Below are 72089 nucleotides of genomic sequence, written 5' to 3' on the forward strand. Positions count from 1 at the left end.
TGAAACTTATCGTTTTGGGTGAAAGTCTGAATCTCCAAATTGCTTGGGAAGTTCCATTATCTGTTTAATTGCGTCTCAATCGGTAGCTTAGCAAGTTAATTGGGCTAAGAGCATAATATTACTTTCTCCCCCTTTTCTCGTAACGGACTGATAACATGATTATATTTTATTGCACTTTCTTATTTTTTTGTTGTTTAAATTATTTACACTATCCGCATTAAGTTTACCACTATTTTAATTAGTAGTAATCCTTTCTTTTTTAAAATTTTTTTATCATTACTCTTGCTTTTCGGTTATAAAATACCTCGCATCTTGTACTGTTCACTGTAAATAGGACTGAATCTCGTAAATTCTATTATTTACGTTTTTAATTTTAGTATATATATTAAAAAAAACTTATTGAATAACTGACTGGTTAATTCGACTCCTTACTTAATGAAACCTGCATCAGCTTGACAATTCATAATTTGTATCATACGAGACTTCGCACAAAATGATAAACTGAAATAGAAAAAAAAAGTTTCATACCTTCTTTTTCTGATAATGAGAAGCTCTGGATTTAATATTTTTCACATTTTATTGTTGCCTTACTAAAGAACCAAAAATGCAGAAAACCCACTACTCTAAATGAGTTTAAGTTCCTCAAAAATAATATATATATATTTTTTTTCTTTTAAATCTTTGGATTGCTGATGGACAAATATTAAAGATACCTTTTAAAAAGATGACTTTGGTGGGAAAACAAGAAAGTAATTTCCCATTTCCTCAAATTATTTCAAGAATTAGATATGTCTTTCCTTCGCCTACTCATTGGACTACTTAATCTTGACCGATCGCTTTAGTAGTAAATTATCTATCACACATTTGGCGATGTAATTGTATAAGAGAGAAAAACGATCCGATTAACTTTCCATTGACTAATCCCGCACAGTAAGATAATCTTAATGTTAACGATATTATAATTATAACAGCTTATAGCAAAGTGAAAAAAAAAAGTTCAATATCTTATGCCCATTTTTATATAAGGAAAAGCTTAACAAGTAGTTAGTGATTTTTCACAAGTAAATGTTAAAAAAAATTAAACACTATTAACACTAATAAACTAAACATGTTGCTCATGTTTGAATATCAATCTAGGAATTGAAGCTGGAATTATATCCAGAAGGAGAATGGTAAAAACGATGCTCGAAGATTAATTTTATTTAATTCATCTGGAATCTAACACTACAAGCAGGCTGAAGATAAGGACACGGGAAGAAAGCCATAATTCGCCTTCTGATGTCAATGGTCGAATTATGAATGAAACAGGGCAAGGGCATGAATATTGTACACATGCTGGAGACAGGAATACTGGAAACAGACCGTAATTCTCCCTCTAAACAGAGCCGAATCAAGCCCTTTAGGGGCCTATAGGCATGCAGTTTCAGTCCCCACTTGCCAAATCAATTAACTTTTTATTTATTTTTTACACAGGAAGTTATTAAGTAAAAAATAAAATGAAATGAAATCACAAAGCATTTAATTAAGTGTTGCTTCCGAGAAGTTAATTTTACTATTTAGAGTGTAAAAAAAAGTTTTTATTTAATTTTTAAAAATGGCAAAAAATATTTTAAAACTTTTAATACAATCTCTAATATGAAGTTTGTCAAAGATATTAACCTGTGAGCCAGCCAATCAGTCAACGATGAAACAAATTGGCATACATTAATTTGCAAGCGAATTTCGAACATAAAAAAAAGTCTAACATTTAGAAATGTAAAAAAAATATTTTATCATTATACACGAGTCTTGTAAATCAAAAGAAAGCTTGCAATTAAAATTAACCTGAAAATAAAGCAGAAATTTTGAGACGTAGTTACTTATTTGATAATCGGACCTTGCCTACGATATCAGTAATCGAATGACTTTTTATACGTAGATGTAGCAGATCTATGACGACGAATACAAGAAGCCTTTCTTGACGTCACAAATAATGAATTACATAGTGTACACATTAGTACCGTTAGAAGAACTTAGCTCTGTATGCCTGTCGAAGGTGCAAGAACAAATTTTGGAATCACTTCAGTTAATGTAATCAGTAATGACAATTTTTTGAATTTTAAAAAGAGTTAATAAATATATTATCATTTTCTGATTTCGCCCTTTTGATAGTCTATCGTGATATGTATATTATCCCTGAAAACTGCAACAAAAGTCTCGTTAATATGCCAGTAAGAAGTATGAAAAAGTGATCTAAGTCAATAAATTTGCGTTTTAATATTTTTGCAAATTTTGTAGTCAGAAGCGTGCGTTTGCACAAATGAGTTTAAGATAAATATCTTGTTACTGACATTTTTACACAACGGGGGCTGTATAAAAAATTATTTTTTAAAAACTTTTTACCATTAATCTCACAGAATTCTAAGCTCATTTATACAATTGCCTACTTCATTTAATGAAACTTTGTGATTGGGAGTATTCGAACTAGGTGCAATATTTAAAGAAATAAACGCTTGTTCTTCTTTTTTGGGATACCCTGTATAATCTCTATATAAGAAGTTTTTAAGAAGCAAATATTGTGATAAGCTGAAATAATTAGCATTTAATTGAAAGTCACTTAAGTCAGTAATTGATATTTAATTGCAGCCAGAGAAGTCGCTTTCAGTATTTCGTAAGTAAGAAAAAACTGCGAAATTGCAATTTAATAATTTTTTTTTAACAAAATGGAAAGAAAAAAAAATACTGCAGATTATTTTAGCACAATCTAAATGTTTTTTAATAATAGGATCTTACATACTGAAAACTTACTTATTTCGGTCTAAATATAAACAATATTCTTCAGTAGCTTCAATTTCGAAAAATATTACACGTATTACATACCTATAAAATTTTATATTCGGGAAAGCTGACGGTACCCTATAATCATTTAATAGCTATAATTTATACTGATTCACTGCAGGTACTCTTGTCTCTTCAAAGTCTTCGTGTAAATGTGATATGAAATATTTATCACATTCACACGAAGAATCCCCCATAGCATCTAAAATATCTCCTATTATAGCTGCCAATTTAATCTCAAGTTTTCTGAACGCTGTTCTTTAAATTTATGAGAAACCACTCGGCATCTGACTTCTTTGAAAATCCTAATAGAAAATTAATTTTACTGTTTTATTCTAAGTGCTGCTATGCTTTTGCCTATCCAACGCATGTACAAGCGCGGACAAAAAAAAAAAAAAAAAAAAAGCCATCCAGTTTTATTTTGGCGTCGTTCATCATGCAGTCACAAAAAAGGTGTCATTGGAAAGAGCTTAACGTACTCTTTAAGTTTTTTAAATTAAAAATTACGAAAGGGTCAGTCTATATATTGAAATAAGAGCAAACTTGAAAATTTCCAAATTCAACACCCTTTTTCTCGTCAAATCTGCGTCAAAAATTATTCCCGGAAACCAAATTTCCTTAAGTTAGGTCTTTTCATTTCGAAATTATGAGCTAAGAAAATTTTGACTTTCTAATGTTAAAACTAAATTTTGAAATTTTATTCATTACTTAATAACTTACAAAGTTATTGACCTAAACTCGTTTTGTTATGAAAATACAAGGAATTCTACGCATTTGCATATATGTTAAATATAAGAAGTTAATAAAATGTTTTTAATTGCAACATACTTAAATTTTGACATAAATCGAAGAACAAAACCCTTTTATTGGGACATGCAAAATTTCAGCTCATTCCCACGCGTAGTTTTTTCGTTACATTAAATTTTCTGCATTGCTCATAAAACGATGTACTTATGGTAGCATTAACAAATTTCAAAATACCGGGAGCTTTTTATATAGCATCGAAAAGTTGCTGCTTATGCATTTCTTGAAAAAATTATCATTTTCTACATTCTTGTAAAATAAAAATATATTTAAAAAATTGTAATGTCAAAAAATATGAATTTAAAATCACATTTTTATTTTCTTCCAGTGCTATAATATTTTATTAACAATCGCTACTTTTAAATGTGGAGGAAATTCTCTGTCCTTGTAATTACCTAAAATTTTTATCCGTCAGCTCATATAACATTACTTACAGAATATAACAAATCCCAGAAGAATTATTCGCTTAATTAAAAATTCCGCCTAACCGGATCTATAGAAGTCCCCCCCCCCTTCACCTTTAGATTCGTTTGGTCATGAAGAAAAGGCAAATTTCGTTGTATAAGGAAGTTTTTGGAGCATCTTTTAAAATGCAATTCATCTTATGAAGTCAAATTTCTTTGAAATAGACATTCGTCGACAGTCAGCAAATGAAAGAATGTGAATAAATGAAGTGTTTGTAAATAAGCCTATATGAATTCTTTAGTATATAAAGTTGTCTGTTGGATTGTTTCCATTGTGTTTATAATGAAAGAAACATGCTACGGCGTTTTGAGGAGTATTTATTTTTTAACAAATGCTTATTTCAGCGATGTATTGAAAACGAAAAACCAAATTTATTCTGAACTAGAACAACGATAATGTTTATTGTAAATTCATTCGAAAATTGATTGAATGGACAGGCTTTCGGTAGATTTGACAGATTGCAGCCGGAACGGTATGTACGTTATTCAAAATCAAATATTTTGGCAATAATTTGATTCTTTATTTCGTCAAGGTTTCGGCGCTTATAGCTCTTCTTACAATCCAGATATTCTAATGAAAATAGTGTCATCTTATTGTTTTTCCTGCTCTTTAAATAATGTACTTATTTCAAGTATAGATCTATCAGAAACATTTTAAATTAAGACTTCATCGATTTGTAGCATACCTTACAAAAGAGATAGGATACGGTTTCTATAATGATTTTTGATCCATATGGACTTTTTTTATCACCCTCTTTCGTTTGGCAGATAAGGTCAAACTCACCTTGTATAAATCATCTTTGTATGAGAATTATTCCAGACATTATAGGCGAAAAACTGAAGCATCAGATATTTAAATAAGAAAATTAAGAAATAATTTTGAAAACAGTACATCTGACCTAGAACTGGACCTCCGAAAGAAATATTCCAATTTCATGTGGTTACCGCTCACTACTTCAGAGGAGTTCTTGTGACAGACACATGGATTTTCGGTATTTATATATCATTCTGACAATATCAAATTTATTTCAACTATCAATGATGATTAGCATAAAAAAATTGTATATATGAAACATCAAAGCTGTGCCTTTGACAGAAGGCAACTCCATGTGCGACGCACTCATTTGTTTCTTCCTAAAAATCGACAAGCTGTCATTAATTAATATTGTAAATAGTACCATTAAATATATTATAATTTATTTGTTGAGGTGGATGCCCCTTTCTACAGTTGTATTAATATTTATGGGGTACAATTATTTGAATATGTATTTTAAAAATTTTAAATTACTTTTATTCCAATTAAATATTAATCATACTTAAAACTGCGAAAATCACCATTTTAGAAAATGTGCCTGTAGGATTGAATACTATACATGTCTATTTGCTGACAATGACAAAAAATTAAAATGCTCCTAACAATGTTTCTATAGGAATTTAAAATAAATGATAGATACCATAAATCATGAAAGAGAAAGGAATTTATTAGAAAATTATATATAATCTCATCTAGTATAATTTTGAAAATAATTATAAAAATTATAAAATTCCAAATTTCTACAAACAATAAAAATTTATATCACTTTAAAAACATAAAACACCATAATCCTAAACTACAAGATATAAAACAATACTTAAGCAAATGGAATAACAACAAGAAATTCGCACGTGTTTTTAATGAATCGAAATACAAAATGAATATTTGCAATAAAAATTCTGAAAAATTACAGAATTCGTTTTCCCCTCTTTTCGCAAATGTCAAGTCTGCACACAAGTTACTGAAGTGCAATAACTTTACACAACACGACACTTTCAAAATTTTTAGAGTCAAGCACTTCAGACAAATTACAGTTCTTAAAATTAAGATAATTCGATTAATAAAGCAGAATGAACTAAAAATGATCACGTTGTTAAATCCGAAATTATTGAATTTAGGACATGCTTACAAGATTAAGGATATTTACCGCATAACTATATCCAAATTATTTACCCAGTTCTGATATTACGATATTTAAATTCATGAAATATAGAGCCATAAAGGCAATATACTACTTTCAAATCAAATCAAAAAGAGATTTTCACTACTTAAAAGTTAATATTCATTAAGATTCAAGTCCTATGCTAAGATTAATAATGCATTATCAATTTTCTTAAAAGAGAGCTTTTTCCATTTTTGATTAAAATACACATGGACACAAATTAAGTTACCTTAAACTTTTCCACACTTTCGTTCGTCACTCTTCAAAATTTTTTTATTTCTAACTGTTATACTAGGCAAATTTCATCATTAAACAAATTTACGAATTTTTCACTAATTAAAACAAGATTTATTAAACAAACTTTTCTTTAATCATTCTGAAAATAAAAAATTGCTGGCAAGAAAATATTTTAGTCTTTCCATGCAACAATATTTTTGCAAAGAACGAATGAAGCGATACAACTAAATGTCATGACTCTCATTTATGAGACTCGATTATTTAAGCAATTACAACAACATTTGTAAATAATATAACCAGAAAACAAAAGATCACATACACAAATTCAATTCGAAATTCTATACAAAAATGCAGTGGGAAGTTAAAAATGACTTCAAAAAATATTCATATAAATCGGCTAGGGAATGATTTTACATCAAAAGAATGTAGTTGCAATTAATGTTCTTTCACCATAACAAATGGGAAAAGTTTTTAATAGTACAAATAGTTGATGCCCTATAAACAACTGGCATTTAATTACAAAAAGATGGAATGTACGAATAGATCATAAAAACAAACTTTAAATATTATTAGCAAATTACTGCTATACATTTATAAAATATAGTTACATTTATATAATATACAAAATAAAATAGAATCATTTAGATATTAAAAATACAACACTGTAAAGCACTTAAAGGCTGATTACATAAAAATGTATACAATGAACAGACATCGCATATCAAAAAGAAGGTAACACTTTTAGAAAAAAGTGCAATCTGCCGAGCACAGGATGTTAAACAGCAATGCTAAATGATGTTGCATAGTTTTTTTAAAAAATCAATGCATGCACGCTGCTTAATATGGGAGCTTATGTCAAATACAAATACAAAAATTGTTATAAAGTTGGCAAAAATTTTCAAAATGTTATTGACAAATATTTCCTTATCAAAACCTTTGAGAAAATGTCAAAATTAAACATATTAAGAAGCTATATACATTGTTAATATTGCAACAACGTTTATATGAAAAAGCAACAAAACTTGAAATGCTTAATGTACTAGGATATAAAAGTATCAGTACGTCTGATAACTATATGTTTTAAAATGGTAATGACTAAACATTTCAGTCTGGATGTCTAAAAATTATGCAACTGGCATTCATTAGAATTAAGACTGGCATTATGAATTAAAAAACAACTGAATACAATAGTAAGACAATTATGAACATTATTGATCATTCTTCACACCCATATTAGGAATATAGTCTCTAGCCATCAGACAAGCAAAAACAGTCATCACCATCTTCTGTTTAACCTCTGTTATATCTTCAGGCAATGCATAAATTCTTGCACCAATTTTTCGAGCCATAGAAATAGCATATTTTGCATTAGCCATCTTATCCTAAAAATAAATTTGCAACTTTTAAATTATAACTAAATACACACGAATTGTAAAATACTAAAATTTTAATCTTTAAATTTTTTTTAAATAGATAAAAAATTTCTTAACTCAATCTAACCTTTCATCTACATAAATTTGTCAATGGCAATAAAGTAATATAGCATCAAGCAGTGAAAATTCTTATCAAGTGCGTAACTTTTTTTGTCATTAATTTTTTCAAGAATTTTGAAACTTTATCAAGAAGTAGAAAGCATCACAGATTTTAACAAATCAAATTGTTAACTGTGTTAGAACAATTTTTGAAATTTCTAAACTGAAAGTAAATGCATGTATTTGAATAATCGATGACATAACTACATAATAACCTATGAAACATGAGAATATGTATTCAGAGTAATGAAGTGATAACAAAACAAAAAACTTACTAATAAATTAAACAAATATTGTGCATCTGAGTCAATAAACTACACCATGAATAAACTGCATATTATGATTAAATTTAAAGTAATTATGTACGAAAAGATAAAAGATTTAACTAAATATAAAGAAAAATTAACTGTCTTTAAAATTATAGGTTCATTCTCAAATTCGTCAAAGTGGTTAAAAAAATTCTAAACTTCTAAAATTCTTAGTATTTTCCCTACAATTATAACCGAAACTTGCAAAAATAAAAAACTAAATTCAGGTGAAAAATAATTGCTTATTTTAATATAATATTCAAAAGACAGATATCATCTACAAATTGTGTCATATAATATGCATTATGCGAGAATCGTTAAAAACGTACTACAGAGAAGACTGTTAAACACAGAATTACCAAATTTAGCATATTTACTCAATAAGTAGATGGCACTTATTAAAAAAGGTTTTTCTAAAATTTAATGACATTTTTGATTAATTAAACATTTTTTTCAGTGACACCTATTTTAATTCTTCCATTTTTTAAAAATATACAATTTTCATTGTTTTAGTTACAACAGAAACTTGATAATATGAGCCGATTCGGGCAATTGAAATTTCGGTTAATAGAGACTACATTTTAGATAATTAAGTGAAAAAAAGTTAAGATTTTCCAAAATTTTTTTATTCAGAATAATAAAAAGAAGCCCACAGGCACTACCATGTATAAATATTCTACGAACTCTTATTTGTAATGAAACGTTTCGGGTGCATTTTTTAAAACAAATTGATTTTGAGAAGAGAAATTGTGAATATTACAGATTTCTCTTGTTCCATTTGCATTTCCTCAAGAATTATTTAAGTTAGTTCTGAAAAGTACATTTCTAACGCGTAAAAATGCGAGCTTCGTGATAATGCCACTTTTCCATGAAAACGCATGGAATTTGCTCAAATTACTTTTTAATTGTTACAAAATGGATTTTTTTTTCACTTAAGTAATTCCTTGAGTCATTAAAGATCAAATTCCAACGATGACATTTTACAAGCTTTAAAATCCTAAAAATAACTTCCAATACCGAATATAACATCTTTAATGCAAAATTTGTTGACTATATTAAATGAAAAACAGATCATTTTCTGTTACCGAATTGGTTAACCAGAGGCACAAATAATCGATATTTTACTGTACTTTGTGTATAGAAATATGCACAATGGCAGTATTAAATACATGATCTGTTTGCATAATTTTGTTGCCCTAATTCAAAGTAAAATTTTAAAAATACTTCAGATTAATGAATAAAGGTTAAAACGTTACTATGTTAACTCTTTAAAGGGCCATTTTTTTCTAGTCATATTATGTTAAAATATTTTTAGGTTTGAAATTAGAATAAGAAAAAGGATTCATTTAGCTTATTAATTATTAATTAATCAAATTAAATTTAACTAAGTAACAAATCAAGACGCATCATTTTGTCTGAGATAGATTTGTCTTGATCTGTTTGTTCTGAAAAGAACGTTTCTAATGCGTAAGAACTATAAAGATAAAGAACTGAAGCATCTAAGTTTCTGACTTACTAAAAAAATTTGTCAGAACTTATGCAAACCTACATAATTTTATACAAAGATTGATAAATTTGGTGAGAAGCATACTTCCCACAGCCCTAGAAAGGATTAAAATACTTCAGGTGAGAGGTTCGAATCTCCTATAAATAAATTTTTAAGAGTTTAAACTAATTAAAGAGAAAAATGCTTTATTTCTTAGTTTTCTGTAAAAATAAAATTATTTTACAAAGTGTTTATGAATAGAAAACGAAGAAATATCAATGCTTCAAAAACAGATAATGAAATAATAATTAATAAAAAATAATAAATCAAATTTTTTAAATGTTACTCCACTTCCATGAGCTTCAGAAAAAAAAGTAGAATTTCTAAACAAAGCAGGTTTCAAGACTGAATTTAAAGTGTCAAACATTTGATCATCAATAAAAATTACAACAAAGAGGAAAATCCATACAAAGGGCCAAACAAAATTTATATATACATATATGTATGTAATGATATTTTAAACTGACTTCAATTCTAATTAATTTACAAAGTATTATCCTAATTTAGCCCATAGTAAACTCATTCTCTTATTTCTTGATCCAATTCCACTTTCTCAGCTTAATTCAAGAGAAGCTTTCTAAAATTGCTGAACCAACTAAAGGCTGACACATTCTCATGCTCCGCGTAAAGGGCTAGAAAAATGTCCAATAAGCACATTCTTTTTTAAAGATTCCTGTGTTTCCCTTACTTGTGATTGACATGCGTGAGAAATCCCTATCAGAATCTTAATATATTAGTACTGTAAAAAAATATTTTCCATATCCATATCTCATGTTATATAAGACGAGGGATAATTTATTTCGTGCTTCTTCCCGACTTCTGCTTTTGCAACGTGCTGTGGCGGACGTGCCTTGTCCGCGCCTTCTTGTAAATAATCATGCCTGCCTCCCGAGAAAGAATAAAACGAACTTAAAAATACAAAGCCTCTTCACTGCTATTCACACCTGCATTCTGCTTCACATAAAATAATGCTTACATATATATATGTAAGCATTATTTTATGTGAAGCAGGTGCAGTTTTGAAGACAGTGAAAAGACTTTCGATTTCGTTACGTCGTTTTATTTCATTTTGAAGAAGCAGGCATATGTACAAGCGACGAGCACACAGAACGACACAGAAAGGAATGAGGAAAAAAGTTCTTGAACATTTTATCCCTTGTCTTATATAACCCGAGATTTTGATAGGGAAAATATTTCCTTACAGTGCTAATATATTATTAAGATTTCGATAGGGATTTTCGTTACACGCGTCGAAGAGGTAGGGGTAACACGGTGATCTTTTAAAAAAGAATTTCTTCCGTATTTTGTCCCTTCACTCGGAGCGTGGGAAAGTTAGGCTTTTAGCCGATTCAGAAATTTTACAAAGCTACTCTTGAATTAATTAAGTAGAGAAAGTGGAATTGTATCACGAAATAAGAGAATATTTCTAGAATGAAGTTACTATGGGCTAAATTAAGATAAAATATTGGAAATTAATTAAATTGAAATTAAGAGTTTAAAATATCAATACATATATCAAAATTTTGCATAGTTCATATCAGTTTAATATAAGTTAATTCAATTTGATCTATTTAGTTTTTCTTCGAATTTTACGGTTAGAAGAAAAAGAAATCAGAATTCAAGCTTTCAGAAAAATCATAAAATGCATCAATTTGCGAATCTCAGAATTATCTGAAAATTGAAAACTTACCATGAATGCAAAGTTGTAATCGAGAAAATGATTACACAATTTTTAAAATAGTATCAACTGGGGGGGGGGGGATCTTATCAGCTTAATCTCATCCAAGTGGAAACGAAAATTTTTAATAGAATCAAAGATAAATTTTCCTACCTCAGGCGTCTCAGCATTTAATACTTGTGAATAATTAATGGATCCGGGTTGAATGGCATCAATCAAATCAATAACTGGTAATGCAGTGGAAATAGAGGAATCCTGAAAACTGCGTATACTCGTGTCTTTTCCAGCTTCTTTCAACTGAAAGAGAAGCACTTTATATTATATACTATACAAATGTAGTATTTAAACTCTCAGATATAGATGGATTTAAAAAATTTTCATTAAATCTTATTCCTTTCCGTACTTTTTAATATAGCAGAGATATAAACAGGAATCATTTTATGCATCTAATTTATAAACATGCAAGTCGCACTTATTTAAAAACAAACATGATATATTGCAACTTCCTTTCAATCTGATCCATAACAAATATTAAAAAACATTCACATTCAAGGTGTGGGCGACTATTCTTCATTTTTGTAAAATTTAAAATGTAGGCTGTACTCGCACTACACATAATTCACGCTCTTAGTTTGTCTAACAATGGACGTTTTTTAATATATTTATTCGATTAATTCAAATGGTTGCCAATACAAAGACAATGGTTATGATAAAATATGACACAATTTAAACGTTTGCCCAAACAATCACAGTTAATTTTACACAATATCACTAAAATACATTCCCTAATACTTTTCAAATTATTAATTGAGCAATTCAATAAAGTTAAATGGGTATGCAAAAGGATACATAAGTAAAATTAATACACTACACTTTCGAGTATCCGGCTTAATGTGGCAGAAGGGCAGGCCGGATAGGCCTTAACTCGATGGGCAAATTTCTTTCCCATCAATTCCAGAAGACACAGTCTTTATGGCAAAACTCACGGTATTTTAAGGTAATAATACGCATTTTCTCACTTCTTGTTGAATACTTACCGCTCCATTCATCTGAAGCCAAGCAGAAAGAGCACGGTCCGCTGAATTGTATAAGTATTTGCCGGTAACTTGTAGAGTTAAAATATAAGGCCCTGTACTGGCAGTTTATATAATGCAATGCACGTTTCAAGAATTTTTTACACAAAAGGAAGTTACAGGATATAAACTGTTCCCATTTTAACAAATTCTATAATACCTAACTTAATTGCAGGAAACAAACAAAATATTAACGTAAATTTATAGGGTAAAAACAAAGCATTTAGATAAACAGATAATGAAATATGGAATATTTTAAACAAATACACCATTCTATGGTTCTACTTCACAGATTCTCCAAGATAGGGCATAACATCCAAATCTTTACTTATAATAAAGATGAATGTGTATTAGTGTCTGTGTGTTGGTGCTCAACAGACTAGACCATCTGATCTAGAGCTACCAAACTTGGCAGATATACATTTCGGAGGATGGGAATGTCCATATTGGGGAGATCTTTATTATAATTACTGTAAAAAAAAAATTAAATAACTTTTTCACTACAGAATCCCTCAACAAGAGAAATGAAAATATTATGGTGTGGCTGCATTAATGTTATTTCCGATGTACAATATATATATATATATATATATATATATATATATATAAAGCGTGAAGCAATTTTTCAGCAGTCAGTGATGTTGGATTATTTCAACAAATCGTTAATATTTGACAAAAATAATATCAGAAATATATTTAATATATTAAGTACAATTTGTAGAAATGCAACAAAGAAATTCACTGCTATTTTTTTAAATTTTATAAGACATTAACAAACGTACACATATGTGTACCGTTATCATTTGATGTGGTGTTTTTACTTAAAACATCTATTAAGTAAAGAGTATACTAATAATGGGCAAGATAAGGAAAAAAAAAAAAAGAATATATATGAGACTTCAGACATGCTCGTTACAAGAAAGATTTACAATAGCGTGAATGAGGTTCAATTTCTGTTGCTACATCCTCTGAAAACATTAATTTCTAAGGTGGCATGACAACAACATCGTTCGCATGATTTGTTCTTACGTCGGTACACAGAACACAAGAATATGTATAAAGATGCGACCGCGAATAAAAAAGAAATACATATCAATAACAAGACTTTTTGCTACAGAAGAGTATAAGGAATTCATAGGAGGGTAAAGGGGTACATATGTCTGATCGCTTGATAGCACATTATCCTTAATTTACAAAAAGAAAATTTTACCATACAATTGCTTCTCATTTTTTGAATGCATCGGTTGTTTTTTCATGGATTATTTTCAATCCACAAAATATTAAAATGTCTCTTCTTTTAAAGCATCAATAGTTATTACAATAATAAACCATGGGCAAACAAGCCCCAAACAGAGGTATGCCTATTTTAAATTCTGTATGTGAACAACTACATAAAAAAAAAAAATCCAAAGCTGGACTAAAGTTTATCCCCCCCCCTTTTTTTGGAAAATAACAGTATAGGTCATAATCCATTAGATTTCAGGAATTGAAATATTTCCAATTTACACAGCATTAATTAGTCTTTTCTAGTTTAAAAAGAATCTATTTTAGAGCATTTTTATCTTAATTTTTCTCATTATTTTATTTATTATAAGAATTATTAAATGCTTGTATAATGATTGAAAAATTTTTATAAATCGTTTTAATATTAGATTATAAAAATGTCAGCAACGTATTTAAGAATACCATCGTCAATATTCAATAATGAATTAAGCAATTTTGTAAATTCTCTTGCACTTTCTGAGATACATGTATAGCCAAATACGATACACATATTGATAATAAAATGTATAAAGGGGGGAAAAAAATACGAAAAAGAACTCACAAGATGAAGCCTTTTTTTAAAATTTAAATGTCAGTGATTCTTTTAAATTCAACAGTTTTTCTTTGAAAAAAAAAAAAGGGAACCATACTTTATTATTGACCCATTCAACAATTTCTTTTTCCACAACAGGATGTCCAGAGTTTGCCAACTGAGTTAAAATGGTTAATGTATATGCTCGCATTAACTGCCACACAAGTGCTACAAAAAACATAAAACAATTATTTTCTTAGAAATGCAAATTTTGAAATCATTAATTCAAAAAACATATTTATGTAACAATTAGAAATAAAATAAAGATTTGTAAATCTTTGAGACTGGATTTGAAAAAATATTTGCTTTTTCCTCTTATGCACACAACTACAAATTTTTAACAATAGAATAACTGAATGATCAGTAAAATTTAAATAACATATTCAAGTATATGATGTTGGTTTTTTTAAAAATGGAATTGAAATGGTAATCGCTTTTAACGCCATCTTTATTTCTGCCAAAAATTTCAGTTTTTACAGGATTTTAAACTTTTACAAAACTTAAAACCAGAAACTTAATGGCATGCTTACAGCATACATTAAGATGGAAGACAGTATAGGAAAAGTGTTCCGAGTCCAGATATTTGAAGAATATTTTCTAAAAATTACTGAATCACCCCCCCCCCTTAGATATGTGATATAGCAGCTCAACACTAAATAGCTAAAGTTAAAGAAATTAAATCTTGAGAAGCATATGAATGCAGAATGCCCGTGTAACTCAGTAATTTTTAAATTTAAGTGGTCAGATAAATAATTTTAAAAAGGAAGATACATTGAATTTATTTATTACTAATTACACATAAACATGAATATAATCATAGTGAACTCATCTCAGTATGGTTGTCTTCAAGATGTAGCTTAGTGTTGATAGAATCGTTTATATTTTAAATGGAAAATAATTTGATATTTGATGAAAATATTTCTCCATTTCTTTCACTTAAGCCTTTAAATTTTTTAAATAATATAACATTGTGGTGAAAATATTAAGGGCACAAAAGACATAGTAAAAGGCTAAAATTTATATTCTTTCAAATAACTTTAAAAAAAAAAAAAAAAAAAAACAAGAGAAAGAAAAACGACTTTCAGAAACATATTTTATCTAAACAAAACAATGAAGCTTTCTATTGATCATAAAACATGAGTAATGTAGAATAAATGCCCGTGCTTAGTAATAGATGGCGAAAATGTCTTTTTGATACAATTTAAAGAAACTGATATGCTTATTCCATCCTCATATTATAAACTATTAAACATCATTTGAGAAATATAATGTTCTGTCCTACTAATTCTTTGTGCTAATTTTTTTTTTTTCAATTGAAAGAATTTTTTTAAAATTTTTATTTATGGTTCTTTTTAAAACGAGAATGCTAATTATTGTCACACCACAAATTTCGACATATGATGCTATGATTTAAAAAATAGCATACACACCTAATGTAAGAGTTGGATTTCCCTCAGATATATCATTACCAGCAATTCCCACTAGTGAAAATTTCAATTCTTTACCAAGCATAACAGCATAGTTGCAATTTTCCAATTTTTCCATGAATCCTTTGAGCTTACTAAAAGTCTTGTGAACACGATTCCAGTCTACTATACCTGGTTTTATTGTATCAAATAACTAATAAAGAGAATACAAATGCATTTTGAAAAAGTTTAATAAAATTCAAGAATATAATATCTATAGACAAATTAAAGAACTTCATCATAAAATCATTATATAATCTATTCTTTGTATAAAAATGCATCAAGCTTTTTTTTCATTGAAAATATAGCAATAAAATGCAAGTCTGATTTAAAATTGAACCATTTCTTTATTTTTATATTAATACTAAGGACATAAAAACATACAATGTTATTGCAATAAAGTAAGAGCTAGGAAGCAGTATTTGTTTATTCTTAGCATTAATTAAACATAGAATTGAACACAAAGTTATTGGCATTATTACTACTTTTTCAGTGCTTAGTTCAAAACTGGTCTCACTAAACTGATGAAAATATCCAAAAATAAAAGTACACTAAAACAATTCCATACATCGACTGCTTATTTTATTTCGAATCATGCAACACTTAAATAATTAATTTACAACAATCTTTTAGGCACTTTGAAAACGATTCAATTTTTAAATTGCTTATTTATAACCGATTCTGAGAGCTTAATTTTCCAATTAAAAAATTATTTGTGAAAAATTTAACCTGAATTTAAAGATATGGTCCTTTGTCACAAAAATAAGTTAATTATTTTCATACCTGAAAAATGATTAATCCATCAGCTAGATCACTATATAACCAATTAACATAAGGAGAAACACCCATACTGTTCATCCAATTTCGGTAAGCTAAAATATAAAATGAAAAATATTATATATTCTATATTATATTGATCTCAGAAAAATTGAAAAAGTAGTAATGCCCCCTTTCAATTTATATTATATATATAAATTTAATAATTGTACCACAATTAGCACTACGTCCTACCTACTCAATTAAAACATTTGCAAATACTACAATAAAAAGGTGTGAAATAGTCTATAGTAATAAGATTCTAAAATAATACACAAAAAGAAACAGAAATTGGGAATTTTAGAATTTTAAGACAAGAAACCAGAATTATATTTCACTTTTTTCTTCTCTTGTTTCCTCCAAATTAATTATTTCAAGTGGTTCATCTGGTTGATCCAAAGCAGGATGATTATTAAAAAGGTTGGCAACGAATGCAACATTCAACTTGTATACACCATCAGCAACATCATTGGGGGTCAGAAAACTCCTACAACCAATTTTGTCAGCCTGTTTTAGCATGATTTCAGCTCGCTCAAGTAAGTCGGATTTCTAGATGAAATAAAATATAAAAATACTTTCACTCAGATAAACTGAATTAATCAGATAACAATATTATATATTATTTTGCAAATAGATAATTAAAGGCAAATGAATTTAATAGTTCAGAAAGATTGAATATTCTGAAACATTGTTTTGTCACTAATTTTTAATTAATTTTAAGTTCAAAAGACTGAGACCTCTCAGTCTCATTATTAGTTTCACTTGAAACTAATAGTATTTTTAAAAAAAGAAAGAAAATATACCACAGCTGGTGAGAACAAAAATAAATGAACACTGTAAAAGCATTTAAGATTCTACAAATTTTCATTTTTATGAGAATACAATTATATGAACGAGAATTTGCCAAAGCGTTGCAGAATTTCATGGTCAAATATCTTTTTTAGAATAGACAACACAATATTAAAAATATAATCGAACTGAATTTGTACATTAATGCATATCTTTCTTTTCAGGTTCATTTGCAATTGTGAACACTTGGATAGAAATAAAAACTTTTATTCATTTTTCACAAACAACTAGAACAGAAATATCCAAGGATATTGAAATATTTTCAAAATAATAAGAAGCATCTATGAAAAGTCAAAACAATATAATATATAAACCCTATACATTGTTTAAATCAAACAATAAGTATGTGTTAAAAAAGTTATACACTAAATTGAAAAAATACATATTATAAAAATATAATATGCAGTTAAAATGCATAAAAAATAATTTCTGGATTATTACAGAAGCAGTGTCTATGTATACAGAATATTAAAACTACATTATCCAACATAAATACAACACATAAATACCATTAATGCTTCCATTGTAACACCTGCATCTATTGGGGCAATTTGTTTCAGGAGGTATGTGTATATCTCAGAATCCTGTAAAAAGAAACAAAAGCTATATAAAATAAAAACATCAACCCTTCATATTGAATGCAAAGTGTTTTCCGAGTTCTTTCACTGTTTTTAAATACATTCTTTCATATATAAGTCTTAAAAAGTGCAGTGTGAAAGTTTAATATAAAAATGAAGATATTCAATAATTCAAAAATATACTTAAGACAAATATTATTAACCAAAGAACAAATCTAAACTCAAAATACATATCCAACTGATCACACTTCATATAAAAATAAGACAGACAAATGTTTTATGTAAATTGGAAGTATCATTCTAGTGTCAAGCTAAATACAAAATTTGAGAGGGCCAAAGAAAAAAATTAGCATAATAAACAAATACACAAATCAAAATCTTTATTTTACAAAAGTTTACATATAAAAAATCTAGACAGACATAAAACTAAGAAACCATAGCATAAAGTAACAAGAAATATTGGTTTCAAGGAAAAAAATATTTAAAGTTATTTCGTACCTTTATATCCGATGTGAAATTTGAAATTCGTCTATTTATTCCTGCCCTCTCTAGATGATAGTTCACCCATCGTAAAAGAATATTTTCAGGTGACAATTTCATGAGATCTGACATTTCTTCACCACTATTAACAAGCTGCACAAGGCCAGGGCAGTGTTCTAGAGATATTTGATTAAACAGTCCAATCTAAAATAAAATAATTTTTATAATTTAAATCAGACAGATAATTCAAATAAATATTTTGTATAATAAAAAATCAAACTTTTTTCTCACCCTTATAATTTGCCATAACAGACCAAGTACTAAATGAGGTTTACCCTTCGCTAAGTCATGAGCATCAATATTAATCACATTACAACCAATAGCCTGAGCAGAATTTAAAGCCAAAGTTAAATTCTCATGCTTTGTGTACACAGTCAGATTCTTTTTGTTGATAGCTCTTTCATCTATTGTATCAGGACATGAATGGTTTATAATTTTACTGAAAAAAAAAAAAATGAAAGAATTTAGTTAGTGAAAATAATCATGACAATACATGTTAAATTTGAAATATATTAAATGAATATTATGGGAGATATCAATTAAAAAACTGTTTTATAGTATTTCAGGAACAATAAAAACACCTCTAACTGGAGAAAAAATTTCAACAAGAAAATATACCAAGTGCTTGTTGAAAGCAAAATTGTCTTTTTTGTAATTTCAATTGCATTTAATATATCATAATAGAATAGAAAAATTTATGGGAAATATTTTTCAAAAATTCTTAACTGATAAAAGCATGTTTTAAAGAGCTAGAGATTTGGGATTTAATCCAAGTACACTTACCATAAAAGAATTCCATCTTTTACCTTTTCATATAATGTCTTCCCATCACTATCAATTGGTAATAAATGTTTTAAATCTGGGTCTCTTCCTAGATTTCTAAAATATAATCCACATATTAAAGAAATAATTGAAATTAAAAGACAAGCAAATATTAAATATATCCGATATAAAAAATTCTAAGTTGTAATGTCTATCAAGTTATATGAGAAACACGTGATGAAAATGTAGCAAATAGTTGGATAGCATTCAAAGAGCAGTTGTAATTTTGCAAGTGATAAAATGTCAGTATAATTTATAAATCAACTTCCTTCTGCTTTACAGACCTGCAGTTGCATAATAATAAGCATTTTCTCTAAACAATGCTGGGGGGGGGGGAGGTGATACACCATAATAAATGCTTTAAAATTATACAAAATTAATCTAGATCTTATTTTCAAAATCTTCAACGTTGGTAAGCATTGCCAAGTAAAATCACCTATACGTAAAGATTTTAATTAAAATTAGCCAAAAAATTAATTTTATTTAATATTTAATGTTTTATTTTCTGATATATTTTTCAGCATCTTGAGTCCTGATAAAAGTTTATAGCCAAACAAAAATTTCAACAGAAAAGAAAATTTTTTTAAAAAATACAGGCATACTAAATATTGACTTTGATGAAAATTCATAAGATTAAATTTTTAAAATTTAGTTCACATTAAAAATGAAGAAAAGAAACTATAATGGGGAGGGTTAAGTTCATTTTCTTTTTACAGCATTTATAAAAATATTTAAAAAAATTCAAAACAATTAATTATATATATAATTGAAAACAAACAAGTTTACAATTGTACATACGAATTAATCCAATCAGAAAATGCCACTTGCTCTTCATGCCGAACTGAATGTGTTGTCCCTTCACTAGAAGCTTCAGACATTCCTCCTAATGTTTGTAAATTTTCTCTTTTTGAAACAGCAGTTTTAAAAACATTTGTCACTTCTCTTGATTTCAAATCGCTGTATATCTAAAAATATTAAAATTTAAATTAGTACAATAAAGCATTTGAATTAAATAAAAACACTTAAATATTGCAAAAGAAACAAAAACATTTACTAAAGATCAGTACCATAGCCAATAAGAATTCAGATTTTTTAAATAAATTATGACATTTCATGATCAGTGTGAAAATTTATATAAAATCAATTTTGCCAGGAAATGCAACTTGAACAGCCATGAAAACAAAAATAGGAATTTAAACAAAAAAGAAATCCGTAAGTGATGTGTACTTTTATTCATATTAGAAATAGAAATAAAATAAATATTGACACTGGATTAGAATGAGCAAATGTCAATACAAGTGCCTTAACTTCCATACGTATTATTCCAATATATCGTTTGTTTATTACTTTGTTAATATATATATTGAATAATACATATATTAACGTACATATTATTCAAAATTAATATAGAAATTATAAATATTTTCTACAAATTTACAACAGCTTTCTATATTTCCATCTTTTCAGGATATTTTCCTTTATTATTAAAATATTTTAATATATTTACAATTTAAAAACTGAATGGAATATTTGACATTTCAATTATTCTATTTTTTAAAAAAAATATTTTAAACATATTTTAATTAGTCTCAATTTAACTACTGCCTTTTTAGTAAAGTTTATATTACTTTTGTGGTTGGCGAGATCCTAGTTTATAATAGGATAATATTCTTATAAAATATGCATAGAAGAGAACAAATGTAAAAAAAAAAAATCTACCAGACATATTTAAAGTGGCATGAAAATATTTTTAAATCACAGAAATCATAAATGTTACTTTAGAGTAAAACATAAATTAAAACTATACAAAACAATCATTAAAAAATGTTTTCATCTACTGAATTGTTATAATAAACATTGTTCTCAGATAAATATTCATTAAATATATAACTTATAACAACAGTCTTTATATAAAGACAATTAAAAGCAAAGAAATAGAAAATAAAGACTGGAATAAAACATAAAACACCAACTACTTTTACGATTAATAATAAAATTAAATCATTGAGCTAAGGAATCAATAACATCAGAAGTATGTAATTTTCATTACCTTTTGAAATTCATCAAATGAAAGTTGCGTTTTTTTATTATTTCCTCTTTCCATGTCATCTACAAGCTGGCGAACTTGCCATTGCGGTAGTTTGAATCCTACAATATCTAAAGCATCCTTCAAACTACTCACATCTAAATAACCTTTTCCATCTCTGTTCAACTGAAATGGGTTATATTTAAAAAAAATTACAATAATAATTAAAAACATTTGTCAGGATATTTTAACAGAGGGAAAATATTAAAAATCATAGCAACTGCCTACTTGGTCAGAAATTTTTATTCATTAAATTATCTAATAAAATGCTATCTTAAAATATTTAATAAATACTGAATGCTTTTAAACAAATGCAAAATTTTAATTTTTCATTGGCCAATGAGCCTAGATTTTTATAATGGCAATAACAGTTTTTAAAGCAATTAATGAAATGGAAATTTTAATAACTCTATGTAATAAGAGTTTTAAAATTTGTTACAAGTAACAAATATAACATAACCATTGTTTTGTAGGACTTATAATTTTATTTATGTTTAATCAGATGTTCTACTATAGCTAAACATTGATATTTTTCTGTGGAAGATATCAAATGAAGATAGTTTGATTTTTAACAGTATAAATAAAGATATTTGAAAGTATCCTACTGAATAAATACTGTTTATCTACATAAAATGCTTACTAACCCATCCCACAGATAATAAAAAAATATTCTTTAATTTATTATAAGAGAAAGAAACAATACAGGTTGTAAAGATTAAATAACTGTTGAAAACTGGACAGACACGGAAATGACAACAGAATGAGCCTTCTAAATGATAAAGATTAAAATGTAGATATCTAATATCTTTTACTAAAATCATTAAATAATTTCATAATAAGATGCAAGATAATTTAAAAAATAAATTATATTGTTATGCTACGAATTTTACAGAAAATGATTTATTTGTTAGAATAATTACTTCTCATTTCCATCATGCATATTCATAGCTGGAATACCTAAACATGTAAACCTTCCTAACAGTAAATACAAGAATTGACACCTGCTTTTAGACTTAATCCATAAGAAATGACAAATAAGTAAAAACTTTGGGTAAAACATAAGAATATGGTACAGATTTTTCACCAATTTTTGCCAAACAACTGAAAACTTGTTAATTATTAAATAAAGAATACAGAAAAGTCAGCCTGCTTGACACTTCTTCACATTTAAAATTTTAATTTAGCATTTGTACTATATTCTTCAATTTTGTGCATATTTAGACTAAATTTCAAGTATGATCTAGTTTTAATGAACAATTTTTAAAATTTACGATCCGAACCAAAATATACACATATTAACATTTCACACCACTGAAACTTTTATTAATTTTGTTTATTTTCAAAAATTTCATTAACAAAAATGAAATCTTTCATTTGCAAAGCATCATTTAAATTAAATATGCAATATAGCATCTAGCAATTATATGAAGAAAAAAAAAATAACTTAGACTGAATTTTTAAAACCTAATTTATGTTCTTTCAAAAGTCTTTATTTTAAACTGACTAAAGCATTATAAATATGCAAGACAGTTATCCAAAAAATTTAATTGCAACATTAATCAATGATTTTTATTTAAATATATAATAACAGATTAGTCAAAATATATTACATCAATATGTATCAAAGTTAAAGAAGAAAAAGACAAAAATTTATTATGTTCATTCGGAATTATAAGATGGTGCAAATATTACTAAAACTTCTGCATCTATATTAGCTACTATAATCTTCAAACATTTGTGGTATACATTATAAAAATTTAAATGAGAAGAATGAACAATGGCACACACATTACATACATTTAATTGATAGTATTTCGGTAAAAAGTTATGTTTAATATTAAAGATTTATTTTCTAAATATAGAACATTAATTTGTTTACAGAGGAATAAATTTCAAGATCAAACCTAAAATATCATTCATAGCTTACACATGGTAGGAAAATATATTTTCACCAATTAATTAATTCACAATATTGGTGAATATAAAAGCATATCAACTTTTTAAAATAACTAAAATTAATGTTCCAAGTTAAGTGTTTATTGAATTTTGAAATTATGCAAGAATAAATGTACGCCAGATTTCGAATTAATTCATTTTCGGTGTTGATAAAATAGCGACAACAGAGAAAAATATATATATCGCAAACAGATGACTTTCAATTCTTAAATGAAAAAAAGGGGGGGGGTGAAAGAACAGAATGAGTCACTGAACTGAATGACAGTTTTTATACAAACAAAATTACGTCATTTAATCGCAAATCCACCCTGACGTACCATTCATATGACTAATGCGCCAGTCTACTATCTAATAGAATATAAGACACAAAAAAAAAATTTTCATTCTTAGATTACAATCATTCGATTAGCTTAATAAAACAATTTGATTTAATTTTAATCACAAAAATAACTATAATAATCGGATTAAATCAACACTGAATTTTAATCAACAAGAAACAAAAAATACATCCACTTCAGTACTACCATACACTTGACAGCCAATTCCACTCAAGAAATATTTTCTTTGGAAGTTAAAAATTACTTACTGTATTAAAAGCTGAACACAAATCTTCTAAATGTTCATTAGTTAATATAAAACTCCGACGATTATGATTTGCCATGATGAGAATATTGAAATGACTAATGCCGCACAGGGGGGTCAGGATGTTTCAACAACAAAATTTAACGGAACTTTAAGCGTAGGAAAGGAATCTTCCGCTACCACACTCTCTTCCGACAGATTGGTAGGGTTGTTACAATTGGCTGTTATTTGCTTTTCTCGTGCAAAAGTGATCCGTCATACAATTACGCACAGGAAGAACCTAGCGAAAGTTACAGTTAAAATTTTCTTGGGATTTATTATTATACTTAAGTATTATCCAAACTGCAAATTTTTAAATTTGCAATTTGGGTTCTTCAAATCGCTTTATTTTTTAAATCGACGCTAATGCATAGAAACATACTCTATTAGACTAGATAAAAAAGAGGGGGGAAATGACGAATGAATAATCCAAACTGAATGTGAGTAGATTTTTCTGTTGATTTATATACTAGCCCATCATCAAAAAAGCTTCTGTTTTTAGCTTTATACATAAAAAAAATGAAAAATTTATTAATTTGTCTGTTTATTCTGTATAGGAATATTCTAATTGCGATGTAATAGCCTATTTCATAAATGTAATGTGACTTAATGAAAAGTTTTCTTCTAGTCGCAATGTGGTATTCGACGATTTTGAGGCAATCCGATAAAAGAATGCGAGAACCTTTTGCTAGTTAAATAAAGGTATCTGGCATTTTTGTGAATCAATGCGGGAATTCTTCGATAAAGTGAAATGGACTTTCAATCAGGCGGGTTGGGAAGCGAAAAAACTGAATCTCGAACGTTGGTCTTGCTTCCGTAATGATTGAGACTATTAACTTCTGAAATTTTTTCTGGAAAAATTAAATCTTTTTAATTTCTTAGGAGGGTTCGAGAAGCCAAATGTTGATTCCTGAATTCCATAAAGTGAGTTCTATTTAATTTTTTTTTTCTTGCGATAAATTTAAATTTTATGAAATCTTCTGAGTTGGATCAGAGAAAGCAAAGTCGTCAGACCTACCTTCCTAGTTTTCTACTAGTGTTTACAGAGAAGAGGCAATTAAGAATTTATTTGATATCTTAGTATAGGGATTTGATGTTTTTCAAAAGTATGTTGAATATATTCTGAGAGAAAATTAGTAGCAAAATAACTATTGCGGGGTGGGTTAAATGAGTAATGTTTCATTCCTTCCTACACTGTCTGTATTTACCAATTCAGTTTATCTTTAAATTTACGGTTAATTAGATGCTTAATAAATAAAAATCAGAATTTTAATACAATATGCCATGTTTTTCAAAGGTTTATTGAAGAAACTGTAAATTTGACGATTAATTCTTTTCCCCAGCATTGATTTGCTGCTTTCTCAATATTTCATGGAATTAAAATTTATTAAAAATATAAAATGATGCCCTTTCATTTATAATTAAACAGACTTATTATGGAATGCAAGCATATCTTAGATAATATCAAAGAGAAAATAAAATTTTATTAAAGATACAAGATGAGTAACCGAGGTAATCGTTTATTTTTATTAAAAGTGGATTCAAATCTTTATTCAATCAATAAGCAAAATTTAAAATTATGTGCAGCCCCCAACAAAAATGAACCATTCTATTTTTTTTAATAGAAAAATGGATTTATTTCTTAAACACAGTATAAAATAATATGGAAGGTAACGGTAATGTTTTCTTCTTGACACCTATGCTACTAACTTACTACTTACTTAACTTACTTTTCTATGCTACTAACTTACGGACTTTGAGGGAATATTTTGTTCGCAGTAATTACTTTCAAAACTGACTATAGGTGTATGTCATTAATGCTGTATATGTTAGGAAATTCACTTATTTAACAAATGTAATAAATAAATAAATAAAATCGTACAATGCTTATTCTTTGAAGTAGCCACGATTAAAAAGAAAATAGTAATCCTCTGTTTTGCGTATAATGCATGTTACATGTTTGATTCGTTTAATGCAAACTTACTTCTAATAAGAGTAGGGAAATTAAAGTTGAGTCGATTAAACTTCAGTTCCTTTATTATAATGAAAAAAATATTAAATTATTTATTAAAAAAAAACCCCACCAACATTTGCGTTATAAATATAGGAGATGTTTGGAAAATGCTATATCTGACATAAACATTAGCACATACTGAAAGAACGAGCTGCTTTAATTATAAAATGTCATTTTAATATTTAATTTTTTAACTACTTGCATTTTAAAAGTAAATCCAAGAGATATTAATAATCTTCTAGATCATTAGCTATTACCCTCAGAAAAAAGAATTTTGAATAAAATTATTCCGAAAGTAGCGTTATATGTGAGTATAAGCTCAATATTTCCAAAGAATTAATTTTCATTATGATAAACTTAAAATAAGACAAAATTATTAAATATTATGTAACTTGAAAGCTTTAAAAAAGACTTGATATTTTTCATTATAAATAAGCTTTTAAAAATATACTACTTTGCAGAATTAAAACAATAGATTTTACCGATATATAATGCTTACGAATTGTGTGGTATCGGATTTCACACGATTGCAGTAAAGAGTTCTATATATGCATTTCAAAATTTGAAGGGGGGAAAAAACAGGTTTTAAGGGAAGGCAAATTGCATCTTTCTATCATAAGAATTCCTGTTTAGCGCATTTTTAAATTTTAGTCTGTGAGCTTTCACCTTTTAAACCAAGATGCATAATACTTTTCTACAATCGAAGAAGTTTCTGTAATTTTATGTGAATTAAAATTTTAAGTGATTTTTCGGAGGTACAAAACATCCTAATTTCATTCAGCTTTCAGAAAATTATTTTCCTTAGGTGAACACGGGTGTCTGTCCCAACGTATTCAAAGATCTGGTCTCTTTCAGTTTATCCTTCCATGAAATTTCTGCCTTTTGCTTTCTACGTCCACGACAGTAAGCGAGGGGGCTTTCCTTGAAATGCTTCATTGTCTTTTTTGCTCGTGATTATTCATAGACAATAAAAATGACGTCATCCCCATGAGTAGCTACTTTTAATATAAATAATGCTCGATTGGTTTTCGATTTATCGATCTGACGGGTAGCTAGCAAGCTAATGGTTATTATTTTAGAGATCAAATGAAAGGATCACTCGCTGTAGCCTAACGTTCAGAGTTCTTGGAGTAACTTTGAGAGTATAGGTGTTAGGTAAGCATATAGGTTGGGAATGCCCATTAGCAGAGGCTGCATTCTCCATAGTGGCCATTCTCGTTCATATTTCTATCACATGATATATAGGGTCTCTAAAGTGATAAATCTTCTGTTTTCGTCAAAAGAAATGGATTTTCTATACATTTTACAACTGTCTTTTCTAATTTCTACATTCATAAATTTTACAATTTTTAAATAAATTTTCTATATAAGACTTTAAAATTGATTTGAAACATTTTTATAACATAGAAGATTAAAACCTTATTTAGTGTTTTTCTATTTGCATCCCAAAAGACATGCTTGGTATCAACAGTAATTCAAAAAATAAAATGCTAAAAAAAAAACTGCATTCAGGTGATTTCTTAATTGATAAAAAGCATGCAATTCAGTTAAAATCGTCCCTTTTTACTTACACACACACACACACACACACACACACACACACACACACACACACACACACACACACACACACACACACACAGCTTTTGATGTATCAATCATTGTTACTGTATATAAAACATTGAATGTAGTATCATCTAGGATATAAAATTGTTGGTTATCCAAGCAGAAGAAGTTATTGAATTTTATCGACATGTTAAACAATGAGTATCAAACGGTATTTAATTATCTACCACAGAAAATTCATTCTTTTCAACCTTTATTCATTACAATTGAAACGTGGTGCTGGACCGCTGAGACTGGTCAAAGGAATATCTGCTGCAAAATGTTTTTTTACTTCTGTAACTGTTTTGGATGTTTCCAATTTCCTATGTTTTAAAGAGAGCTGGTTGACATCTACAAGGTGATCTTTAAAAAGAGAGTCTACTATGAATTTGAGTATGGATAATTAAAATTATCCTCTACTCATTTGAGTATTTTCCTTTGTCTATTAAGAGGAATGAATCAAATGATTGTATATATATATATATATATATTGTGTGTGTGGAATTCTTTAAAAATGTTTATTCTTCAAACTATTTAGGAAATAATCTAATTTTTATCTATTACCAAGATTTCTTTTTAAAAGCCATGACGAGTATACTCCAGCGAACCGAATTGGAAGACGGAAAGCAAGAGAAAAGGGGACTGCGAGAAAGTTAATATAGTTTCAGAAAGGAATTTGCCGGTACAACGTTTAGGTTCTGTTGAAAAATATTAGTTCAATTACAGTGAAGTCGGATTTCGAGTGATTAGGAAATTGTTTTTAGAAAGTTTGATTTATTTTTTTTGAAAATTTCATATTAAAATTCATTTTAATTTTCAACAAATCTGTTTTGTCGAAAAGTAGGGAGCATGCATTATTCTATCCTTCAGTTTTTTTTTTTTTTTTCTTGACCCCACACGCTGTTATAAATGCCAACGATTCAATCATTTTAAAGTCAACTGAAAGATGTTCGAGATGCACATTAGCTAGACACTTGTTCAGTGAACGCAAAGTAAAACCTAAATACATGAATTTTTACAATATTATCAGTGCAATTAAAATTCTTATCCAAGGTGGCAAATCGGAAAGCAAATATAACATATTATGACTCAGAAAAAATTGTCGTTTACTGAAGGGGAAAAAATGGTTCCCGATATTCAGTTCTCCTTGCTTATTGCTAAATTTTCAGCGAAAATTGCTACTCTATTTGCCACAAATAGTTACTTGTAGACACATGAAGGCATGATGTAAATTACCTGTCCTTGATTGGCTACATTTAACCCTTTATTGCTAACGGGACATATGTGTCTCGCATGTAATTAAAATCCGTTGTGAAAGGGGTAATCATTCTTATTCCCGGAACAATTATTGCATCAGCAGCTATTGTCACATTTACTAAAACCATATGCATTTCTACTGCATCTATACAATACTTACAGTTTTCTCAATTTTAGCAAGATTGATGTATCTGACTTTTGTTTTTCTGCCCATCGTGCAGACGAAATATTTTACTTCCCCCCATTTATTTCACTTTTTAAAGCCGAATATGACGAAGAGGATTGAAAAAACATAATTGCTATCTTAATACCATTTATTAATGTCTGATCACTGGGTGGATACATTTTAAAACCAGTCATTATCGAAAATATGTTAAGTTTTAAAAACTTGTCTAATGTGGATTGCGAAACTGCGATAACTATAGAGGAATAGTAAAAATCTACATCTTTTCATTTTTTAAAGAAAACTTAAATTGGTATTATAATTCTATTTTCAACTAAGAAGTTAGGAATTAGCAAGTTTACTTTCCTACCCCACCCCTAATAGTTGCGAATGGAATTGCCGAAGTATAAGTTCTGTTATCTAAGACAAAGGTATTAATAGGAGCCAAATATTTTGCATCATTTATCTAATTAAACAATTCTGAATACGATTCTCTTGCATTCAGAAGCGTTTGATTTAATCGGATAGAATTTATTTTCAATGCCAATAATCGATATATCTTGCAAAAATTTGTAAAGTTAAGATCAAAATTAAAAAATTTCACGGAGTTCTTTCTATGGCTCTTTTTAGTTTAGTTAGTTACATTAACGTCCCGTTTTAAAGCAAAACTTGGACTTTTTTGGGACCGACCTCGTAATTCTGTACCGCGGTCAGATGACGAGGATGACACTTGAGCTGGCACCCCCTCTCACCAAACCTCCACACCAAAAAATGAAGAAATGTGTTAAAAAAAGTCATTAATGATGAAGCCTCTCGCATGGCTTTCGATGTATTGCCAATTTTAGGTTTTAAAAGATCGAGTTTTAGTTGTAGATTTAAGAAAACTAAGCCGTGTAATTTTCTTATTTTAGAAATTTCACACGAAGTTGAATGTTTGGACCCGAAGTTACATATTTCCTATTTGACTAGATGAAGCTGTAAAAATTCTTGTATTGTATAAGGAAACGCCAGTTTGAATCAAATAACATTTTGAACACAAAAAAATTAAGTATAAGAAATAATTATATATATGTATGTGTATTTTATATATAGTAAACAAGTATAAAAATATGAATTTTAACCTGAAGGGAAACATTTTTTAAGAAGTTATATTAACGCCCCGTTTCGAAACAACACACGTTATTCTGGGAACCAACTTTCGAATTTTGAACTTCGGTTAGATGATGAAAATGGTGCCTGAACTGGTTCTCCTTAAAGGAAGCTTCTGGGCAGCATCATCGATGTTGTATCAAGCCGCTGTTTGCAGATGAACCTTTGATGTAATCAGATCTCATGCCTGAATCCTCTAGCCCCAAAGCCGAGACCTTATAACAGATTTTTAAGAAATAGAAAACTTTATTATTAAGATAAAGGAATTGATTAGATATAAAACCGGAGTTTTTGTGGAATTTTATTAAAGCATTTGTAACCTTGTGATTTTATACTCAAATATGTTGAGTAAAATGTTGGGATTGTGGAAATTTTTGCAGCACATCATATACCAGACACTTTAATTCAATGCTAATAAAGAAAATAAGCCAGAAAATCATTCTTCATTCATCACAATTTGCAGATGATTCATTTACTTTTCTTTTCACTGTTATTAATTAATGTTTCATTTCATATTTTATTCCTTCTTATGAAAATACATTCCTAAAAATCATCAAACATTTTTAGGTTTATTTTTTTTAAACAAATAAAAACGAAACGCAGGTTTTCTTTCTGTGGAAAAAGTTTAAAGTCTTCTTAAAACTATCTAGTATAAATCTATCATATGCTGCTTTTTCTAATGGAAGACTAAAACACTCTTCTTATTATATAATCTGTCACACTCCATACTTAAAATGTCTGGTTCTTTCAAAGAACATTTCTCAATAAAGAAAGTTCTTATATCTTGATAATAAAGTTGGAGCAGGTGAGAGAAGCAATACCCTTGGCAAGTTGCCAACATAAAGAATAGCAGCGGGAGAGTGACCGAGACGAAATCAAAGAACGAAACAATGGATACCAAAACTAATGGGATGATCCGAGTATGATTGTGTTTGAAATGAACCAACAGCAAACAAGGACTCATTAAAAATTAATTAAGAATTTTCAGAAGCTCATTGTTTCGACAGAGATGAGTACGTTGTTCTATTTTACACTGAGACGGATAGAAGGTCGATAAGTTAGAGTATGAATGAATCTAGAAGAATTGAATTTTCATGATTTTATTACGTTGCGTTCTTTAATAACAGCAACCTATTCAAAATATGCAATGTATTCAAAAGGAAAAAAAAAAAACTTGGAAAAATTTTTTGGATCTTTTTATTAAATAACTCTCCCGCAATATTTGATGTGAAAGTATCAGTTGCGAATTCATAATAAAAAATATCTTAACTTTTAAAAATCTTACTAGACCACAAAATTCGGGAAAATCCTATTTAATATGAGCTTTCGAATTTTTTGACATATGGAAGTATATGAAAGGCATAATCGGACCGGATGGATTTCTATTCGTTTTCCCAATTTTAAGCTGCAAAAAGTTTCAAAATACTTAATCATCTTTCTCGATAAAGTGTGAAAATCTAAGGTTCATCCAAAAAATTACTGACTAAAGTTTAAAACCTATCTTTATAAAACAAGTGTCCCAAGATTGAACTCGTAGTACAGAAGCAAAACGAACGAAAAGTTTTTACGAAAAGTCAATAGAATTAAATCAGCCAAAAGAAACTCAATGGTCGAATTGAATCTGAAGTGTGAATGAAAAATATAAAATGTAGAAATAATTAAATTTGCTGTGGAAGCGGAGGCGCATCGTAAGGCCCGCCTCCATTCCAGCATTACCAAAGCCCTATTGAATATATCATTATTAAAAATAGTATAATAATCTTCAGTCATCTCAATTATAAAAAGCATATGAGTTATGACCTTCAGTAAAACGTAGATATCGACTTCTAATTAAAGATATACAAATTTACGTCGAATGTAATCAATTGATACATGTCAATTGCGACATATCACTTTAATTTTGGAATTTATTGCCCATCTTGTTGGAGAAAAAATTACGAGACTTTATACCTACCTAAAAGGATGTGATGTATATGAGATTTTACTCATGAATTGATTGAATAGCAGTCATCATATTCTAGACGAATTTAGCAAATCAAATTTCTCACTTTTGATTGAGATGGAATTTTCGAGAATACTATAACATCTTATTTATAGATATTATAATTTACTGAAGTTTCAAAAGTGCTTTCCACTAACAGAATTTAAAACTTTACTGGTATTAATAAAACTAATCTTAATGCATGGAATATAAAATGTATTAGATGATTCAAGCTTTATTATTATATGATTTGCATAAAATTAATGGTTTAAAAAAATTTAAAGCGTCTGACTCAGCTTTTTGCGAAGACTTCAAATCTCGGTAAACTTCAAATAAGCAATCGTGAGGTGAATCATAGATTTGTGGTTCTCTAAGGATAATTTCAATCAGAATGTCCGGTTCCAATTCCTGTAACGACAATTCTTTAAAACAATAAACCTTAAAGGGTTAATTTTAATAAAAGTGAGTTAATCATACAAACATGAGTTTTCATTAATTCATTATGAAAATCTAATTAAGTGAGATGTGTAAGACTACTTCACTACCGAGGGAGCAAAGCCTTCAAAGTTATCTTCAAAAAAGTGCATTTACTTTGGGTATATTTTTCGTATTAGTCTTGAAAAATAATTATAGCAAAAATATTAATAGTACAATCCATTGCTTTTAAACTTCAGGTTTTTTTTATTTATTATTTTCTTTACTATAATCAGCTTAGTTACTCAGTCAAAGCATTTAGGGATCTATTATATCTGAATTATTATTGGTTTCATTTTATCAGCTTTAAAGCGTTTTGCAATCTATTTTATGAACCTCTCCAGCTTGAATTCAAAATATTAAAAATAAAATTACTCAAATATTAATTTAAATATTACAAGTATATTAAATATTAAGTGGACTGTTCTGTTAAATTACGAATAAAGCTATCTTAAGCAATAGATTTAGGTGTTTTGCGGCCTCAGGCGTTGCACATTATGAGACCCTCCTTTTAATAAAATGGCCAATTTACTTTCTTATTTCAACGCATTTTGAAGCTTTACGCTTTTTAATCGATTTGCTTGTAGCCACCATGCAGCCTAGCAACCTATGCAGTTGCCTACTCCGTCCAGCTGGAAATCTACCACTGGTCATAAGTTAACTAAAATACATTTTAAGCGATATTCCAAACAAAATTACTGAAATCGCGCTATTTCGTTTAGTTTGGTTATCGCTATCTTTTTATCCTTATTATGATAATGATAAAAGTTATTTGTAATAACAATGATGTATGCATTATTTCGATCAATTTGATTGTGAGGTTTTTCTCTATTGATTTGATATTTTAATTTCTGGATAAAATCGAGATAAAGAATAAATGCGGAAAAAGATTATTAGTTATTTTTTATAAACAGATTCACAATATGCGTTTGGTGATTTTTAAATGAATTGCTGATTTGTCTTCATCCCATCAAACTATATGATCAATTATTGAAATAAAAAATATAAAAAATGACACCCTTTTGAAGTACTATTTATATCATTAACAAATGCTATAAAAAGGAAGGTTATTACAATTTTTTCTTATTACTGATACTTTCTGTAATTTTTAGTTTTGAGTGGATGATTTCTGTTATATCTACAATAAGCATTTCGTTTCAGAAACATTTTTATTTTGTTCGAATTTCATTCGCAGTTTTCATTCGAATGAAATTTTTTTAGCCATATTCAGAGACTTACCTACATTAAATAACGTCTAGGGAAAATCTCAAAGGGGTGCCACATTTTATGACATCGCTGTCTGCTTTCCCCCTTTCCTCCTGAAACTTGAAGTAAGGAGAAGCTTAGATTGAAATTACTCTTTAACTTAAATAATAATATATAAATCGTTTTTTAACTAATATGACCTAGCTCTCATCGGGGACCAAACTGGCTCATTTAGCAGATTGATTGAATAAATTTCGTAATGTCACCCACTTCAATTTAGTTATTGAACATAATGCAAGTTTTAGTAAAATGAAAACTTCAATTGCTCTAAACAACAAAGAAATGAAGTGGAAAATAAAAAAAAGCGATGCACAAAAAAGTATTACTACTTGAACTGGATTTTGACGCATATACAAAAATGGAAATTTATAAATGTTTTACAGATAATTAAATTAATAATTTAAATTCTTGTATTTAACCGTTAAAAAAGTGTTAAGCAGAATGACTTACTAAAAAAAAAGATTTTAATTATGATTATTAATTATTTTGTTCAAGTAAGTATTTAATATAAACTACTATAATTGCCGATTATTTAGTTTAAACAAATTAAGTGTTTCAAATATTTTGACCTTGAAAAAAATAAAATTACGTTTCAGGAAATGCACATATAAATAATAAATAACAAAATTGTTGCAGGGATTTAAATAATTCATTTATATAAGACATCCTTCATTCATAAAATATAATTCTGTAATATAAATTATCATATGTTCACGCATAGGAGAAAAACAGCTCCATCCATAAGCGGTAAAATATCTTAATCATGCAGAGATCACAAAATTATTCGGGAGAAAGAGAGAGACTTCAATATTCATGGGCTAAAAATTGCTACCTTTTCATAGTTTAAAAATAAAGTATAATATAAATAATAATTATAACATGAATTAACAATTCTTGATGAAATTTATTTGAGGTATAAGAATCTTTCCTTATAGAGGAACAAATGATATAAAGGCTTGATGAAGTAGTGAAGTAAGCTGAATTTAAATTTTAAGAACAAAAACTACAATAGCAAATCTTATTTAAAAATACCTTTGAAAACGTTGTTGAATTTACCAACGAAATTTCACAGGAAATAAATATGTACGTATATAAAATTTTTTTTTTTTGAAATTTGAAGATGATGTAAAACTTTTTTTTAGTGCAACATTTTTAGAAGCAATCACTAAAAAAATATCAAAATTTTGCTTATTTTCGCATTTAAATCCTAATTTAAATATACAAAAATCGTTTTGAGGTATAAATTCACATCTTGCAAAGTATATTTCTGCCAAATCTGGAAATTTTAAATTAAACTGTTTGCCTTGTATGGCGACTATGGGCGCACAAACAACACACACATTTACTTTTCGTGTTAGTAGCAAAAATTGAACGATGGATATTAAATTCGGACGGCCCTTTTATCTAAAAAAATCATTAGAACAATACGAAAATATTTAAGAATAAATTTTATAAAATCGCTTCTAGAATATTTAATGAATTTTTAATTTGTAAAAAAAAATGATATATTATTACTTTATACGCTTGAAAAGGTTAACATAAAAATTTCGAAAAATTACTTGTGAAATGTTAATACATTAGAAAAATGTAAAACCAATATGCATTCCATTGATTTTATATCTAAAAAAGTAAAAATTAAATGCTTATGAATTGTTCAATCTAATTAAAAAGCACTTAAATATGGATAATAATGAAGGTACCTTATTGATTGCTCACTTTTGTGTCCTCTACTTTTGGCTCCTTATACACTTTTTCGGTCTGCTCTCCCTTATTTACATCAATGGTCATATTTTAATTTCCAAAAAATTGGTAGTAATTCGTTTATAGGAACTAAAAAAATAGTTTTTAATTTTGCTTTATCTTTTCCTAGATGCATTTTTTTTATGAGTGGTGAATCAGGAGAACAAACTATTTATAACTTGAAATTATTTTTAAGTCCAAACTAAGCTTTTCCCCCCTTTTATTAGTGCTGAATGAAAAGCTGGCATGGAAAAAGTAATTCGTTTTTTTTTAAAAACTTATTCAGAAGTTTTTGTCAAAAGAATGATTTTTTTAGTAGGAATAGATTGTCATGGGAATTAATTTGCACATTTTCAATAATTTATTTACATATACCTAATTTATTATTTAAGATAGTTCTGTTTAATGCATTTGTTCGAATACTTGCATAATTTTTGGAAATATAGCCGCTGGAGTAAAATTAATTTATAATACGTACAGGAAATACAATGCCATAAAATTACACATTAAAAAAACACTAATGCAACTTTTCTCCGTCTATTTTTTAATTTAATTGATCAACTACACATGCATTTTTTAAAAATCTTTTATTGGCTTTTTTATTGAAATACACAATGAGCTGGTAAAATGTAATCATGAATTTCTACTACTAATAAGAATGAGTGTCTGTTTATTGGCTTTCTGCAGGCCAGACTCCTTGACCTAGAGTTACGAAACTTGGTCATGTGACTGGAGGATCGGAATGTGCTCCTCGAGGTGATTTTCGTAAATTAATGTTAGAATTTTAATTAATTAAAGTTTCGGCGTTTTTCGCCACTACTACTAAAATATTACAAAAATAATTTTGACATCATCGTCATTACTTCCAAAATATTACAAACATGATTTTGACATCATCATCATTACTTCCAAAATATTACAAAAATGATTTTGACATCTTAAAATTCCAAATATTAGTTTTTCAGTAACACCAATTTTTTTGAAGTGCATCTTTTTATAATTTTAATTAAAAAAATATTTTAAGCATATATCACAACAATGTATTTCATTGATGAAGTACAATTCAAATAGTTTTCAGTGCTGTTACTAATACTTCATATTGGAATTTTTGCCATTGCTGATTATCAAGATATGAAGATTCATTCCCCTCCCCCATATTTAAGTAAGACAGCACTGAAGTAAGTAAGAGATGCTTTAAATACAATTTTTGAAATTTTGTTATACTTACAATTAAGGTTTAACTTCAAAACCAAGCAACTATGAAAATTTTTTAAAGTGCGCGCATTTTTAAATACCGCTGCTTTTTCCTATGATATAATTGAATTTATAAAGATATAGATATATCTTAAGGAAATGTATAGTATAGTGAATAGAACTGTGTAAGGTTTCTAAAATAGTATGAGTTATTTATGTATCAAAATTTGAATATTATAAATATTTTGCTGGGAAAATCATTACTCCAAGCTATTTAATTAAAAGTTTTAGTAACCATTGATTCTGGAAAAACAACTGGTATCCAATGGCAGCTACGTAAAAAAAAAAAAAAAAAGTTTATATTGGAATGAATTTTCTTCGTTCCTCAAATAAAAATAATCAGCAAAATTTTTTGAACCCTGAGTCAAATTCGCTAGTCCGCCAACAGTTTATGAAAAATAAATCTTTTTGTTTCTTTGAATATTCGTTTAGTCCTCAGATGAAAGACCGATTTTAATTTTATAAATTTCTGCCGAAATTTCAGTAAAATAAACAAATTGCAAGAACCAATTGCATAAGAATTAAATGAAAGCAAGTAATCTTTGAAGACTAATACTTTGAATATATGATATATAAAAGTTTTTAAATTCACCAATCAAAAACTGGTGCAAATTAAACAAACAGGTGGGATATGAAAACAATAAAAAAAGTAAATGTAGTGAAATCTCTTTAGTATGCCGTTCACGGCATCTCTCCAAAATAACACATTTACGAAAGTGACTCAATATCGAATCTTAGTTTAAATTGTGATACCTTAGCAGTATAGTATAGAAATATAAGTCTATTTTTAATGAAATTTTATAATCATTTAAAAATATTTTTACACTTTTAATTTAAAAAATTATTAATATAGCTTAAAATGTTTTAAAATTGAAAAGTGCAATTTTTTTTTGAAAATACCTATACAGTAGAAAATGGTGAATTTAGGAATTATTTCACTAACTACTTTTTTATTGCAGAAAATGTAACAAAATATAATTCAAATTATTGGATATGCTACAGCAACGAAACGCCGGATTCTATAGAATACAAAACAAAGTTTACGTTTCTCTTATTAAATATATAAAAAAAATATGTTCCTACTTGTTGCCTCAAGAAAGGAAATAATTTTATTTTGTATTGTACTTAATTTTATTTGTTATAAAAAAAGTAAAACATAGTATTTGAAACTTTCTAATTTGTCATTTGGCATTTCACAGAATGCTAGGAAATATGTGAAATATTAATTTTTTTCAAACTTTATATAAAAATGCCTTGGCATTCTGTAAAATACCGGATTTCAAATTATTTCAACAAATATATTTCTATATTAACTAAACAACAAATGTATTTCCATATTATGCATAAATTCATTATAATAGGTAGAAATTGAAAACATCATTAATGCTATAATCTTTTTCTTTCTTATTAGATAAATTTGCTAAGAAATGCTCAAATTATTTTTTTTTCGAAAAATATTCTGATAGCTTCGATTGTCTCATTTGACTTAAGATTCTTATAATATCCCTGAAATTTCAATTTATATCCTGAAAATAATTTTTTCGTATGGTTTAAGCGATATACTATCCAATGCCTGCGACGTTACATTTTTTTTTTAAGTATTCAAATGAACAGTGAAGAATCGGTACCAAAGAAAAACTGCGTATTAATAAGTGACGTATCAAAGAGGCCATTTGATATGTCAAGGGTTTATAAATTCCTCATTCGAAAATTGTTTCAAGTTAAACCGAGAGTAAACCAATAAAACGTTTTAACGTCAGCTATTTGATCTACTATATTTATAGAGGAATGTAAGAGACATGGTGATTATTCATTTCTCAGCTGGTTGCGCTTTCTCTAGATTTTCGTCAAATGAGTGAAACCGAATCTTACGTAAACGCTGGTTCATCGGAGCGGTCCGACCAGCTTCAAAATCAATAAGCTGTGAGTAGTAGATTGTGTCTCTTGGATTAATAAGTGGAGTTGCACAATATAATTAAATTATTATCCGGAAATAAGATTTTTCACGCGCACGGACATCTTACTGAATTACATTTAGAAGAGTGACATGAAATCATGTTGTTTATTTTAAAAAGAAATAGTTTAAATACAATTAAAGAAGAAATTACTTTTTTTTCCATCTCTTTTTAACTGTTTTTATAACGTAGTTTTATTCGTTTTTGATAATTTGAAATTAATTTTTCCATTTATTTGTAATTCATGATCAGCATAGAGTGATATAAAATGCTTATTTAAGGAAGAAAATAAGAAAGCAACAAAAGAAACGGAAAACAACTCAAGAACAAACGGAAAGACTTTAATTCGCGACTTCCGTAGTGAAAGCGAAAATTTTAATAAGCTAATCATTGACACGTGTTGTTCAAATACGCTATAATTTCTCTTTGCGTTTCATTTTAAATTCATACTCTCTTGATTGCATTTGTTTTTTCCATACCATTAATGATAGAAAAGAGTGGTTATTTCAATAGCCAGTAACTAAAGGTAATTGTGTTTCGAAAAAGGAGTATTGGCAACTTTCCAGATGGTTTTGAAAATAATCTTTAACTGATATATTCTGAATATAACAAAAATGACTACATTCTTGGAAAACCTAATGTTCATGACTGATTAACTAGAACTGAGCAGCGGTTGTAAATTGAAAATAAAACTGATTAAACTTAATTTTGGTAACGAACTAGTGCGTAAAGATGTAGAGCAAAGGAAGAGGAACTACGAGCAACTTTGATTTGTAGGTACGTAGCCAGTGCGCAACCAGCATTATTTTAAAATAAGACTTCTTAAACTATGAGGCACAAGAATAAGAGCCCCTTACCATCCCTTTCTTTATACGGTGCTCCTTATAGAGGCGTACTTACATTGTGAAATCTTTCCGCAGCAGTATCTTCTTTCTGATTCTATTTATTATCACATTTTAAAACTTTATTTACCATTTCGTTTTCCAGTGAATTTTTGGGTTCCTAACTTTCGGAAAGGGGTTACGAATAAATAAGTCTAGAAAGCACTGGTCTATAAAACTAGAACAAGAAATAAACCTTCCAGAAAAACTTTTACGTACAGTACTTGAACTTCACTGGCAGAAGATCTTTTATATTGATCAGAATGTTTATATATAGTTTCCCCGTGTAACATAAATTGGGATTATTTCAACTGAAAAATCTTAAAAGAAGGCATCTCTAACTTACATCTCTTCAAGAAATAAGTTAGTTTTCTTCTGAAATAGATACGAAGTTACATACGACGTTAAAAAATCATCCATTTTCTTTTGCTTCATGGGTGTTTATTTTACAAAGTATAAATTGTACACAGCATCCTAAATGCTGTGCTTCAATTAATTGAGATACAGGACAAAAATATTTACACATTTTAAATGAATAAAATGCTAATCACTTACAAGATGCCTCAGTTGAAGGTTTTCAAATTCTAGGAGAGGTGCGCACATCTTAACGATTCAGAATCACATGGCAATCCGGGTCGGAAAGACCTTTCTGACGAAGTAGAAGTAGGTGTTGCAGAGGCGCAAATGTTTCGATCAAGCTCGTCTAGAAGCTTCATTTAACGCGCGGGGGAACAGGTAGTAAAATGACAGAATATACGAATTTGAAACAAGTGGATAGACCATGATAATTGACCAGCCTGATCATCGTCAGGGCATGAGAGTTGCTTGATCATCAGGGCATCTCTCCGAGACCTGATTACTTTTTGGGATACATCAAATCACTTGTCTACGAAATCTTCCGTCAGTAGTACTGAATACATTGTTTCATGTCTGGTAGCAGCTACTATTGAATTCTGGAATATGCCCGGGATTCGAGAATGATCCAGCGTCCATACCCTGAAGATGTGAGGCTTGCATCACAATCAGGTATAAAAAATTAAAATATTTCCTTTGATTTCAGTTGTAACTCGCTTTTATGCATTTTTTAATTCTTATATAGGATGAGTCCTAAACACGCTTTTCTCCTATCTTGTGTACTTTCCATTTTTACCGCGACAAGAATCCATTTCCGATCTGACATTGCTATGTGATTCTGTGTCGTCTTGGTGTACTATAACTTTTTTAGAAGCTTGTGAACTGTCATATGGGGAGCAATGCATAGAAAACGCCATGGATTTATGTGTTGAATTTTCTTCAGAAAAAATAATGAAATATTTTCCATAAAGTATTAATAATGAAATGTTTTCGTTAACAATTAGAATTTAAGAGCTAATTTAATGAAGTAGCTCGGTCCTTTTTAGAATTTCCCTTTCATTCTACATAACTCAGTGTCGCAGTTTCTTGATAGTCTTGTCACGACCTAATTTCCGGAATCATTCAGAAGAAAGAAAACAATGCCGTTTGTTGCTTTTTTCACAATGCGGCTAAGGAAAACAATCGAGCACTTCGAAGAAGTTTGATCATATAACATTCAAGGAGAATATTTTAAAGTCAAATTTGCAAAAAATGAAAAATACGATGGAAAAAAGTAATACTGTTACACAGAGAAATATTTTCTGTTTCTAGAATATCACGAGAATGTTATTAAAAAATATAAGGCAAGAAAGAATTTAGTTTAAAAAGTAAATCGATGGTTTGAAAGTATTTTGGATGAAGCGCGCTGAATACACAACAAAAACTGTTCATCATTTCTGGTACAGTTATATCTAAATCTATATCTATCCTTCCACTTATATATATAATATGTGTGTGTAAAATTAGAATTAATTGGTGAATCAGCAATGCATTAAAAACACCATAATATTGTGTTTTTTTAACTGAAGGTTTTTTTCTGTTTTGGCATTGAAACTTACATACTGAAAGCATTATATAGTATGCGATTTAAAATATTTATTGCATATGGCACCATAATATTGCATCAGCTCTTTAAGATTAGGAACGTCAAACTGAATTCTGAATGCCTCATACCCCTCTAAAATTAGCAAATTTTTTGAGTATAGTCTTTTTTTGTTACATTCTTATACGTATTAGAAGCTATTGATTTATTGTAACATCATAATTTTTTATATTTCTTCAGAAATTAGAGAACCATATACCGTACCAAATGGATAAGATTTCATTGCTAATAATATGCATTTCTCTCCATAAAATTTGACTGTTTCTTAAGTATTGTTTTGCATTTTTTCATGTATATTTACTTTGTTCTTATTTTACCAAAGGTTGATTTAATTTATCATAATTACATACATTTAATTGTTTATTACATAGATTAGCTTTCTATCTATTTTTTGAGGGAAAAATAAATTTTGAATTTTTTAATTTTCAAAATGTTCTTCCAGTTTAGAGGTAGGTCCTCCAAGTTGCATTCCTATGGGGTATTTATATTTTTCCTTAGATTTTCATGAAAATGGAAAATTTAATAAAAAAAGCTTAATGAATGGTATACTTTGTTTCAGGCTTTGAAATATTAACACAAAGCATAATTTTCCCACTTTGAAAACTAAAAATTGCACATTCCATTCATTTCTGAAATATTTTCAAATAAAAAACAATACATGGGGTTTGAAAGTTATTTGTAAGTACAAGTTTAGTTTGAGAATAGGCTAAGAAGCTATACAGACAACCTGAAAAAACTTCATGTAATCTTGGTTAACTTTTCATAGTCAGATAAAAAAAATATTTAGCATTTAACAATTATTCATAATTGAAAATATGGCAATTTTTAGGTGCAGCTTTTTAGCTTGTTTACCTTTTTATTCATCACACTAAGTACAGTTTTTTTTAAATTTTAGTCTTGAGCTGTAAACAAAAACATGATGTAAAATTATATAAAACACATTCAAAAAGACGAGTTATAAAATCATAAAAAGACATAAATCGAATAAACGACGATTATTTTGATGATTTCATTTCCTGAATTTTCTCTCCTATTCTTTTATAGCAGTTATCTGTTATCAAAGAAGGCTGCACGTTATGAATAATGCCTCTTTTACTACTAAAACGTTAAGTGCCAGGTTAATACTACGATCTTTCCTTTTAAACTATGCGATGACATAAACAGAAACATTCTCTTCACTTACCAGTGATTGAATTGACCTGAAAGCATCTCTTTTAATCCCCCAGTGGAGATTTACAAAGGACCTTGTTAAGTCATCATCAATACTTTTATGCATTTAAAATATCTTTATTTTTCGTCAAAAACTTTAATATTTATCGCCAACGAATCGTTAGGCTAGTACAGCGATTTTTTTTCTCTTTTAAACGATGTACTAATTTACTTATTTAAATGATTGTCTTAAATATGTACCATGATTTTAAAACGGACAAAAAATATAAAATATTTTCTCCTAGTCCCATACAGATTTTTAACTCTTTACAGGCTATCCTAACAAATTGTGATTACGAATTTTTAAAATTTATTTTTCGATGCTAAATTAACATTTTATGTTTTCAGTCAAATTTAAAAACATGATATATTATTTAAGTAATTATTTTCTGCATTTTAGGTGTGTGTGTGTGTGTGTAGTTTTTCACAATTAAAAGTTAGTTTAAAAATTAATTGCAAAATTTGCATCGAGCAGCCAGAATAGAAAGTGAGTTCGTGAAAATGTGTTAATAAAATAATAAAATGTAACTTTAGGCATTTTCTTCAGTTACCAGTGACTGATTTACTAGAAAGCACCTCTTTCGAGTCGGTTAGTGGGAATTTATAACAGACCCCGCCATTTTTAATGCTTTTATACATTTCAAATATCTTTGATATCTTTCATCAAAAATCTTTAAATTTATTATTAACAAATCGCTAGGCTGGTACGTCGATCTTTACTTTTAAACTATGGGATCACGCAAAATGAAACGTTCGGCTTTTTCTTCAGTTATCATGGGCTGATTTGGTTTGAAATAATCTCTTTTGCTTGTTCATTAACGATTAACAAAGAAGCCTTACTAAGTCATCTTTACTATTTTTATACATGTCGTATATCTTTGACATCTTTCATCCAAAAATCTTAAAATTTATCACCACAAAATTGTGACAATAGTTATATTTAACACATTAAAAAAGTTCTGTTCAAAAGTTTTATCTTTTAAGCGATAGAATCTTTAATGTTAAAAGTCAGAAGCAAAATAAAATGTTATTAGACAACAATAGTAAATAATAAAATATAGTACATTTTTACAATTTTAATTAATTTGCTTTCATATTTCTCTAAATGAGTAATTAGCAGCTTTACAACAAACGGAGCTGCAAGTACAATATTGTCGATTCCTCACTTAATACACTCATAAATAAATTGCTTCTTGGCCATGATGTACTTTAAAGTAACATGTAAACAATCTTAACACTAGGCATTCTTAATATTTTTGAAAAATCCAATCTTTGGGATAGATAGATATTTCTTATCTTAATTCAAAATTAAAATTTAATATTTTGCACCATGCGTATTTAAATTTCAATCTAATCCATAATTTCCTTAAATTTCGCAAGAAATTTTCAGTTATATCTCATATTCGCCTTAATACTTAGTGATTCTATTATTATTTAGAAAATTATGTTTAGATTTTGAATAACATGTATAATTTTTTATAAAATATACGAAGAATTAAGATTACTTCAAAGGTGTAGATAAAAACTGTATTTGTTTAATATTTATCTTTATTAAATTTTGATTTGACAAATGATCAATATTATTAATTCAATTTTTATATTTTTTTTCAAGAAAGATGTATTCAGAATAAAAATTGAAAGCTATTAAAAAATGTCTCTTAAAAATAAAATAAGATTCGATAACAATGCTGAAAAACATAGCATCTATTTTTTTTTGTTGAAAATATGGAACAGAAATATTTAATGAACTACACACTTCAACTCAATTCTTGTATTCATTCCTAATATCAAATAGATTGATAGAGGAATTGAAAAGGAAGACGTAAAGACACTATACAGAGAAAGTGAGGGAAAAAAAGACATAAAATTTGGCTTAAAAATAATTCTAGATATTGCAAACATGTATCTAAAATAATTTATAAGTAACTGGATACAAGATAATTTTCTGGACCAAAATTTCTTAATATTTGAGTCGCGAACTTTCTTACTGGGTCTTTAACTTAATTGTTGATACTACTGTGTTTTTGTACTTCTGTTCATTCAATACCTTATAAAAGAGTAGTTAAAATATTGCATTATATTTTTTAATAGAATATCTTTTATAATACGGGCATGCAGTTAAGTATATGCAATAATACCTTTTATATGCATGAAACAGGAAAATTTTAATAATAAATATTGTATTTGTTATTAAAATTTTAATAAAATATAATATTAGCAGATATGTATTCCATATGAAGAATACAATTCCTGCTCCTATCCAAAATTTGTAATCCAAAACGGATTTCTATTAGCATCTCTTATTCTTTGTCCTCTATTTACATTTGAAGTTCATGAGCATTAACAAAATTATTTTTGTCACCTCTCTTTCCAAGATGGTGTAATGGTTACTCGAAATATTTCTAGTAGGTAGGCATTATTTTATTACGAATTTTCCAGTAGCGAGCGGCTGTAGATCTTTCGCGGGCCAAGACAATACACATTACGAGACCCTCTCTGGACAATTTAGTTTTGCATTTCAAAGCATATTAAACTTAACAATATTTTAATGGTATAGTTTGGATTAATATTTTATTTTAATAACTTTGAGAATATGCGTATTAAGTATATTTAATTAACACTGTTAATAAATACTGTAAGAACAAAGTGGATGTAATGATACAGATAGGAATCTGGTCAAAGATGCTTGGCAAAGTATTAATATTATTCTAATATTTTATAATTCATAGAATTTGTATTTCTTTGAAATTTTTTTTTGTAGATAGGCAGCAAATCAACCTGCTTGCGCCCCTCGTCATCGTAGTGACCCTAATCAGCTGCCTAAAATATGTAGTTGGAATTTCACCACTGAGCTTTACCTTACTCGGCCTGTCCACCGTGGTTTAAACGGCGAGAAGTATAAATTTTGCAACTTCAATTTGAAGGTTTTAGTACTTTGTGAATATATAAAATCTGTAGCGACCTACAAACAGTGCTGTAAACGAATGGAATGTAAAAGTGAGGCATTACTATAATTATTTTTTTAAGTTCTTAATCTTTCCATTATTAACCAGTGCTTCATTTACTTATATATATTTTCCAATATACATACATTTACTTATACATTTCTGTCAAAATTGGGGGCGAAAGAGTTTTTTTTTTCTTTTTTTTCATATCAAAAATGGTCGCGAATGAAAAAAAGTGAAAAACTTCCTGACATAGATATTTACATACTTTTAAGAAACATTAAAAAATATATATAACTTAACAGGTGTAAAAAGAAATGACGTACACCTGTCGGAGGGATTAATTAAATGCTTACTTTTTAGTTTTTTTTTTTCTGTGTTGTATTCCCATCTTTGAATTACGGCGATATTTTAATATATGTTAGTCCATTCTGTAGAATTCAAGTACAACGTTAGTCTAGCGAATAAATTTAAATAAAAACTTATCGCAAGCCAATTGAACAGACGTTTTATGATTAAATAAATAGCACTCCAAAGCAAGTATGTAAGGTTAAGGCATAGTAAAACGACAGGTGTCAGGACATTTTGTGGGAAAGTTCAGTCACTTAATTAAAAACGGCATACTGAATGAAGTTATTCAGCACAGAAGAATGCGGACATTTTTTTCCCCTTTTTTTTTCTACTGCGAAAAAAGCGAGTTTGTAGCAGTGAGTGGCTGAAGAACTGCTGAGTTATGTTGAGTTCACATTTTAAGGCGAAGTGAGTGAGAATTACTTGGATTGCCAGTGAAAAATATTGAGATGAAATTAAGAAGGTTGCTAACTCCTCAAGGAACACTTGAGAACAGGAAAGTCCTATTTGGCTAAAAGCCAAAAATTTATCAGTGCTAGACGTTTTAATATTCACTACTACACGAACATCAAAGAGTTTTTCTTCAAGTTTCCATTAGGTTTTTAGATGAAAATTCCTACACTTGTATAGTTTTATCTCTCTTAAAAGCGGTTTTCGTTGATGAGTGGTTTTAAATGACAACTTTTTGAATGGAACACGTATTTTCATTGAAACGTAGTAAGAAAATCAGTTTGGCTTTTCACCGTTATGGATTTTTAAACTTATTTATTGAACGAAAATGGAATTAAACATTTTCCGTTCTATCAATATCCGATCTATGAAGAAAACCTTCTGGAATTTTCTCTTTTACAACATTTTTTTTAAATATAGCAACAACATATCAACAGCACTTTTTTTATTTTATTGTAACTTGAAGCAATCTGGACTTTATTAATCTTATCATATCTTTCATGAAAACAGATTTGATGAAAGAAGATATTCGCTTAAGCTCTTCATAAGTTTTCAAATGGGAAAGTAAGCTTGAAAATATTTTTGTTTATATTCTGTACACGTTGTAGGACTTACTTAATTTTTTTCCCGTCGTTTTATTTAATCCTAGATTATATTTTCTAACTCGTGTCAAAAATTTAAGACCGTTTTAGATATTGCAAAATAATTTACTTAAGAGTTCATTAGTATGTAAAATTAAATGTTAAAATAAATGTTGAACTAATTTTTTAAGGTTGATATGACGTTGCGGTCGCATGACACATAATTAAATACATTATTCGATATCTAACAGTACGTAAAATATTTTGCTCTCATATCGCGTCCTGTTTTTCTTCTGCAAGAAGCGTCATGGATTACAAAATTTAGCTGGAATGGCGCAGTTAATGTTTGTCACATGAACATTAATTATTTCCAGTATAATTTGTTTGAACGTCTATGAAATTTGAATCATATTTTAATATTAAGATATATTATTATTATTTACTTTCTCATATGGAAAGTATACAAAGAGAAAGGGTTGTAAATGTCAAAAAATTTGACCTTGAGCTTTAGAGAGATTTTTCTTAACTCTTTTTTTCAGAATTCTACTTGAATGCTCTATTCTTTGTTCACCAGCAAGTCAACTGATAAATAGAGCGAAATAGATGAATTGAATTTCATAGAGGATTATATGACAGCAGTTGATTTGCATCAAATTTTGGACGAAATTCGCCAAAGGAAGCTCTGCTTATCCGTCTGTTTGAACATGGGTCCAACAACTCAATAACGCACCATGTTAAATCAATAATTGCTTATGTTTTTCTCACCATAATTTTTTTAAAAACCTCTATTAAATTTTAGACCGAGTCTGTCAACTAGTTGACTCTTGTCAGTCTGTCTATTTGCATGTATTTGAAGACGATAACTTATAAACGCAACAAATCAGATAAAGAAATTTAGCTTGCGGTCTTGCTACTAAAATTGTAGATATGTAGAAAATCTTAAATCAAACCGGTCAAAGAAAAGAAGTTCAGAATGTATATTTAATTCTTGACGAAGTTAAACGCAAAACAGACATATCGTGGAGGTATACGGGAAAGTCGAGAGAACACTCTTTTTAGCTTTACTCATGAGGAAATAAACCTATTATTATCTAATATCTGTATAGTTACCAACAGCACTTTCAGTTTCGGTTATGAAATAGAATTTTAATTGCTAGTGAAAACGTTCATACATTTTGTCTAAATTGAAAGAAACTCTCAAAAGAAACTAAATGTTTGCTTTTCTCACATTTGTATTATATAAGCAATAAAATTATTATATATTAGCTTTGGGCTTGTGCATCAATAATCTTCTATTTGTTTCATTTCAATAATGATTTTTTTTGCAAACATAATTAATTGCGTGATTTTCAGTGCAATATATTCGTACTTTTTGATGCAAACATGATGATTGTTTTATGCTCTTTCTCTTTTTAGTATTATGAATCCTAAGGGTAAAAACAAACGAAGCCGAAAATATGAAGCAACAAAGATGAAATAAACTCGAAATCAAATAGTGAAAAATAAGTTTACTTTATTGAAATTACTGAAGTTGCCGGGTATAATGTTGCTTTGTATTTACTATTATTAGACATTGATTTTCTATAAGTTTTTTTAAAATAAAAAATAGAAATGAAACCTAAAGTCCCTTAGAGGATTAACCTATACAAATGAGAAATATTGGAGCATGTTCTTAGAGTTTAAGCTGATGTCTGATGAAAGACGATGGAAAATGCATTCATTAGTAAAGAATTCTATAGTGATTAAATACAGATTTTTGAGTATAATACCGAATTGCATTTTTCTTCTTTGATAACTCTCGATACTTTTGTGTATTGGTAAATAATTTGGTATTGCACATAATGATCATCCTATGAAAGTTTACCTTTCGGTGTATCTGAATTACCGACCGCCGCGAATAGTATTATAGGTACTAATGTCATTTACAAAATTGCCATCACTGTCTATTTTCAATCTTTCCCGGTTGAGGTGTGAGCCCAACGCAACCACATACGAGTGCTGCTGTCCCTAGGAAAGAGAAAACTTACTGATTTTTCCGATGACATCTCATCTCCAAATCTGTGATATTCCCTAAGGGGTAATGATTAGTATTAACCCTTAATCCTAACCATTATTTAATCATTGATTAGGATTTGACCTAATCATTGATTAGGATTAACCCTTATTTCTTCATTTATAAATGAAGAATTCTGAGATACATTTTAGAATTCTGCGTGTTGATTTGAATTTTAATAATTTGAACCATTAATGGTGTTTAAAACCGAGGCAGTACAAAAAATAAAATAAAAAAAGAATTAATCTTCTCGCTGATTTTTGTAAACGATTTTAATCAATAATTGTCTTTTAACTTAAATAAACATCGACAACTCATAATAATATTTCACTCATATACTGAAGCATTAAAGAAAAATCCTCTTTACTGTAATGCAGCAGAGTTATTAATTATTTAATGGTTTTATAAACATCAGGCATCAATAATCAATATGGCAAATAATGATATATATGCTTTCGAATATTTCAAGGATAGTTACCAAGCAAGAGAGTTGTTATGGGACAGACTTTGTATCTTTGAACCGTGGTCAGAAGACGAAGATGTATCCTCCTCTCCAAATTTGCCCACCTCATTAACGAAAGTACATTTCATCCTCGATGGCGAATTTAATTTTTCCATTTAATTTGGAGGGATAGTCATCCGTGATCCTTCACTCCCGCAGCCGAGATCCTATTATCAGGGCACTATTACCTACGTACGTTGATGAATTTTATTAATCATAATGAATAAAAATAATTGTTGAAAATAAAACAATTAATTGGTTTTAATGGAGGGAAATAAAAAATTGGAATGTATTTGCAACAACATAATTACATCTATTTTATAAAGAATGATTAAAAACATGTATAAATTTTTAACTTTTGCCTTAGAGATAAATCAAATTTTAAGCTAAAGGTGTCATTGCTATCATTTTTTGTGGCGTTTTTAGAGGAAGTTCTTGTCTAACAGGCAACTGAATTTCCTTTGTATCGATCACTATGCTATCGCTTTAACAGGAAATTTTTTTACAACAAAAAGAAAATCGCTCATTTGCCCAACCGCATTACTCGATAACTGAAAATCGTAGATAACAATTCAAAGAAGAGATTTACACAAGATTAGCGCACCTTCCGATAAGCAGTCTTCTATCTTTATATTTAGCGCGCGATCAACTATCTAATCCGTAACAGTCTACGCAAGTATGCGTTCTTAAATGTGTGTATAAATTCCCTGCACAAAAATATTTTTCCTTTTTTGGAATTCTGCTCAGACAGTCTCAGCGGACGACAAGTTTGACAACCTTGAGGGGCCGTAAGCGGGGATCTCAATGATGAAGAAAAAGAAATGTGTCATTTCCACTGAAATATATGGACAGGAAAGCGTGCCAAACTAAGAGTTTGGTTGGCGATTTGAGAATGAGTATCAGCTGAAATTCCGCCAATATGTTTGGAATATTCGTTTATCAATTGTTCCGAAAAGAGGATCCCATGGAAACCGCCGAAGAAACGAGTAGCATTTACTGAGTGTTGCAGTTGCCGGAATAAGTTGGCAGTTTAAAATGATAAATATTTTATCTTGTCCTTTTAAGCAATAGATACTATTCAATATAACACTGACATTTAGACAATTCCTTTAAATTTCCTACCCTTTAAATGCTTTTAAATCACTATTGAAATATTTTATGAAGAATTGGAATTAATTTTAATACAATTAAAATTTTTTTTAGAGTAAGAATTAAGTTGGAAAATTCCCCCTTTCTAAGATTTGAACTTCTAGAAATGCATTATTGTTGTAGGATTCTACTATTTTTCTCGCATGCATAAATCTTAATAAAGAAGAATAAGAATTGTGCTACTATTTAATATGAAGTTTTTTTTTTGCATAAATATATATTATTTTACATTTTAAATTAAAAATTGAAGCATTGAAAGTATAGGAATTAATATCTTGATCAAAAATTTCAGATGAAAAGTCAAGATAATTTTCCTATTTTATCTTTCCTTTAGTCAAAATTTAAAATTTATATAGGCAATATTGAATCGTTAAGGGTACGAAATTTTTTGTAGCTTTCGTAATTAAAAATTTAAAACAGAAAAACATGTTTAAGAAATGCTCCAAAATCCATCGAAATCACAAAGTTATGATTTATAACTAATTTTATGACCAATTTAAATTGAAACCTATTAAATGTGAAGCATTTTCAAAATCGAATTATGAATTTTTTTTCGAAATATATAGAACATTCAACAATTTACCGAATAATGTTTTACATTTATTGCAGTTACTGAATGTTCCGAACACGATAATAATTTTTCTTTACCATAATTTTCAATATGAATGAAAATACATAGTGATTTTTGCTTCTCCTCGTTCAAAATTGCAGAGGTATTTTACATTCTATTGAAAATTGTAAAATAATCGGCATTGTTTCTCAATGAATTTTTTCGATTTTTAAAGATAGTAAGGAATAATCCGAATGATAATGAATAGTGGTTTTTGCTTATCTGATTTTAAAAAGTCAGTGATTTTGCAATCAATAAAAAATTGAAAAATTATCGAAACTTGTTCACTGTTTTTCAGTCTTGTAGAATAATAAAGAATATTCCACAATAAGTTTTAAAAAATGTACTGAATATTTTGTACAAAAAATGAAAATTATACATAATTCGTTTGTTCCGTGGGTAGAAGTGTACATAATGCCTGGATAATTTCATTATTTTTATTAAATATTAATTTATTGAAAGTTTTCCAATAATTAATTCTCATTCTTATTTAAATTTGCTTTTCAAATGTATCAATGACCTAAAATATATTATATGTCAGTTGAATTTAAACTGGAAGTTATTGTTTCAAGACAATAAGAGAATGAATGATGATTATTCGTTTTGCTCTCCAAATTTTTATATAAGAACATTTAGCATTCCTTCAGCGTGCTGATGTTTGATATGAGACGAAGTTTGGATTGAGTGATACTCTCTATGGCGCTGTATTCTGTATCTGACATTATTCGAAATCCAGAATCCGTCTTTAACAGACCTTACAAAGCAAAGAAATGGGGCGTTAATCTAACTAGTTAATTACTTCATATACTGTTAAAATTATGATAAATTTTCTTTTTTTTTCAAACATTTGAAAATTTTACCATTATTTTTAAATAAATAGTCATGATTTAAAAACGTTTAACTATATGTAGAGTTGGTTATCAAAATAATTAACCAAATCTCACAAATATTATCACAAATTCTTATCAAATTATTCATCACAAATATGGTGAAAATAAATGTTGTCAAAAAGGATTGCTTTCACAGAATTTTAATTGTGCAATAATTGTTGTTGAAATAAGTCGTAGGTCGATCATAAGTTTCCAACAATTCATGAATTGTAAATGATTTGTGATGGATTTTTTCCTGTGAAGTTTATAACTTTTAGTCAATCACGAATAAGAAAATGACAGATAAATTTTTATCCATTGAACGTCAAAGTTCATCCTGAAAAATTAACTGTTAAGCTTATCAACATATCGCGTTTCCTGACTATTTCAGTGATATTAAATGACTTATTAGACATTTTTAGTGAATATCTGAGACGATCAGGAAGAATGGAGTATTTTACATTCAAGTGCTTCAAAAAGCATGCTAGTATATCTTTTCAATAATTATTTTCGAACAATGGAGATAGTTCCTTTAAAGAGAGCAGAAATACATGAAAAGAAGCTTCCTTAAAATCGAAAATTTAATTAAATCAAAACAAGAAGGGGTTAATTTTGTTTATACACAACTGAAAAATTATTCTTAAGGACCCATTAATATTTACAAATAATATAAAAAGATGCTTATATAATTAATTTATAAAGTCAAGGTAATTAGTAAGAAATCAAAACAAATCATTGACGAGAGCGCGGAGAAAACTGACGTTGGAAGTTGGATCCCAAATATCAAAAGAGAGCTAGGCACAGGAAATATTCAATTTCATTATGGATACATGGGAGCATATTATAAAACGAGTTGATATGCTCTGCGTTGCTCAGATTAAAATCCTATAATTTGAAATATTTTTAATATAGAAACTATTTTTTATAAAATATTATAGTATTTAAAATTTTTTTAGGCTGAAATGTTTTTTAAATTAAAATTGAATATCTGTTGATATAGATAATTTTTAAAAACCTATGATAGCTAGTTTTCTCCATTAGTTATTAATATTTGTTATATTAATACTGAAAAATTTGCTGACAGAGACCGAAATATAAAAAGGTTTTAAAGAAACATTTTAAGGTAATTGATTAAAATGATTTATTCAGTAAAGGAGAGAGTTGTGAGTAAATGCATCTCAAATTTTAATGAAAGGGAATTTTAATGAAGGGAAGAATTTTCATTAATGAATTTAATGAAAATTCTTTGCCATTTTAGATGGCTTTGAGGATCATGTAGTTTTCGATATAAATGCCCTTTCATCAGACATTCAGACTCTAAGTGATTTGATAGACACAGAATCAAACAGTTCGGGTGATTATGAATATGGGCTATAATATGATCATATGGTCATCAATAAATATGCAATGAAGGACATGAAATTCCCTCTGCGAAAGGATCATTGAAAACAACGAAAGGATTCCTTTCAAGTATTAAAGCCCTAGAGTACTCGTACGGATTGAGAATGAGATTTTCAGTGTAAGTTATTTCGCTCAAAGTAAAATAACCGATTTCTTTAAAAAATAATTTTAAAAACTGATGTTCAAACTATTGTGAAGGCAGAAATAAAAAGTATGTAACCTAAATTAGTTTTTGTTTCGTGGCCAATGTTTTTTTGTTTTTTTTTTGTCATACTCCCATTTAGCCTTTTCACGTATATAGCATTAATTTCTTTTCGATTCCTTGAATAACATTAAATCGAAGTTTTACTGTATAGTTAAAAAACTTTTTTTTTGTAGCTGAGCGCAATATAACTTCATGTTTGTCAGGAGTTATTACATACATTATTTTTATCAGATGTGAGGTAATTTTTAGAAATTACCCTGCGAAGAAAAAGAACCCGTTTCCAGTTAAGAAATAGGGCTGAATTAAATGCTGCTGGGCCCGTAGACAATGTAAGTTTTGGAGGCCAACTTTTTCCTACCCAACTTTCAAAATCGATAATTTTTATTGATTTTAATTTAATCATTATTTTGGCACCTTTTCAGCAACATTGGGGCAAATCGAAAGAATAAGGGGTTTAATCTCCCGCGTATAACAAGTTAAAATGGGGGGGGGGGGGATTACAAATATTTTTTAACAAAATAAACAAACATTATGCCTCGCAAACATAAAAAAACTTCATAAAAATAATGTTCTTAAATTTATGACACTTCATTTCAATTTCGATAAGTTTGAACACATGACCCTTATAAAGAAAATGGAGGCAAACAATTTAATAATCTGAAAATACTATAGAAAACAAGTTCTTGGGAGACTTGAAAGGATATAGTCCTACTTCACGTACTTGGTTAAATAGCCTTGTTAAGGAACAAGTTGTTTTTAATTTAATCAATGAGAAACACAGTAAATTATTTAAAGAACTCAGTAAATACAGCGTGCAGGAAATAAAGTGTCGGTGACAGGATATAGACAGGTAGTGCGAAATCCTACCGATGGTAAGCGTAAATAAATTTTGGGGACACTTGTTTGTCTTTTTAAGTGACGAAATTGTGAATGTAGTGGCTGCAGACTCTAATTATCATAACTTGCTCCAAGCCATGCAGATCCGTCACTTCGAAACAGCTAATTCAACATTCACTATAATGTCATTGTTCGATAGTCAATAAACCGCGTTTTATCGTAATATATATCTCTTCTTACCAATGACGCCATTGCTTAGATTTGCAAAAGCTCTCCAGAGAATTTATTTTGAAATTTTGTTTACTCTTAGAGTTCATCATATTTTATGCCTATTAAATATCTTTATTTATTTATATTTTAACGAATTTAATTCCAATTATTTTTTACTTCAAGACCAATTCATTTTCATTTGAAATTTTTTTTAAGAGTTGCTCTTAAAACTAAGTTTAAATGGAAGAAAAAAAATAAATAATAAACTCTTTTACTTCATTCTGCCTTTGTTATTAAAGATGTAATAATGCGTCCAAGCCGAAGGATTTATTTACTCTTTTTTCCTTAATTTTGCAGTGATATTGACACAAATTAATCTTACTTTTTAAGCTTGGGATATTTTCATACTTTTTATTTAAAAAATATTATACTAATTTCCAAACTATTCCATTTTTTAAAGGAATCCAGTTTTTAATCAAAATAAATGAGCAATGTAAAGAAAATGCCTCGTTCCATAAAAACTTCCAGTTAAAATTTGTAGATCATTTTGTTATATTAAATGTATTTTTGATTGTACTTGTTTTTCCGATTCCAAATTCATAACAATTTTCAATGTTTCATTTGAAAATAAATGAAAAACATTAGGAATCACATTAAGGTGAAATGGATATGAACATCAAACTAAGAAATTTACCGAATTTATTTTATAAAATTGAGCAAAAATCAGAGTATTAAGGTAAGCTTAATATAATTTTTTTTTTCGTATAGAGTAAAGCTGTCTATGAATTTAATTTTCTTTCTTTCTTTTTTTTTTTTTTAAGAAATTATAAGGATTCTCAAAAATATAGAAGTTCGTCTAAGACTTACTAGATGGCGCCACAGACTTAAAATGCACAATCAATATTTTTTTTTTTTTAAATTAATGCATTAATGCATTCCTTTTATGGATGAAAACTTTTAAGAATATACTTTTGTTGTTTCTTGTTTATTTTAAAAAAATTTAATCGGAAATTTGTAACATCATTATTTAATTTTATTTAAACAACGTGTAATATAAGATAAAAAGTATTATAATTTTAAATAATATTATAAGTATCTACTAGATGGCGCCACAATGCAAGGAAATTAATTTATTATCTTTTTGCATATGCAAAATCACGTCAGAGATTATTCTATGGACTGTTGTGCTCTGTACCGAAATTATCCGAACGATTTTATAATTTTTCATTTTTTATTTTTCCGAATATCTCTAGAAAGGCTGGACTAATTGCTTTTGAACTTCGACCATAGAATAATATATTATTTGAACTCGTATTTTACGTTGAAAATTCGGTTATGGAAGTATTTAGGGACTCATGAACTGATGATAGGGGAAGAAAATACAAAAAATTATTTAAAAAAATTGGCCCCATTCTACAAAAGGCAGAAAATGATTCGAAACTTCAAACAAGTGTTTTAATTGGTGGGGTCAAAAATTGCATGAATTTTTGTGAAAATAGTTTATTACTCTAGAAGATAAAAAGGCTTTCATAAGAAAAAAAAAAATTATTCAAGACTTGCAGAATAAGTGATAAAGTATTATCATAATCTGAAATGAATTTTAGAAATATTTAATTTAGTAAATAAATTTTAATTGCTCATGCGCGAAACATATTTTTTTTTCACAGGTTCAAATCCAGATATTTAAGGCAGCTTATAAAAAATTCTAGCCGAGTACCATTTAGATTCAGAAAGAAGTCAATGCTGCAGTGAGATGAATTTTAGTTACTCTCAAAAAGAAGCCAAATACGAGTAGTTTTCCATTAATTGATATTCTTTAAGCTTAAATCTTTGAATAGTTATATAGAATTTTATAAACGATTTGAGATATACTGTCTTATATCAAATTCTTTAAAAGTTAAAAAACATACGAATTGTGGTATTGAGTTCTATAAAATATTAGAAACATACTAATATTCTTTTATATTTATTAAGTGTATATCATAAATAGCATTAAATTTAAGCATTGGTTATTTTATTATGTTATTCATTATTATTTCCACAAGCATTAAATTTCTGATATATGTAACTTGATTTAGAGTATAATTAAAGTCAGCCGGACATTATTTTGATTTAGAATATAATTGTATTTGTCCCGTACATATGTCTATTACTAACATGAAGTAGCACTGCCGTTTTCTGCAATGATGACCGCTACTCTTTGAGTAAGGCTATCGACTAGTTTTTGAAATATTTCTGCAGAAATCGTTCCCCAATCTTGTAAATCAAAAGTGGAAAGCCTTGTCACTGATAAGAAGCGTTATGGTCTAGGTCGAATTTGATGTTCCATTTAACCCCATAGATGTTTTATTGTATTGATATCCAGAATTTCAAAAGGCTAGTCAAATACTTTAGTACCCATGGGATCAATAGGAACTTAGAATTCGACCTGGACCACAACTTCTCTTATATTTGTCATGACTTTCTAGTTTTCATTTACAAGAATGGGTGTACAATTTCTACAGAAACTGTTCCTCTGTGTTGTTGCATCTGTTTAATAATATTTTGTCTCTAGTCTAAATGTCTTTGAGCACCGGTTGTATTTTATTACCCGTGTTTTTGTGATTTCTTGTGGAATAAATTAATACCAACGTTTTGGAGCTTCTTGGGGTTCTCACAGTACACCCTCCAGACCGATTTTTCGTAAAAATATGATTCTTCTGTAGTTTTTTGAACAAAACTGCAATATGATTTGAATCTTAAACCTACTGAAACTAAAAAATAAAGACTTCTTTTCGTTGGAAAAGCCAATATGTATATAGCTTCAGTTGAGGCTGAAATATGCAATTGGATATTTTTGACATTTCTTTTTCCATTTATCATATCACCGTTTAATGTATAGAGTCGTAGTCAAAAATATTTATTGAATGTATCATAGTAGGTATGATACAATTAGAATGCGATTTTTTTATTGTTCTGTGATTGTTCTTTTCTTTATCACCATTAAATTGAAAAAGTTTGATCCGTATTGAGCGAAGGCATAGGGAATAAATCTGAATGACCGGACCGCCGTGACAGCAACACTGGTGGGATCTATGGTTGAGCTCTACAGGCCATTATCGCCCACGGTACAATCCTTCCCATATGAAGTATGTCCCGTCATCGGATGGATAAAATTTGGTATACAGTTTTTATACCAAATGTGTAGATTTCTATCAAATTTTGAGCGAAATCCATTCAGAGGAAGTCTGTGTATCCTGCTGTCCGAAAATACGTTAAAAAGATAATTACAACATTTATAGTGTCAATACTTATCAAATTTTAAGCCAAATCTAACAACGTTGCCAATCTGTCTGTGTATTATATTTTTTGTGTATATCTGTCTGTGTATATATATATAATATATATATATATAATATATATATATATATATATATATATATATATATATATATATATATATATATATATATATATATATATATATATATATAATGTATCATTATAATTACACAAAGTATCATACAAGAACGTTTGAATTATTATAATAATAGAAAGTATCATAAGAAACCTTTAAAATGAAATTGTAAAGTAACAATAGAAATTGACCTTTATTTCATGAAAACAAGGTTTTAATTTTTATCAAAAACGTGGAACAAGGTTTTCAATTTAATACTATGACACGCATCATTATCGAGCATCTTCATATGACACTATATTGAATAAAAGCTAACTTAATCTAGTACAAATGATCCGAAATTTTTATTCTCTTATTGTCTTTGCCATGTTTTTCTTCGATTTCTTTCTAAAAAAAATTAACCTTTACTTTAAAATAGAAGTTCCTTTTTTATAATAATATATTGCCAAATTTTTGTGAATGAGACTGATTTAAGATTGAAAAGAATTTAGGGAAATAGCTTATTAGATGAAATTAACATGACCTATTAATTAGAATAGTTAATATTTAATTAACACTTTAGCATGATTTGAGATAAGAAATTTACATATCTAGATTCTAGTTTAATCAAAAATTTGCAAGGAATTTGTGACAACTTTCTTTTCAGTTGAAGACTTAAACACGTTACTATCTCTAAATAATAAAAGTAATTGGATTGCGAAGACCATATTATGTGGTCACAGTGTAGAAAATGGATACTTTTTTTTAACTTATTAAGAGACAACAGCTCTAACGAGAGATGGTAAAATAGCTTACAATGGACATTTACAAATTAATTTGTTAGTAAGTATATTTCGTTCTACCTTAGAAAAGGTAAACCAAACCCCAAAGTTCATCAGGTTCGAAAAAGAGCCATTTTGTTAATTTATGGAATTTAATTATTTCTAATTACATTTGATTTATTAACTTAATTTAATGGCTTAAGTTTTATATACTCTCTTCCCAAGGCTATGTTGATTTTTTTTTTAAAAATCATGTTTCACTTCAAAATGATTTTTATTTTAACTTCATAATGGCAAAACACCATCTTAAAATTATAAATTTACATACAAGATTTATTTAAGTTGAACTGTTTTCAAAATTTATTTCGCTTTAAGAAAAAAAGTAAGTATATTAACGGCGTGAATAATTTATTTAGCTTTTTTTTCCGAATGAAAAATGAAAATTTCAAAGTTTCCTATATGAGAACACTGAAAAAATATTTAAACCATGTGTATCCAAATTTATGAAAGATCACATAAAGAAATATAGCGGCTCTTTATCAACTAAGTAGGCAATACAATTTTTTTTATGAAGATCTTGTAAAGTAAAATACGTTTTTGATGATACAAAGGGAAACTCAAATTTAATTCGAACTTCAGAAATCGATTTTAGTTTTTTTTATTTATTTGCATATGAAATATAAAGGAAGTATTGTAACCATAAAAAAAATAAATCAAACTCGATATTTTAACGAATCGCCATATTCAAAGTCCGAAAAAGACATTTTTGATATTATATTTATCTGTCACGATAAATAACGAAAAAACGTTTAGAGCTAGTCGTCTAAAATTTGGAATTACGGCCACATCTGCAGATTGCTATCACATTTTGAATGAAATCCATTTGCAGGAAGTCTGTCTGGCTGATTGTTCGAGTACAAGAGAACTCGATAATTACAAAATGCAAAGAGCTAGGTTGATAAGATTTGATACATAGATTTAGCATCTAAAATGTAAATAATGAAAAAATTTTGAACCAGATCCTTCAAATAATTTGCCGTCTGTCAGTTTGTACTTTCAAATGCATGTAAACTCAATGACTTAAATCAGTGAAATTCGTCATGTTATCTTGCGTATCAATTTAGTACTGTGTCAAATTTTGGTGCCAAATCGGACAGCAAAAAAACGTCCAAAATACTTATTTTCATGCTAGATTCAGTAAAAATGCTAGATACACGCCAAAGATCTATGTTTCGTAACTATCGTTCACCAATACAATGTAAGGCATTCGCGGCTTTATTGAAGGCCCCCAATTTTATGTGGAGAAAGGTGGACATTAGAGAGCATGTGGGAAAGTTTCGGGACGACCACTCCCCCTGGTTATATTTGTATTTATATATATATTTAATGTTATTTTCTCAAATTCTGATCTGAAAGTTATTTTCTCGGATTCTAATCTAAATTTTTTTCCAAAATTTAATTTTTAGGTAGAAGTAATCTTAGGAACATTACTTCTACCAAAACGTTTTTATGTGTCTTGTTTTAATGCTTCACAATGCGAAAAAATGGAATATTTTTTTGTTCTTTATCAGTAGAACAATATTTAAAGAGAAGATAGAAACACAGCTTATTTTTTAATTCAGGAACTAAGGAATGTATTTCTTATTCTATCTGTAAAATTTAAAGCAAAGCATTGGTTAAACTTCTAAACTAAAAAATTTTTTGCTTTATATCTCTTTTTAGAAAAAAAAAAAAAAAAATCGCCCCCTTATCCCAATTTTTGAAAAACTTTTGCCATTTAACTGGTATATTTTGGTTTCATGTATATTTTTTTCAGTCTTTCTTATGCAAAAATTTTAGAGTGTTTTCATGTCAAATGTAGTCATATACCTTAAAATATAAATTTTTTAAATATGGATATTGAAATCATGATATATTTAAATGCTAACAATGAAACCTGTAAACAAATTTTATAGTGTGTTTTCATGTCAAATGTAGTCAATATACCTTAAAATATAAATTTTTTTAAATATGGATATTGAAATCATGATATATTTAAATGCTAACAATGAAACCTGTAAACAAATTTTATAGTGTGTTTTCATGTCGAATGTAGTCAATATACCTTAAAATATAAATTTTTTTAAATATGGATATTGAAATCATGATATATTTAAATGCTAACAATGAAACCTGTAAACAAATTTTATAGTGTGTTTTCATGTCAAATGTAGTCATATACCTTAAAATATAAATTTTTTAAATATGGATATTGAAATCATGATATATTTAAATGCTAACAATGAAACCTGTAAACAAATTTTATAGTGTGTTTTCATGTCAAATGTAGTCAATATACCTTAAAATATAAATTTTTTTAAATATGGATATTGAAATCATGATATATTTAAATGCTAACAATGAAACCTGTAAACAAATTTTATAGTGTGTTTTCATGTCGAATGTAGTCAATATACCTTAAAATATAAATTTTTTTAAATATGGATATTGAAATCATGATATATTTAAATGCTAACAATGAAACCTGTAAACAAATTTTATAGTGTGTTTTCATGTCAAATGTAGTCATATACCTTAAAATATAAATTTTTTAAATATGGATATTGAAATCATGATATATTTAAATGCTAACAATGAAACCTGTAAACAAATTTTATAGTGTGTTTTCATGTCGAATGTAGTCAATATACCTTAAAATATAAATTTTTTTAAATATGGATATTGAAATCATGATATATTTAAATGCTAACAATGAAACCTGTAAACAAACAGCTCCAGCAGGCTACATTCAATTCCCGTGCTATTGTCGTTACGACTATCATTCAATTTCCCCTGGATGTCTAAGCAGGTCGATGTAGCTTTTCTTGGTTTAGTTTTGGTATGGCCCGACTCCTTTTGATTCTGATTCTGAAAGAGCGTACTACGACGGGACAACATTATTGCTGGTTAACATCCTCATCAATCCTCCATGTGAAGATTCCACCCGTGGGACTCTTATAAGGCGCTTTATTTTGAGTGGTTCAGAACTCTCTCTCTCTCTCACTACATTGAGAATATCAGCATCAATTTCTAAAGTTATTAATAACTTATTTCATGTTAGGACTTTTTCTGTCCTGTGGTTCGATTTCTTATTATTCTATAGATAATATGATAAAAGATCTATATGCCATCAAGATATATATTATAACATTCATAATTATTTATATAGTTTATGCAATAAATACGAGAAGTAAGGATATAGAAACGTAAGTTACAATTACAGTAATCTTTTACTTTTCTGAGTGCTTTCTCTGTAAAATTCCTTAGAAGGCAGATATTTAAGATGCTTCTTTGTTTCAAATTCTGTTGTATCCTTGCTATCGCAGTGTCTCACTCGTCTTGTTGGTGTGGAGCCGAAGTTTAGAGAAGGTGGTACCGGTTCAAGTGTCGTTTTCGTCAACTGTTCGCGGTTTAACATACAAGATCCGTTCCAACATAGCTTTCGAGTTTTTTCGAAACCGAATGCAAATATAATTAAACTAAATTAGATTACTTTAAATATCCCTATCGCCAGCTGCGAATTAAGGGTTAAATCTACTAGGCGCGAGCCAACCCCGAAATGAAGATTTTTATTATTTTTCTGACATTGTGATAGATTTAATCATTCTTGAATTGTTTGAAATTCATTTCCAGCTAACTAGTTGTAAAAACTTAATTTATGCTATATAATGTTTAATTATTTCCAGACTGACTTTTATACCTGAAGAAGAAACCAATTCGTCAAAAAAAAAAAAAAAAAAAAAAAAAACATAATTGCATGAAACTGTGAGTTCAACGATTAGACAGTGATAGTTCCTAACTTTCAACGAGTATCAAGTGCTTGTAATCAATCATTTTAATCTATAAAACTATTCCGTTTTCAGAGAGCTACTTGAATTCAGTTAGTTATTATGAATAATTACACATTAGGAACAGGAAATCAAACCTTCTTTATATCCATCCGTTTTCCATTCACACACGCATCTATTAAGCATTTGATATTATTCTTTCGTGTTGTCCTGTACTATTTTCTATTTTAATCAGGCCATCAACGTACATTCTCAAAACATTTTAAGTCTAGTGCAATTTATTACCGATAGAATACCGGAGAAGTAATTAGTGGTATGAAGTGCAGTGGAATCTGAATTAATTGGAACCGACCTTTTGATTATGTGAGAAATTTTGAAAAATATTTTTTTACATTTCCAATGCAGAAGAGCACTGGTTATAAAAAAATACAGAAAGCGATAGGGGTGATTTACATCATATAATGGAGCCGTCGGCAAACATATTGAGGGTAGTGTCCTAGAAACAGAATGATTTATAGTTACTATGACAAAACGCGCTAAAAATAGCCTGTAGGGTTAAAAGTGGCGAGTTGGTTTTATCTATTATCTAGTCTGCTGAAATCGAGTCAGTGTTTACTTCACTGATTTTGTTTACATTGCCGTATTGAAACTCTCATTGTTTGTTTGAATCGTTTATCACGTTGAAGTGAGTGTCATATGAGTGAATCAATTCTCATCTAAGTGCAGTATCGCTGTTTCCACGGTCAAGAATCAAGGTAAAGATAATCCAGATTAAAGTGAAGATGTCTTGATAGATTTTGTATCACAGGCAGATGCAGCTAGTATACTTGAACTAGTGATACGCTATGTCAAATAGCGCACTGCCACTACGCGCCCCAAATTGATGTTTTTCCTGATATGAAACAATATCGCATCATCAAGCAGGTTTAGTTTCTTACATTAAAAGAACATAAAGGATTATGGTGCTGCATGAATATCAATTCAAATGTTTCTTCAGGAATAAATATTATATTAGTAGTTGTTAACAAATTTTTTCAGAAAGTTAAGAAAAAATTAAATATCCGAAAAAAATATACTGATTATCTGGATTCATTATAGATATATGGGGTTCGGATTAAAGAGATTTCACGAAATAATGGTAGCAGTTAGGTGGTCCCTACTCCGTAATTGTCTAGTTCTGTTCTGGTTTTCCGGGATAAATGTTACTGGGTATGTTGCCATGCGAAACTTTACTGCTTAATTATAAACATATTGGAGAAAAAATGGCATTGGGAACTTTGCAATGTTTGACCCTCAGCACCAGAAGCAGGAATAAACCTTACAAGGTAAGAAGAAAACTTTGCAAAAAGTTGACACTCTATTACTGGAAAATTTCTACTGATATAATTCAATAAAAACGAGGTACAGAATCCATAAAATTTAATTTCTGTTAAAACTGAACATAGTCATGAAAACATAACTAGATAAAACAGGGTGGTCATAAAAAAAAAACCTTCGTCGAGATATATGGAACTCTAGCGGTCGGATTGTTCAACTGATCGAGATGAGATTTCATATATAGTTATTAAGAATTATGCGAACGGCAATAAAGTGATGTTCATAGTTGTTATGGATATATATACAGGAACTCAAAAGTTTCAAAGGGCAACACCTACTTTTCCCCGTCCAAAATGCTCATTTCATGTGAAACTCGGGAGAATGTTAGAATGGTACGTGTATCACAAAAAAAAAAAAAAAAAAAAAAAAAAAAGACATGTTATACTCGCAAAAAACACAGTTTTGTGGATGCCCGCCCCCTCAAAAATGTTGGGGAGGCAAGTTGAATTTGTATATGACAGAAGCAACTCACCAATTACAGAACGCCTTCGTCAGATATTTAGGGTAAAAAAAAAACAATAAAAATTGGGGTGGGAATGCTGGTTCTTCATTTGGAAGATCGTATATATCGACGAAACGACTCTGCCAGCGATAGTTCGTGGTGAATTGGTAAAACTCTATTATTAAAATGGTATGAATGTTAGAAACCTTGTGTATTTACCGTCTAAACTATCGCCAAATGCGTACCCCGCAAGCTCTGCATGATTTAGTAAAGAAATTCGAAGAAATTGGTTGTCTTGTGATAGATCGAGTTCCAATTGTTCCTGAGGAAGCTGCAAGGTAAGTGCTTCACATAGTAACTTCAGGCTATATGCAAACTGTAACAGGTACAGCTGGTGTATTGAATATACCGAAAATAATGGTCCTAAAGCTACTGCGCTCTGTATTCTGAACATTTCCATATCGACTTTACAAATGAATTTCTTATCCGATATGAGGGTGATAAACGACTGGCCTCTTTACATATTATGAACGGAAGAGGCGCATTTCACCTTTACTGGTAATGTCAACGCCAAAAACTGAGTGCACTGGGCAGTCACGAATGAGCACGCTGTGGCACCAATACCTTTATATGACGTTATAGTTACTTTGTGATGCGGTTTTGAAGGCATAATTGCTCTCGGACCGTACTTTTTTTTTTGAGGAAACAAAATCAGCAAAGTTTGTAACATGTTCTAGGACAACCTCTCGCTATACAACCATGGTACAAAATTACGTCATACTAGAATTGCTGCAGCGCAGTGCACTGAATGACATCATTCGGATGTAAGTTGATGCATCTCCACATACAGCGACGTCTGTTCGGAGGGTCCAGGAACAGTATTTGTGGGATCGAGTCATCTCATGTCATTTTCCATATCTGTGACCTCCGTTATTCCCCGATCTCATTCCTGTGAATTTCTGGTTCTGGGGATATCTCAAAACTAGAGTGTACATGTGCAATCCGAAACCTTGCCAGATTTGAAAGTCTCTATCGAACATGAGATTGAAAACATTCTTCATGCTATGTTACGTTCGGCTTTATTTTTTATTGTCTCCCCCATGAAATGCATAATTGCCTTTGATAGCACACACGTAGAAAATGTGTTATTCAAATAAAAGTTTGTTTTTCTCCGATCTGTATTGTCATTAATGATTAGTATTTTGCCTGTGTCATATGCAAATTTCCTTCGAGTGCTCCCCGATAGTGCTTTATTTTTGGTCGTTCTCAGAGTTTTTGTGCATTCATAAAGCGTCCTTTTCTTGTGATACATGCACCTTCTGACGCTCTTTCGGATTTTCGCATGTGTTGAGCATTTTGTGACGGATTAAAGTAGGAGTTGCCGTTTGTGAATTTCGAATTCTTGAGCAAATGATTTCTACAAATAAACCTCAAAATTTTACAAAAATTTTGAGGAATTTTATTCACTTCACAAACATACTGAAGTTGAGTGTTTATTTAATTTCCATCGTTTTAGAACTCACAAATGCAAACAAGTAGTTGCCACAAAAATTCTTAAATTCTCCTCGAGCGTCAGATGGTTATTGACACTCTGATGGATTCCCTGTCTATAGAATAGAAACTACGTAATACACTAATTATGGCAAATGCCATTGGCCGTAAGGTTATAGTAATTTATTTAAGCACCTTGCATTTTGTAATAATAAAGACGAAGGAAGTGCCTTTTGGCCTCACCTGGAAAATTACATAGTCTTTACTAATATTACTCTGAGGCCTGCTGCCCCAATTAGCGATTTGACATCAAACTGATTCTGCTTCGCATTGATCATACTAGTCTAATACATAAACATCTATTTTGTGAATAATGCTCTATCTGCATTGTATGCCGCTTTGATTTGAATTTTTTTTAAAAAATTTTAACTATCCCTCAACAATTTTATTTTGATGATTTTTGGATTTTGTATATTTTACATTCTTACGGCCGTGTTTCCATAGGTAAATTGGGGACTTCAGCTTTTGGGTGCAGCATGCATAAATATGGCTATTGGGCTATAACACTCTAACTAAATAATTTGGAAAATTACATGGCGTAAGAAATCTATTTAGAATATTCTCAAAATATTTTTTGTGAATCATTTTTAAAAATTCTGTAAAAAGGAATGTTTTTAAAAATTCTGTTGAACAAAGCACATGATTTAAAAATTATTCCCATTTTAAGAGATAATTGATTTCTGATAACTGATTTATTATTCCTCAAATCTTTTGAACAGCTAAACACACACACATAGATAAACTTATAAGTAGATATAACCTATTGTAACTTTAATGGAATATCTGTATGTCTGCAAACGTCTTATAGTTTTGAAACTAAACGTTTGAAACGAAATGGAACTTAAACTGTTAGCTTAACCTTTGATAGGTCGATTCATGTAAAGTCACAGTCACGTTTTCAATGCCATTGCATATGTTATCTCGTATTTTATTGCAAGCTATTTTACTTTATGCTGTGAAGTAATATTAAAAGCAATAAATTCAAAAGAAACTATTGATCTAAAGTTATCAAGCAAGCTTGAAGCTAATATTACAGTATTTTTTGGTAAATAGCTTTTACTCTTAAATTCATTAATGTTTATTTTCACAGGATATATCATCTTTCATGAACAATAACCGATATTTATGCATTTCAAATACAAAATTGCATTTATGAAAAAATAGGAGTATTATTTCTCTTTTGCAAGATTGCCATAACTCTAAAATATCAAAAAGCGGCTTGCTTGCTTATTTTTGTTTTTAATAAATAGTAATTTAATGTGGAAGTCAATGTTATTAATTTATACATAATTAAACATTAATGTTGAAATTTTAAGATTTCTTACGTCTGTATATGCAGGAAGATGATTTCAACAGATATAACAAAAGTAAATGCCTGATGGGCGATTTTAAAATTTATAGTACAGGCAATTTACGAAAAAAAAAAATTCATCCTTTTTTCCTTATTAAGAAAATACAATAATAAAATATTATATTTTTGTTGTTAAACCGATTTATCTAATAAAAATATGAAATATATTCACTTCTGTATTTATTTTTTTTTGTTTTTATGGTAAATAGTTTAGGAAGTTTTTTCCGAAAGCATCAAAATTACTTTATCACTCAATAAGAGTTGCAAATTGTCAACAGAAAAGGGATGAAGAGGTTTTTGATTTCTCGGATGCGAAAAACACAAAATAAAAGTATGGAAATTGACTGTTCATTCTCGAGAGTTTGATGAATCATAATTTTTCAGAACTCCTACAGCATGAAAAAGCTGATTAAATGATTTAAACTAAAATACTTTATAACAAAATATACGCATTTTCTTCATTTTATAATTCTTACCCACTAAATATCTGGAGGTCAAAACAAAATCGTAAAAGTGCGAAATAATCGGGCTTTTTAGTAAATTTAGTGGATTTCATTCTTATTTTTTAATTTTGCGATTTCCACAATGAATATCATAAGGAATTATCCTTCTTATGAAAATTATTATGGCTTAATTTTCTTTCATTTCGCATTTTTTTCAACACCCGAGACTTTGTAAATTTTTATTTTGACATCAAGTCTGTTCATACAGTCAATTTTTCTGTCAAAAATTGACTGTATTCTCTGATAAAATTCACCGTTAAAAGAAAAGTGCATTAAAAACCTTTTTTTTTTTTTAACGTTCAATAATATATCTCATGATTCATTACTGGAAATATTATGGAATCTTCCAAACAATGTTTGCTCAAATGTACCAACGTTGACATTTCATAATTCTATTTCTTAATATTGACAAATGCAAAGTAATCAAAGATGTTGCCAGAGAAGAGATTTTTCTTAAGAATAATTATGAAAGATTGGTAATACTATAAAATTTTATTTTCCGACGGGTTTCTTCGGCCTTTAATATGAGCCTTTTATCGACGTCTTAAAGAGTAGAAGAGGTGACTGCATCCATTGAAAGAGAATATCCCGAAACGCCTATTGACATGATTAGCTCTATTTACAATCCCACCGATCGAGTTTTACAGCAGTGCTTAGATGACAATGGTCATTATTACCAACATTTCCTATAGCTGACAAGATTCTATGCCTCGACAAACTAAACCGAGCTATAAAATGTTGATAAATAATATTAATGTTTATGTAATAGCTGTTGAAGGTGTGTATACATTTTTGGAAGCATTTACTTAGTTTTATTTTTGTTTAATTTCTAATCGAGTATAATTTCAAGGGTACATTTTAAATAAATTTTAATTAGAATTAAAAGATTAATATTAGAAGAATAAATTAGAATTAAAAGATTATTAAGATATTAATATGTATAGAGAATGAATCTTTAAAAATTGTAATTATATTTTTGCACCGATTTAAATATAATGTGTATGTTACTAATAATAAGTCATTTGAAAAAGATAACAGATTAATTGATTTTTCCCCTTAGGTTGTGCAAACTCAACTCTTCCATAGTAAGAATTTATCACTTATTTCTCATGGAATAGCTGTAATTGATAAAATTATCCAGAAAGGTGCACTCTACGGCTTTAAAAAATAATCGTAAAGGGTTTTGCTTATATGGCAAAGTAATGAATTCAGCTACGAAAATCCATTTCCAAAATTTAATTATTTAATATAATCCACAGAAAAGAATTGCAGAAAATAAAATAATCACCTCGTTTATTTGGCAGAATCTGAAAGTATGGAATAAGAGAATTAATTCTTTTTTTTTTTTTTTTTTTTTGTCTCTATCGTTTTTTGTACGAACAAAATATAATCTAAAATATAAATTTTTTTCTGTTGCCGCTCTAACTTTTATTCAATGGCCACTGTTTTCATTTTTGTTTCCTTTTCTGTCGATTTTTTGGCTCTAAAAACTAGTTTTTTATTTAATTATATTTCCAGTATCTAAATTAATAATAAAGGAGAGTGTGTGCGTCTATGTGGCGCTCTGCAGAACAGAATTTAACTTAGTTACCAAATTTGGCATATATACACTTTGAACGGTGGAAACATGTACTGCGGCCCATTTTTTTTTTAAAAATAAAGTTTTAATTAATTAAAAAAGTATGCGAAAGTTTGAAGTTATTGTGGAGCTCGGAAGTTATTGTGCAATAACTTCCGAACATAATGCAGAATAAAAATAATTTTTACGACATCTTAAAATTCAAAAAATTATCTTTTAAATGATACCAATTTTTTGCCTTATTTTTTATATTTTTTAATTAATTGCCGTATATTATTTATAGTTTATTACTTAAAAAATATTTTTCTACAATAGTATATTTCATTGCTGAAATGAAATTTAAATTGTTCTCGTTGCTGATACTAATATTGCAGATTGGGTTTTTTTCTCCCATTGTTGATAATCAAGATATAAAGATTCGGCTCATTTTTCCATGTTGAATATGTTCCAGTTCAAGGCATGCTTTTTATAAAATTTTTATGTTAGCTATGACATGTAAAATTTTTATGTTAGCTATGACAAATCCCGAATTTAATCCTTGTATACATATACGATATGATGTTAATATAAATGACTATAATAAAAAACTTGTGGAGTAAAATCTTTCTTTTAGAGGCTATAAATTAAGAAAATCTTGAATAAAAGATCAAATTTTAAATGCTTAGAATTTTACATACGTGATGGGGAAAAAAAAAAGAATTATAAGGGAGCAACTATTTTCTGCCTTAATACTTCAGTTTGATACTTTAACAGACAGCTTGTCCAATACTTCAAATTTCGGATAATAAACTCAATGGAGTAAATCCTCATATTGCCATATATATAGATTCCAAATATAAATGTTGCTAGCCTTTGGGGGGTGTAATGCATGAGCATGGAATTACTCCATTGTGCTCTTCAAAATTTTGCTCAAGTTCGTTTGAAGAATAAAAAATAAGATAAATTTCTATGAATCATATTTTCTTTAGGTCAATCGCTTCTCTGCTCAATATTGAAACTTAATATCAATTTTTTAAAAATTTTAAAAGAGAAATGCTGTTCGAGTTTCTTTAAAAGAAAATTGAATTTTTAAAATGTAATTGGTTGTAATAAATTTTGCTGAAATTTCGGAAAGTCGGAAGGCGTGATTTTTTTTTATTGTATTAAGTTTTGATATTATAGAGTGAATTTTTATCTTGATTTGTTTTGAAGCTACGTGAGAGGAATTTGGTTTGGGCCATGTAGTTTTCAATGATGGTAATTCTTTATGTGTGTCAAAAGTAATAAACAAAGATAATTCAAAAACGAGACGCACACGCACGCACATGCACACTCAAACATTAACATCAATCATCCCTTGCATAAAAAAAAATTTAATTAGCTTCAAAAGGATAAAAGATTTTCTTTAATGATATTTTAGAAAAATTTATTCCATTTAATTGATCAAATCTATACTTGTAATAAAGCTCAATGTGTGTGTGTGTGTGTGTGTGTGTGTGTGTGTGTGTGTGTGTGTGTGTGTGTGTGTGTGTGTGTGTGTGTGTGTGTGTGTGTGTGTGTGTGTGTGTGTGTGTGTGTGTGTGTATGTGTGTGTTGGCGCTCTACAGGTCAGGTCATTTAACATACAGCTATCAAATTTGGTACATGTATACCTTAGAGGTCGGGAATGTGCACCTGGGGTCCCTTTTTTTGAAATTTTAATTAGAATTTTAATTATTAGTTAAAAACTAACTTTCCCGCCAAAAAAATCTTCCATTTTCCCCACCGCCAACTTTTCCACCAAAAACATCTTTCATTTTCCCCACCGACGACTTCCAGTTATTTTTTTCTCCCAACAGAATTGAGGCTAGGGTTAACATTTTTCGGCGGATTATTTCAAACGATTCTGTTTATTTTCTTAATGTTTTATGCATTTAAAATTAAACATTGTTAATTAATCCATGTTTCACATTCATTCTGAAGTACTTTTGAATTAAAATAACACAGAATAAAGGAAATTAAAAATGTATAATCTGCATAGCGTTACCCCAACTGACGTAGAAAAATTCACGCACTTGCGTTAACGTAACTGGCGAAGAAAATTCACGCATGCGCATTGTTTTCTGACTGTTGACATGGCAACCAACGGATGATTGAAATTATTTTTAGGTTAGTTGCATGCTTTTTTAAGTAAATTGTATTTATGTTAGTT

At 28.6% G+C, this 72089-nt stretch overlaps 1 protein-coding gene across 1 annotated transcript; it reads right to left on the reverse strand.

The window, feature by feature from the left end:
- Positions 1 to 5577: 5577 nt before the first annotated feature.
- LOC129960093 (plastin-1-like) lies at positions 5578 to 24196 on the reverse strand. Its single transcript, XM_056073200.1, has 13 exons — positions 23990 to 24196; positions 21412 to 21573; positions 20160 to 20326; positions 19323 to 19418; positions 18771 to 18978; positions 18498 to 18683; positions 17931 to 18005; positions 16911 to 17121; positions 16540 to 16628; positions 15721 to 15910; positions 14349 to 14458; positions 11516 to 11659; positions 5578 to 7680 (listed from the first exon to the last, which is right to left on the reverse strand). The coding sequence occupies exons 1-13, from the start codon at positions 24062 to 24064 to the stop codon at positions 7507 to 7509; spliced, it is 1887 nt and encodes a 628-aa protein (XP_055929175.1). The 5' UTR covers positions 24065 to 24196; the 3' UTR covers positions 5578 to 7506.
- Positions 24197 to 72089: the final 47893 nt, after the last annotated feature.

This window comes from Argiope bruennichi, chromosome X2 (assembly GCF_947563725.1).
Source record: "Argiope bruennichi chromosome X2, qqArgBrue1.1, whole genome shotgun sequence".
In the NCBI taxonomy this organism is placed as follows: Eukaryota; Metazoa; Arthropoda; class Arachnida; order Araneae; family Araneidae; genus Argiope; species Argiope bruennichi.

Coding starts and splice junctions, on each gene's coding strand:
- LOC129960093 (XM_056073200.1), bottom strand. CDS start 24,064: ATGGCAAATCATAATCGTCGGAGTTTTATATTAACTAATGAACATTTA. Junction 19,419..20,159: donor TTTTCTGATTGGATTAATTC/GTATGTACAATT, acceptor ATTATATTTTAG/AAATCTAGGAAGAGACCCAG. Junction 11,660..14,348: donor TTGAATGGGTCAATAATAAA/GTATGGTTCCCT, acceptor CTTCTCTTTCAG/TTGAAAGAAGCTGGAAAAGA.